This window comes from Typopeltis vanoorti, chromosome 17 (assembly GCF_054136105.1).
Source record: "Typopeltis vanoorti isolate ZY-2024b chromosome 17, IOZ_Tvanoo_1.0, whole genome shotgun sequence".
In the NCBI taxonomy this organism is placed as follows: Eukaryota; Metazoa; Arthropoda; class Arachnida; order Uropygi; family Thelyphonidae; genus Typopeltis; species Typopeltis vanoorti.
The window spans coordinates 108,317,538-108,389,626 of record NC_143565.1 but is presented as its reverse complement, the minus strand read 5'-3'; the positions used below and the strand labels follow the sequence as shown (position 1 = coordinate 108,389,626).

Here is a 72,089-nt window from a genome sequence, read left to right as displayed (position 1 = left end):
ACTGTTATTTTACCCATTTTCTTCTTCATATATATAAATAACATTCTCTCACTCTCCTCAAACTCTATTCATTCAGCTTTGCTGATGATAACATCCTCCATTCCTTCTACTTATATGACAAGCCTTAAAGTACTCAGACATCTGAAGTTTCAAGATCATCTACTATGAGCTCTAAACAATCCCCCAATGATGTTGATAACTATCCTTTTAATGTTTCCAAACACAATTTTGCATTTTTTCAAAAAAGAACTTAGTCCCCACCTCTCCCTCTGATAATGATCAGCTTAACAGTCAAGACCGCATATCTCACTTCATGGATTGACACTTGTACCTAGCCTTTCCTGACACAAATTATTCAACAGCATGTTTAAACATCAAAAAATCTTGGCATCCTATTTCACTTAAGACATTACTTTTACAGCTATTAACTTTTTACAAATCACAAATATGTCCCACTTTGGAATGCTGCTCTCACATTTGGGATGTACACCAAAAATCTCTTTAAAAATTCTTGATGCTGTATTTGGCTAAAGGACAATCCCTCCCTCACATATTATTCAACAAACAATGCCTCAGTCAGTTCTTCACTAACTCTTTTACAGATATTTCCATGAATGCTACTCAGCAGAAAAAAACCTGACCAATACTGTTGACAAACATATAATTCATCTTAACTATCACAAATAAATAAAATTTCACCAAAATGCACACATTTTCCATAATATACATAATGAAACTTATCTTTGCTTGAGCTGCTCACCAAGTCTTCATCTAATTACCCTCTACCAGAAGGTTATTAGTAATAGTGCCAGTGTTGAGGCTCTTAAGAAGTATTTGAATAAACTGAAAACATATCAAGTGAATGGGACAATATTGGTTCAATAAAGCAGTGTAAGGTTTTGAAATTCAGAATGCATATCTGAGTGACTGCATACTTGAAAGGTAGCCTATACTGGAGGAAGGTGGCAAGGAATCTTGGGGATAATGGTACAAATCGGAAGTTTAGAGGACATATTGCAGAAGTGAAGACAAGCCTAAGGCATTGCTGCAATACTGAGATCTTTGACTAGTATGTGATGCAGTTGCATTGTATAAAGCTCTGATCATATGGATTAATGTGCACAGATCTGGTTACTAATCATGAAATGTTGCAGAGGGTATACAAAGATATTAGGACTGCAGAGTGTTGGTTATAATGGATAGACTCAAGCCATGCAATCTGCAACATTTAGTGGATAGAAGATGGGGATGTAGGTGATATGATTGAGAGATTTAAGTTGTTCAGAGGGATTGACTAGATGGATGGACATCGAAGAAATTGTTTCCATATGTAATATAAAGGGAAGAGATGAGAAGCCATCCCTTGAAATTATGGAAGGAAATGGTGAAAAGTAGGTTTTTTTAAGGGCATGGAATGCATTGTGTGAACAGAAGTTAAGTGTGCAGACAGTAAATGAGTCTAAGCAGTAGTATGAAAAAATATGTTCGTTAAGGAAACTTCCCATAAAGAGTCACTTGACTCCATGGAGATCCTGAATAATAATAACAACAGGAGGAAGACCATGATTTTGGCAGTTAGTAATGCCTTTACAAGACCAAAATGTGAGATTTGACAATATTGGAGATCTGACAAATGATAAATCTGTCAACTATTACAACTGACAAAATTACCTAATTCTGTCCATTGTAGAGATTTATTTATTTTGATATCTTACTATGCTACTTCTAGAATGATACCAAGCAATGAATAAAATAAAAATGCAACAAGACTTTCCAAGAAGACATCTCAAACAAACTAAAACTACAAAAAAAAAAGTAAACAATATATTTTTTGGTCCTAAGATAAAAGTTGGAACAATAAAACGTTAAAACTTTCCACCGTTCATAAAGTAGGAGTTACCCAAGTTTTGAAAAGAAACTATGAAACTTCTTTCTTCCACAAAGTATGAATCTTTTGTGTTTTATATTGTACACAAATATTTTCAAGCAAATGTGAAGAAAGTTGTTTATCAGAATTAAATTTTCTGATTCTCACTTTCCTAAACAGTACATGGCATTTTCCATACCACACTTTTTTAATGTTCCTAATTTATTCAGGACTGACCTTAAGCCAAATGGACTGAGTATGCCTAATTGGGCTCCATGCTATGTGATGAGTAAGAAATTAAAAATGTGATAAAATTTTGGAAAATTATGAAAACCAAAAATCGGTTTATAATTAGTTTCTTTTATCTGTAAAAGTATAATTAATAAATATATTTTCTTCAATACTGTTTAATAACACATATTCCCAATATCTAATTGGGACCCTAATTTAATTTCTTAAATTAGGATCCCCACCAAAGTGATTTTAATTTTGCTCCATAATGGCCACTAAGACTGGATTTAATTTATCAATTTTTTGAAAATTATGACATATCTATTTGGTGCATAAAAATTAGCAGAATTTCTTTTAGTAAGATAACCAGGTACAAATTTCTTGGATATTATTGTTTACTATTAATAATTTTCCATTAAGAAATATACTTTGCTATGAAAACTTTAATTATTACATCAATTTAACTTAATAGCTCAATTATAATAATTGCATATTTAAGAATGCTTGTTTGAAGTTAGGATATATGTCATAACTGCAAGAAAAAAAGCATGGGTTATAAATTTCTTATCTGCTTTAAGCAGAATACTATTAAGTAATAAATCAAAAAACACACAGAACTATCTGAAATTTGATTTTACTGATTCAGAATATTGATCCATTTTGAATTGCTGAGATAGTCATGTAAACATTTTTACTAAAAATCATTCAGAACTTGAATCTGACTCCTCTAAATGAATACAATGATAATATGTATATCAATAACCTATTTCAAGAAACAAATTTAGTCCTGACTAAATCCATCCACCAAAATGACAATGATAAATTAATCCACGACTGATGTTTTGGTGTATAACTCTCGAGGTCTAGACTTTATGGACTCATCCTTATATATGTCAGTACCCACAGAATGAATGGATTCTAAAAGCAATTAGAAATGTTATCCTTTATAAAGGCTAATATTTCTAATTTCTAAAAAGGTGAAAGTAATTTTCATGGCATAGAGCAGTGTCTGTCAAACTAAATGCTAGAGATAGTTTATCTTTTTTTCTACAAAGTATCATGTAAAATTTACTGAGACATGAAGTGGAAAAAACAAAATAAAGACTATTAAAAAGTTAATTTTTCATGTTTACTTTAAAAGAGAAATATACTCCATCTAATTCAAAGATTTGTTTAAAAAAAATTACAATCATACCGCCCATGATTAGTTGTAGCAGAATTTCTTTTAATAAGATAACCAGGTACAAATTTCTTGGATATTATTGTTTACTATTAATAATTTTTCCATCAAGAAATACACTTTGCTATGAAAACTTTAATTATTACATCAATTTAACTTAATAGCTAAATTATAATAATTGCATATTTAAGAATGCTTGTTTGAAGTTAGGATATATGTTATAACTGCAAGAAAAAAATCTTAATTTTCTTTTTGAAATACTAGTATTTCAAAAAGAAAATTAAGCTTTTTCTTTTGAGAATAATGAATTATGGAAGTATCCTTAATGCTGCAATGGAACATTTTAGCCTTAAGAAGTAAAATAACAGATGGAATGAGTATATAAGAATACTGCAAGGACATGTCAGTCTAAATAGTTTCCTGTTTTTGGGTGCATCATTTTTGTTATAATTTTCAGTTATAAAGTATGTCAACAAGAGCTTGTGAAAATAAGATGCATTTCTAATTTGTGATGGTTTTGTAGTGAAAACAAGCAAACACTATAGGATGTGTCAAAAATGCATATTATGCATACTTCCTGGAAAAATTTGAGAATTTCCATGATTATTATTTATTATTAACACTAGATCTCATCGGGGGAGGCCCATAATGTTACACAGAAAGCCCATCAAACCATGCTTTAAACTCATTCAATGTGTTTGCATTCACCACAGTGTCAGGCAATGCATTTCATTCATCAACCAATCTCCATGTAAAGAACCTGCTCTTCGTGCCCCTATTATCCATGGGTGCCACAAAATTTGTTGAACAACTGAAGAAATGGACTCTAAATAAAAATAAGTCCTCTTTTGCTATTTCAGTGTTATGGTTATTACTATGAAAGGCATGAAGAAGACTGCTTAATTGGCATCTATCTATTAAAGTCTTTTGTCTGTCATAAGGACTGTGAACATATTGACCTAATCTATCTACACCTTTATCACCACGAGAATCACTTAATACAACTGTTTTATCAGATTTGAAATGCAATGCCAATATAAGTGAGTCATACCAACTTGAAACAACAGGATATGTGTGGATAGTTTGGGTCTCCCACAATGTGCCTTCAGATCCCATAGATGTGCCCACACAATAATAATAAATTAGGATTAAATGAAACAGTTTGTTAAGACATCAGATAGGAAAGATGCATTTTTAGATGCTAAAAATGCAAAACATTGCAGATTTTTTTCAGCTTAAATAGATTTATTTTATGGAGAAAATCAACTGCTGACAAAGTTCGGAGGAACAATGACCATAACTAAAAAAAAAAAAACATGGATTTGGTTTCAAAAATGTAAAGATATAAATTTATTGTTAAATAACAAGTATTTGATTTCAAAAGCACAGTTGAAAATATGGTTAAAATTAGACTATAATACAAATTTGAAGGCTCATTTCTTGCACTCTCATCATCATTTGTTTCAAGTTTAGGTCTATTATAGCCCATTTGCTTTTGCTCGGTTACTATCAGTAAATCATTTTAAGAGAAAAATCTCATTTTTTTAAATAGTTTTTACTGGAATGAATTGTATTTCCATTTCTTTATTTTTCTCTATTACTGGTTTAATTATTTTATTATTTCTTTGTTTTCTTCGTGATCAAGTATGGTATATTTTTTATTTATTTTATTTATTTTTTATTTATTTTATAAATTTCATTTCAGCTTCTTTTCAGAGTTTTTATCATTTTTATTGTTCTAGATTTCATCACTACCAAATAGCATTGTTACCAGTATATTATAATACACTTTTAATCTAGTCCATCTCTGAAAGTAGATGTTAGGTTAAAGAATTATAATAGAGTTTTATATCTATTATTTTTGATTTAAGGTATTTCTTTGAGAATGTTGGTGTAATGAGTCAAGAAAGTGAAAAACTTCATTGAGATACAAAAAGAGATGGAAAGGAAGTATCAGGGACACTGAAATGTCAAGATAACATCAGATTACTATTAATGTTTAAAAAGGAAAATGCATCCATCAAATAAGATTGCAAAATAGTAATTATAAAAAAAAAGAAGATATTTTCCCAAAAAGATTAGGAATTCTGAACAGACATTTTATGCATTCAATCTTTTGTTTGCTTCTGTTTTCATACTTTAATTTCAAAACTAAACAGCAATAGAAGACTTATGTGAAAATTTTTCCCATAAAATTTTAGTCCTACCAAGGCACTGTCACAACATGCAATTCAAATTAAACAAGCACAAGTGACAAAATGAAGATTCAATGATGAGAATGTATAAGCTACATGTAAAACAATAAACAGTCATGGTCTAAAGTGATTTTAGGTCCTAACAACACTTCTTTTCAAACAAGTTATTTAATATATATATATATATATATAAAACTATTAAACATAGTGAGAAGTAAGAAGAAGAACAATTTCACATAAGGGAGATAATTTCGGTCCATCATTTCTATTTAGATTTGGGTGATTAAGTCAAGTTTTGCAACTTCCTTTGTGTAAATGTTCTATAAGAAAAAAAAAGTCGTGTAGGATCTTAGTAACCTTTTTTCCAAAGGATCCAATTTTTCATGGAATTTAATGTAAATAATATGCATTTGTCACAAAGACATTCAACAAATACTTATTTGTAAAGACATTTGTCACAAAGAACAGCTGCAGACCTGCCAGTCTGGTTGAAATAAGATAACCAACAATTGCAGAGAATTTGATAAACATCAAGGTAGGTTAAAAGTAGAAGCTTATCCTTTGCAGAGCCTAGAAAGAAAGAAAATTGATTACTCAGGTGAAAAGTTAGTGATTTCAATAAATTTAAGTGGTTTGGTGATTCTCTCCAAAACAGCCTTGCCAAAAGGGATGGTAAGATAGTTGATAACTTCTTGGGAAGCAGGCAAAGGACACTAACTGTTTAATAACCTTGGTTAGTTATGACTCAGTGAAGCTGTTAGAAAGAAGGTTGTTTTAATAAAATTTATTCTGTGCACCAACAACACTATCATAAAAATGAGTGAACCTAATGGATAAGTCAATGTTGCCAGATTTTGGAGGATAGTGATGTGACTGAGCTCACATGTTCTCATTACTGAATCTTTGTTTTGTCACTTGTGCTTGTTCAAAGTGAATTTTATACTGGTAATGCTCTTGATATTTGGGTGAAAATTTTATCAAAATAAAATTTTTATATGTCTTCAACTGATAATATTCTTTGCAGCATTATTTTAATTTTCATTTATGAATATTTGGGATCAGGAGTCTTGAGAAAGTATTGCTCAAGGTAAGTTCAGAAGTGCAGTCAGAGAAACTAGAATTTTTTTTTTTTTTTTTTTTTGGGGGGGGGGAAGGATATGTCAGTGAGCATGGATCAGGCAACCTACAGGTTAGTAAGTGAGAGAGTGATCAGATGATGCTAAATGTAATATCTCAGAGAGTTGTAGAGCAAGTATCCTCCCTTGATGAGTCCATTTACTCCCTAGAGTAAATGGACTCATCAATGGAACCCCCCCAGTTTGTGAAAAATCCATATATGATTTTTAAAATCAGCATATAGTAGTCATAGGAAGTCCATGATTATCAGTTATTCTATCAGATTGAAAGCTGGAAATGACTGCTCTTATTATTACATATGGATATATCAGGATCATTCAACGTTATTTATTTCATGAAGATCACGCCAAGGAAAAATTTGTGAGCTCTTCTCTTTAAAATTTTTATTTCATATATATATCATTTTGGTAATATTTAAAGAATTAACTAATCTTTTTCTATTTTTTCAGTTAAATATTATTTCATTTTTTTGTTTAGTACAGAATCTTTGGTTTCTAAATTAATTATAATTCAGAGAAATCAATCTAAAACATCATGAATTGGATTTGAAAGTGTCAGGTTACTGATATTCTCTGTGTTTTAAAACTATTACCATTTCTAGCAGATCACATATACAGTGAAATTTTTTAAAAACAGATAAAAACAAACTTCACAGTAAAACCATTTTCTTCCCATTTTTGATGTTTATTAATGTTTTGGAACATACTGTGACATCTGTTTTGACATGTAATATATATATTGCATATATTTCTGAGAATCTGTTTTTAAACAATCTGATTACTTAATGATTAATTTACTTACTTTGAAAAATGGCTAAATGAAACAAGCAGTGATGACAGCACAGTGGTAAAAAACACTGACCAGGCATGCAGTCAGGAATACATATCCATACTTGAAATAGAAAAAGCCATTAAAAGCCTGAAATATGGAAAGGCAGCAGGAGTAGATGATATTCGACCAGAAATGCTGAAGTATGGTGGTGTAAAAGTCTTACAGTGGCTGCACTGTATAGTTCAGAAAGCCTGAACAGAGGGACAAATTCCTGATGATTGCAGTAGAGCTCTAATAGTACTCATATATAAAAAAAGGAAATAAAACTGAATGTGAGAATTACAGAGGCATTTCATTACTGAGTATTCAATGTATATCTTACATTATATGCTCAATTCAATTGAGTATATAATGTAAGATCTATGCAAGTATACTTGAGGAATGGTTGAGAAGGATTGTGGGAGAGAAGCTTGGTGAAGAACAAGTTAGATTCAGGCCTAATAGAGGCTATCGGGATCAGATTTTCACTTTAAGACAGATAGCTGAGAAATCATGAGAATATAACAAAGACCTGTATTTAAGTTTTGTAGATCTGGAAAAGGCATATGATAAGGTGCCAAGAAAGAAGCTATTCCAAATGCTACAGTTATATGGTGTTAATGGGGCATTATATCAAGCAATACTTAGTCTTTATTTGAGTTGTAAGTCAGCAGTTAGAATTAAAGGAAGTACAGGAAGATGGTTTAATGTTAAATCTGGTGTCAGACAGGATGTACATTTTCCCCTTATTCATTATCTAATGGATCACATTATGAATATCAAAATTGGAGGTGTTAATCTCAGCTCTTTGCTTTATGCAGATGATGTTATACTTCTAATTAAATCTGCTACAAGTCTGCAAGATTCCCTGACTAAACTGAATAACTGTTGTAATAGATATAGGTATGAAGGTCAGCATTAAAAAGACAAAGATAATGAAAATAGGCAGAAACATTGAAAATATCAACTGCATTGTGAATGGAAAACTTATAGAACAAGTAAAACATTTCAGCTACTTAGGCATGATTTTTAGTAAGATTTAAGATTTCCATATTTAAGTTAAATATGGAAATAGACAACAGAATCAACAAAGCTGGTATTATTATTATTATTCAGGCCTCCAAGGAGTCAAAAGACTCATCGAGGGAGGTCCTTCCTAAGACATAAAGTCTGTCAAGACTCATCGAGGGGAGGTCCTCCCCTGAGAAACACAAAGTTTATCATACCACTCTTTAAACTCACTGACCGTTCTTGCTCCCACCACTCCATCAGGCAATGCATTCCACGGCTCAACCACCCTCCACACAAAGAAACCACTCCTTACCCTCTTGCTCACAGTTTCCTTTCATAACTTCCAGGGATGGCCTCTTGTCATCACTCCTTCCCGCTGATCAACCAAGCGAAAGAACTCCCCAGTGTCAACCCTGTAACCACCTCTCAACAGTTTAAAAGTCTCAATCATATCACCTCTCCTTCTCCTATCCACCAAACTCTGCAGTCCACATTCTCTCAGCCGATCCTCATAACTATCCTTGTACAGTCCTGAAACCATCTTTGTCATCCGTCTTTGTATCCTTTCCACAGTTAATTTATCCCCTTCAAATCCTGGGGACCAAATCTGAGAACAATAGTCCAAGTGTGGTCTGATCAGAGACTTATACAACGGAATGATAACCCTCTTATCTCTGCAGGTCAGTGTCCTTCTCATAATAGCAGCAATCCTCTGTGTTACCTTTGCAATATGTCCCCTAAACTTCAGGTTTCTATCAATCATCAACCCCAGATCTCTTGTCTCCCCTACTTCCTCCAGTATAACTCCTCCCATAGAGTATGCAGCATCCCATCGATGTTTCCCAAACCTCAAGACCTTACATTTTGCTGCATTAAACTGACACCCCCATTCATTTGCCCATCTATCTAGCTTATTTAAATCCTCTTGCAGGGCTACCACATCTGCACTATTACTAATAATCCTTCCCAGCTTCGCATCATCCGCAAACAACTGAATATCCCCCTGCAATCCACTGGCTATGTCATTGATATAAAGGTTAAACAATATAGGTCCTAGTACTGAGCCCTGTGGGACCCCACTTGTAACCCTCTGCCTCCTGGAAACTGCTCCACCATACACAACTCTCTGAGACCTATCAGACAGCCAATCCTGAATCCAGCTGACCAATCTGACCTCCAGACCAATGTGCTGCAACTTAAATATCAGCTTATCATGTGGCACCCTGTCAAATGCCTTTGCCAAGTCTAAGAAAATTGCAGTATATGCCTTTCCCTCATCTAATGTTCTTGTAACTTTATTATAAAAGGCTAGCATATTGCTAAAACAAGAGCGTTCTTTCACAAATCCATGTTGATTCTCACAGATAACATTACCCTCATCTGCCCAATGCTGTACACGGTCCCTCAATACTTTCTCCAAGATCTTAACAACTACTGATGACACACAGACTGGCCTATAATTAGACACTTCCAGTCTGTTACCACCCTTATGCAATGGCACTATCTTACCTTCCTTCCATTCCCTGGGCACCTTTGCCAAAGCCAGACTTTCATCGAAAAGCCACGTTAAAGGTACTGTCAATTCCCTAGCACATTCTCTCAAAACTCGTGGCGAAATACCATCCAGTCCCACAGCTTTACTGACATCCAGAGTACTCAGTATCTGAAACACACTCTCCTCCAGACCTCGTACCAGTCCTATCCCTCTAGCATTAAAACTGACTCCTCTAGGATGAAATACTCCAATAAAGTGTTCATTGAACAATTCCACTATGTCCTCTTCATCAGTCACTCTATTCCCATTTTTATCCCACAATATCATTCTTCCACAGTCATTTCTCCTCCTACTGGCCACATAGCTAAAAAATTCCCTAGGATTTTCTTTGGATCTTAGGGCCAATCTCCTCTCATATTCCAGTTTCGCTTTCCTTACCACACTAGTCACTCTTCTGGCCTGTGTCTTATATTCCTCATGCATCTCTTCACCTGTCTCCTTATATCTCTTCCATAGCCTCTTTTTCGCATGCAATTCCTGTTTAATATTGTTTGTCATCCACTTTACTCCAAATTGCGTCCTCTTCTTCACTCGTGGTATACAACTTACCATTGCCGATAACAAATATTCTTTCACAATTTCCCACGCACTGGTGATATCCCAGCCTTCCAATTCCTCCCTCCATGAAACTTCCCGAAGTTGACATCTAAGACTATTATAATCACCTGCCTTATAATTCCACATAAGTTCCCGTCTCTTTGATACTCCTGCATGTCTATTCATTTTCCAAGTCAACACCATATGGTCACTCTCTCCAACTGGTGGGAGAGACGTCAACTCAGTTATCAACTCTTCTGATGCTATAACCAAATCCAAAATTTTTGAACCTCTTGTTCCCTCTGTTACATGTTGCCTAAGACATTTGTCTGTCAAGAATTCTAGAAATTCCATTCCCCTATTGTTACATGCATCTTCCTCTCTCCAATTTATACTACTGAAGTTAAAATCTCCCATAACAATCATTCTTCTTGCACTTGCCAAACTTAGCTGTCTAAACATCTCCTGGTCCCCATCCTCTGTGCTCCTGGGTCTGTAGCAACACCCCACTAAATATCCTGTCTTGCCTACCTCTACCTCACACCATACGCTCTCAAAATCATTTGTCTCACTTCCTTCCAAATTCTCCACTCTTAGAGGACATAGGTCATCACTTATCATAAGCAGCACCCCACCACCACGCTTTCCCCTCCTATCCTGACGAAAAATGCTACACCCAGCGACTTCTATTCCTGTTTTTATATCCCCTTCTGTCAACCATGTCTCAGTGATCGCAATAATTTTTGGCCAAGCTGATGCTATCTGCGCCACCAATTCCTCTCCCTTATTCCGGATACTCCTGGCATTAGTATACAGCATATAAATGCCATTGTTTCTATACCCAGCATTATCCCTTCTCGACTCCACTGGGTTCAGTGTTACCTGACATTGTCTCCCTTCTCCCAAGTATCCATTCCCACAAGAGGCCACCCCTGCTATCATCCTCCCTGGGACACACTGACTCGTTCAGAACAGCAATCTCTCCAGATGCCTACGTCCTTCCTCATTCATATTGTATTTTATTGTATTGTATTGTATTGTAGGAAGTCAACTGAATAAATTTATATGGAATAAGAGAAATTAGCAAAGCACCTAAATTAACTGTATACAAGACAGTGTTTAAACCAATTTTAACTTATGGATCTGAGAGTTGGGTTAGAAGTAAAACACTTGACCAAAGACAAGAGACTGCAGATATGAGAGTCCTGAGAAAGATTAGGAGTATGAACAGATGGCATCAATGCAGTTGATGTCAATGGCAATATCATATTAAAAACACGGATATTAGGAAAGAACTTGATATTGTCAGCATCCAGGAATGCATCAGCAGAGCTAATCTCAGGTGGTATGGTCACTTAAATAGAATGGGAGAGGAAAGATTAGCAAAACAAGTGTTCTCTGCCAGGTTGGCAGGAAAAAGACCCAGAGGAAGATAATATAGGTGGATTGATACAGTAAAAAGTGCAGAAGACAGTAATATAAGACCTGATAATATTGGAGTCTTGACATTTAACAGACTGATTTGGAGGAAAATTGTAGATAGGAAGTTAGTAATAATGTAAATTTCGATCCTGTACACCCCTTGAGGGTATATATCAGGAATTTGATGATGATGAACAATCTGATTATAAACATGTTTTATCAGTAATCAGTAAGACCACCCAACACATTGATACAGGATATGATATCCTATACTTTCAAATCCAATTCAGAATGTTTTTTAATATTATTTCATACAACTTTCATTTTTACTTATTTTTACTATTAAAAATATTACTAATAAATTGCACTGCATTAAGTATTATTTAAATTTCAAAGATTATATTCTTTAAAATTCTTTTACACATCTAACATGAAAAATTACTGACATTAATTCCAACAATCCCAAAATGCTTTTATACTCCCTAACTAATTTGTTGTGAATTACAAGGCAACTTTTCCTATTCAATACCTAAATGAATTTGTTGCAATGTAACTCCTAATCAGAAATGTCAATTAAATTATAAATTACCAACAATTTCCAATTTTAAAGAACAATTTCAGAATGTGAATGAAGAAAGCCAAAAGAAAGTTTTGATTCTTTTTGATCAAATTTTAAATAACCTAGATTATCGTTTCCCAACCAGTGGTATGTGTACCACCGGGGGTACGTGCTGGGCCGTTCAGAGGTATACAAAAAATAATCAGTAATGGCGGAAAAACGGATTTAAGACTGTATCTTGCATCTTTTGAGGCACTGAACAAAAGTTTCAGTATTTAAAAACAGCTAGGGATACACAAGTGGAAAAAGGTTGGGAACCACTGACCTAGATAATAAAATTTGCTTGGGAAAACCAATAACTATTAGTTCTTATAGCATATTGAGAGGATTTCATAGTGGGGGTATATGCTTAAGTAATGAAACTAACATTACAACACTTTATTTTATTTATTATTATTATTATTTTTTTTTGTATAATAATAATTTCTCAAATTTCTAAATTAATTAATTTCTTTACATGTTTGAATGACCAGTCTCACATTTTATGCAATCCTGTACTATCCCAAATCCAGCAAATTGGTTAGGCAAAAAAAATCTACTATGGATAACGAGTTTAGACTACAAAAATTACCTTTGTTTGTAGTCAATAAATTTTATAATGAAACATATTTAAAATTTCACTGAACACTGATTAAAACTCTTTTACTTGTAGTTATTACTATTAACAAGATTTATAATATCTTATAAGGATCTTCATAAAGAATTATAATTATGCATATAAAATAGTTTTTCTTACAATGATAAACTTCCGCTTGTTATCATTCTGTTAGAAAAAATATTTCAGAAATTCATATATACAAAAACAAGGGTTCAAATTAAAAAAAAAAAAGATCTACTTTGTAGGATGCAAAAAAGAATGCATAATCAGATTTAGTAGGTGTATAAATAATTTTGGCTTTCCCCATCTAAAATTTACAAAGAGGACACCTCATAATGTATAAATCAAAGTTAAACAAAACATTCCAGTAATCATCTTAAAAGTGAAAAGTAATTTCAGATATAAAGCAAATATAGAAGAAATCTAATTTAATGATTTCTTCATAATTACATGACTCTCTACTTCATAATTACACGAGGACATTCCTCATTTCACACATTAACGTGATTAATGCACTAGAACAAATTTTAATAAGTTACCCTAGTATATCTAGATTTAGTCAGTTAAGAAGAACATACTTTGTAATTCTTTTTTGATATTATAAATTCTGATTATATAATAAAAATAAACAAAAACTACTTGTGCAGAATTAATTAGAATCATGACAAACTCATTAGCCAGTGTTTATTTGCTATGTAATATAAGCTAATGATTTCCCTATAAAAAATAACTGAAATTTTATTTCAATATATATATATTTAGATTTATTTAAGCAATCTTAATGTCATTCTCATATGTTTATCAAAAACTATCATGTATAATTCAAATCATGTCAAAATTCACAGCACAACTTACATATGAAATTTCACTTTTTATTCACTATAGCAATTGTTTAACTGAATTTATATCACAGATTCTTATCTATTTCACAATTTTGCTAAAATTATCTTCCTTCCTCTCTCATTCTTTTTTGAAGTTGGAAATTTAAAATGCATCATCACAAAATAATATTCTGGTAATATATTATGCTGACTTACTTTAGAAATGCATTTATATAGCTCTTTGATTTAAGAAATGAATAGATGTGCTGTAGACCTTTTTAAAGCTTAATATCAGAAATGCCACAAAACCACTGTGTGTGAAATTCAGTTAATGCATACACAATTGATTGACAACTTTTATTATATTATATACATAATTGATATATCTTTTAAGATGACTCAGAACATTTATTATAAAATGTATATTGAAAAAAAAAAATTGGTAAAAGAGAGTTGTTTGTATATTTGTTATCACTTTTAACTTTGTTGGGAAAAAAAAAATTAAATTGGAAGACTTGGATCAGCCAATAGACAAAGATTCTCTAACTTTTAAGTAGAGCAATTTTAATGAACTCTGTATAAGTGCTATTGTTAGTTATGCAATGAGCAAGTGGATTTTTCCATAATCATTAAAATCACTGTGCTAATGAAATATAACACACTACTTTCTAGTGGAACAGAACATCAAAGAACATAAACCCACTTCTGCTTTGAATTTTATGGTTCCTATATACATACACATGACTAAAATGCTTGTTTATTATAAAGTGCAAATATGCAGAAATGTTATATACAAATAAATAAATAAATAAATTGTTGTAAATAAATGCAACGCAACATAAAATCATGTAAAATATTAAACAAAAATATCACCAAATCTGCAATGAATCCATAAAGGAATAAGTTTTATACTAGGCTTTATAGCACAATCATTTTACAGATTTTTTTTTTTTTTAATACTGTGAATGAACTATAGAAGATTCTAGATTAAAATATGCCCAGAAAAAGATTATTAAATGTAATGAGATAAAGAGAAGTTATAAATATCATTTCAAATTTATAGTTTGTATTCATCAATTTTTCCCCCCCTTCAGTTTAAAATAAGCAGAAATGATCAAAACATCAGATTTTAAATAAGTAGCATAAAGCCCAATAGCATGACTAGACAGACTTAATCCTTTAAAGATTAATAAAATTATATTAATAATTTTCATGGGAAAACTTTAAAGCTATAAAATGTTTAACTACATAATCATCTGTTAGTCAAAACACAATGAATAAAATAATATTATACTAAAAAAATGCAACGTGCTCATGTATTATTCAATATTAAACTACACAACTAGAACAGCAGATTCTTCTGCCAATCAAGCGAACAATGGACAACTTCTATCTCTTAATTATCCCAACTTTTAAATCAGAAAATTGCAATAAGGAGTGTGAAATTTATTTATTACTGACGTATAAAGTGCATGCCAGGCAATTCATTCATTACCAAATGGATACTTTGAGTTGGGACTTAAATCTCAAATGGTATTTCTTACAATAATAAAGAGATCAAAATAAATATTTTAAAAATTTAAGCTGCACTTTCCCTGATGAGAAATGGAGATCCAAAATTAAGTAGTTTACAAATGATTACGAGAAACATGAATATACAGGTTGATGGGTTTTTTCCTTTCTTTTTTGCAACATTTATCTCTCCTCTAAATTTACACTAGTTGAACCATTTTGTGCATACTAGAGATGAAGGAGAATGCAAAAAGTTAAAGCTGTTCTTATAAAGACCAAAATAACTCCAAAATTAGGTTCTTTACATAAATTATGATTCTTTATACAAAAATGCCATTATCAAAATGTTGTCGAAAATAACAGTAAAAAACAATGGAAAAGGATGGAGAATGGAGATAAGTACCTTGGAAAGTGGGCTGCAATGATATGGATGGCTGATAGCAGGCAGAAAAATGGACAGTGCAAAATGTACAAGTGGACTGACATGAAAGCATTTCATTAGAATGGCAACATGTACATTGACAAAAAAAGAACAAAAATAAAACAACAACATGAGAACTGGGAAATGGCAATTATATACATTCTATTCGTTCTTGTTTTCTGTAAAGATGACGTAGTGGCAGCACATATTGACTAGGATGTTTCTGAGCAAATATAGTCCAATCATAGGTCACATATCAACTATAAAAAAGTTCTGTGGTGTAGCTGACTTTTGTTCTCTGTTCTTTTCATTTATATCTGAATCCAATACAGATGACAATACTGCAATAAAAAAAAAATCCTTTTTACATATCTCTAAAACACACACATACTTTCAACTTGATAATATTAATTATTCTGACAAATCAATACTTATTTTACTCATTTCTAAGATTTTGAATTTGTTTTAAGCACAAAGATTAAACATATTAAAGAGCTATCCTTTTATAAAATGAGATTTTTCAATTTTAATACTTGAATCAATAATAAACGTAATATCTTAATAGGCCATGTGCGTGAGAGTGTAAAAGAATTAACAATTATCCTAATTTTTTTAGTTTATGTAAACTGTCTTGAAGTATGCCTGCAAAAAAAAATAAATAAAATAAAGATCTGTGCTAATGGTAAATAACATTAATCCCAAATTTAAAATATTTTAATATATATATTTATTTGAACTTATATTGCACCTGGAAATAATAACTTACATAGACAAATAACTTGTATTTATGCATTAATTTAATATTTTTAGTTAATGCAAAATTTTTATTACTACAAATGACCAAGAAACTTGGTCATTTGCAGTAATGAATTTAGTGAGAATTATAACCACAACTGTAATGGTTATCATTAATTATTATAATTATTATTAAGAGAAATCTCCAGAGAGTCAGGGACTCATCAAGAGAGGCCACATACTACATGCACCAACTATCATACTTATTCTTGAATTCATTCACACTGCTTGCACACAAAACATCTAATTGCAATCATTCCAATCATGCACTACCCTATGAGAAAAAAATTTAGCCCTCACCCCTTTCTTAGTTGCATTCATTCTCAGCTTCCAAGGATGCCCTCTTATCCTTTCCCCATCCTCCATAAAATGAAAAATTTCATTAACTGAAATCCTGTATGACCCTTTCAGAAGTTTGTAAATCTCAATCATATCACCCCTCTTTCTTCTGTCTGCTAGTGTCTGCAGCATACAAATTCTCAATCTGTCTGCATAATCAGTATTCCAAAATCCTGATATCATTTTTAACACTCTCCTTTGCACTCTCTCTCTCTGCTGTATCAAAATCATAACAGAAACCAAGAGACCAGAATAGACCTGTGTACAATAGTCCAAGTGAGGTCTTATCAAGGCCTTGTAAAGAGGCAAAATGATATCTTATCTTTAAATGTTAAAGTTCATTTCAGCATTGCAATTATCTTTTGAGTTGTATTTGCAATCTTTGCTACATAGACCTTGAATTTCAATTTGCTATCTACAAACACTCCAAGATGCCTAGCCTGATCAGTTTCTTCTAGCATAATCCCACCAATATAATATGATATTGGCTATCTAATCATGCCTGATTTCGCATTTACTGACACTGAACTGACATTCATTTTCCCATGTCCACAATTCCAGTCTATTGAAATCATTCTGCAAGTACTGCATATCAGCAATATTCCTGATTACTCTACCAATCTTTGCATCATCAGCAAACAGCTCTATGTTACTGTCAAATCCTTTCCAATATCATTCATGTACAGATTGAATAATAATAATACAGTGGTATATGGGGGATGCGAGTCTACCTTAAACTGTGCAGACTCACATTCCTCATATACCACTTTTGATATGTCTCAGCCATCCTCTTATCCACACTAATATTTTATAATCCAAACCCAAATTCTCCAATTTATGCAACAGTCTTCCATGCTGTATTCTGTCAAAAGCCTTAGCAAAATCAAAAAGTATCATGGTATATCCATTTACCTTGTCTAGTTCAATAGTAACATTATTTATAGAATGAATATCTTATAACTTGTAATCTTTGTCTCTCAACATGGCATGATATGTGGCAGATGCATGGGTGTCACTATGAAGCTATTCAGTATTACTCTTTTTCCAACTCCAGAGAGAAAGATGGTGGTTACATTATTTCAGTTATAGTTAAATAGTTATGGCTTAATATAATATAGCACACTTATTTTGTTTATAATTTTGTAAATAAACGATGTTTAATAATTATGTAGTTATATATTTTTTCCTTGTGATTTGAAATGAACGAAAAGATAAATGCGATATGACTACTTTCGATAGCTCATTCATCTCTTATGAAGGAGTGACAACAAAAGCACAAAGCTGTTGTAATGCTCCATATCGTAACTGCTTATATTATTATTATTATCCCTCCAGGGAGTTCAAAGTCTGTCTCATTGAGGGAGGGCTTACTCTACAACTCTCTGTCTTCACCAACTACAACGAACTGGAACTACACCAACAGCATCTACTACCCACCACCATCATTAGTGTTTTCAGGGACAATCCCAAACATCATGCCCATGGCAGGATTCAAACCTGCAACCTTTTGGCTAGAGAGCAGATACGCTAACCACTCAAGCCAGCTAGGTAGGCCGAGTGGTTAGCTTTGAAACATTTATAATAAAAATTTTTTTTAACAATAATAATTTAAAAATAATAATAAACATTTATAATAATAAATGTTTCGAAAAAATATTTTTCCATCTTAGCTGTATGGAATTTGTACTTTCTTATATGGAAAATTAGGCCAATCAAAGAAGCCCACTGATTTCAGAATGGAATAGACTTTCTTTTTTTGTTGGAAAATACAAATTATTTGTGAATATTCATAGTTGTTCTGGAACCAGTCCAACTCCTTGTAGGCCTGCTATTTTCCAGATGCTATTATTTTCACTAAAGAGTGAGAGAGAATCTGCTGCATATGCAATGGAAAAAAGATGCAGAAAAAGGAAACAAGGTTTAACTCAGACAATTTCTTATGAAAAAATTGATCCATTAATAAATTTTATATATTAAATAAATAAATTTACTATTAAGGCATAATAAACAACAAAAAAATTAGGTTATTTTACTCAACTTTCTTTCAGAAAATTAGTTTAGAGGTGAATGCCATATGAGCATCAAAGGCTGTGATGTGATATGTCCATGGTCATAAAATATTAAATGTAAAAATATATTTAAAAATGAACTAAAGCCTTTATATGTTTATATAAATTCTAAAAGGATATAGAGAATAAAATTTGCATAATACAGGTTTAAAATAGTTATATACAATGGCATAGATTAGGCCAATAATTTTTTTTTTAAAAAATAGGTATATTTAATAATTCTGATAATATCTGCATGAGTGTATAATGCTCAGGTAGGTGGTGATGTTATTCCTTATGAAACCCTAAGTAGAGTGGATATTAATTTTTGTCTTATATTTTATCTGTAATCTCTGAAATTTGTGTAGGGAAAAAAAAAAAAATGGTGGTAACTTAGGGAAAGAGATGACATAGCTGCAGTGTCTGAAGCCTTGTTTTCCTTAGCCCCAGCATGGTTTGGGATCCAACAGATACTAACATCTGAAAGAAGCCTCCAGATATGATGTAAGAGGTGCTGGATCTGAGAGGGCACTAGATGTGAGGGTATACTAGACTTCACAGTCAAGAACTTAATGTGTTCGCATAAATAATATGCCTTTTTCTGGGAAGATAGTATGACAAATCCCACTAGAGCAGTGGGTCTTAACCTTTTTAGTGATCGGCATCCCCTTGAATCTAAAAATAAGTTCTCGCATCCCCTTAAAAAATGTGTTTCTATTTCTTTATTTAGGAAATTACATCTATTGCAAGATAATTTATTTATTGAAAAATAAACACATACATTTACATATACATACAAAACAATATCTCAATTTTTAATGACTATGTTGTTGTTGTTTATTCATAATAATACTTTTGAAGCAAGGCTCCTTTTTTGAAAGAGCCATGCATAAGTCATCACTTGCATTTAAGCGATTTCTGGCTTTTGTTTTTATGTGCAAAAGTGATGAAAATCCCATTTCACACAGGTAGGTGGTGGCAAATGGTAAAAGTGTCTGCAATGCTGCTTTTGCCAGCTGTGGATAAGGTTCTAATGTATATTAGAATTGTTCTAAGTCTTCCAGTTTTTCAAATTCCATTTGAATACATGCATTGGCTCATATTTCAATAAGATCGTCTTTTATTAAATAGCTGTCGTCCATAGAATCTGGGTCAAATAGAAATGGATCCAGTATCCATCTCTGAACTTTGCTAATATTTCCCGTGGTAAAGTATCCATGAAATGATTCATTCAACTGTTGGAAGTGTATTGCAATTTCAGGTATAATTATTATTTTCTCATTTTCCAGAACGATTGAATCAAGCAAAGGAAAGTTTGCAAAATTCCCATTTTCAACTAGACGTTTCCAAATTTTTAGTTTTTCAATAAATGAAGATAATTTTTCACTAGCTATTATTATGTTCTTAACTAAATTCTTGCATTGATGTGTTTAATTCATTCAGGGGGCTAAATATATCTGCTAAGTAGGCTAGTAGAAGTATTGCTTCTCTTTTTTCAAAAGCTTTAACTTAATCACAATTTTGGTTAGTAAGAAACTGTATAATTTCCTCACGCAATTCAAAAACCCTGTTTAGCATGTGGCCCTTGGAGAGTCACCGTACTTCAGTGTGATAAAGAAGCACAGTATGAACAGAACCAATTTTTTTGCACAAAGCACGAAAGATACAATGCTCGTCCTCGGATATACTTTACTACATTTATTGCAGTAGTCGAGTGTTGTTTTAAATTCTCTGGCAAAGCTTTCGATGCAAGTGCATGATGGTGTAACATGCAATGTGTTATTGTTACTTGCGGTATTTCTGTCTTGATGTATGAAAAAAAATCCAGAATTTTTGTCCAACATTGCAGGGGCACCATCAGTGCAAATTGAGCCTATCACATTCATGGGTATTTATTTGTCATCATCATCATCAAATTCCTGCCATGTACCCTCAAGGGGTGTACAGGATATGACAGTACTACATGAAAAAATTACATCATTACTAACTTCCTATCTACAATTTTCCTCCAAATCAGTCTGTTACTTGTCAAGACTCCAACATTATCAGATCTTATATTTCTATCGTCTAGGGCACTTTGTACCGTATCAATCCACCTATATCTTGGTCTTCCTCTGGGTCGTTTTCCTGCCAACCTGGCAGAGAACACTTGTTTTGCTAATCTTTCCTTTCCCATTCTATTTAAGTGACCATACCATCTGAGATTAGCTCTGCTAACGCATTCCTGGATGCTGACAATGTCAAGTTCTTTCCTAATATCCTCATTTTTAATATGATATTGCCATTGATGCCATCTGTTCACGCCTCTAATCTTTCTCAGGACTCTCATATCTGCGGTCTCTAGTCTTTGGTCAAGTGTTTTACTTCTGACCCAGCTCTCAGATCCATAAGTTAAAATTGGTTTGAACACAGTCTTGTATACAGCTAATTTAGTGTTCCGACTAATTTCTTTCTTATTCCATATGAATTTATTCAATTGACTTCCCACGATACCAGCTTTGCTGATTCTGTTGTCTATTTCTATATTTAGTTTACCATCTTCAGTAAAAATTGTGCCTAACTAGCTGAAATGTTTTACTTGTTATACAGGTTCTCCATTCACAACACAGTTGACATTTTCAATGATTCAGCCTATTTTCATTGTCTTTGTCTTTTTCTTGCTGACCTTCATACCACATCTATTACAACAGCTATTCAATTTAGTCAGAGAATCTTGCAGACTTGTAGCGGATTTATTTAGAAGTATAACATCATCCGCATAAAGCAAAGAGCTGACATTAACATCTCCAATTTTGATATCAGGTTTAATACCACATTCCTTCATAATGTGATCCATATAGATAATGAATAACAGAGGGGATAATGTACATCCTTGTCTCACACCAGATTTAACATTAAACCATCTTCCTGTACTTCCTTCAATTCTAACTGCTGACTCACAACTCAAATAAAGACTAAGTATTGCTTGATATAATACCCCATTGACACCATATAACTGCAGCGTATTGAATAGCTTCTCTCTTGGCACCTTGTCATATGCCTTTTCCAAATCGACAAAACTTAAATACAGATCTTTGTTATATTCCCATGCTTTCTCGACTATTTGTCGTAAAGTGAAGATCTGATCCTGACAGCCTCTATTTGGCCTGAATCCAGCTTGTTCTTCACCAAGCTTTTCTTCCACAATTCTTCTCAACCGTTTCTCAAGTATACTTGCATAGATCTTGCCAGGAACACTCAGTAGGGAAATACCTCTGTAATTCTCACATTCAGTTTTATTTCCCTTTTTATATATGGGTACTATGAGAGCTCTACTCCAATCATCGGGAATTCGTCCCTCTGTCCAGGCTTTCTGAACTATGCAGTACAGCCACTGTAAGACTCTTATACCACCATACTTCAGCATTTCTGGTCGAATATCATCTACTCCTGCTGCCTTTCCACATTTCAAGCCTTTGATGGCTTTTTCTACTTCAAGTATGGATATGTATTCCTGCCTGCATGCCTGGTCAGTGTTTTTTACCACTGTGCTGTCATCACTGCTTGTTTCATTTAGCAGTTTTTCAAAGTAATTACTCCATACTTCAAGGATATCTTTTTCTCCAGTTTTCATGTCACCTTTATCATCTCTAATTCCTTTTACAGCACTCTTTCCTCCATTCCTAAGCTTCTTCAACAACCTCCAGAATATTTTGCCACCTTCTTGGTATTTATTTTTTATATTCTTGCCAAAGTCCTCCCATGACTTTTGTTTAGCTAGTTTTACACACTGTTTAGCTTTCTTACATTTGTCTCTGTATTCTGTAAGAGACAAAGCTGACTTATTTGCTAGGAACTTTTGATATGCTTTCTACTTTTCCTTCACTGCCTCTTTAACTTCCTGTGTCCACCAGGGAGTTCTGATTTTTTTATCCTTGCACACAATCTCACCACATGCCTCTCTGGCAGAATCAATCAATGTTTCCTTCAGAGTTTGCCACTGAATCTCCAAGGTTTGATTCCTGTTCTCAAACTCTTTCATTTTCTTTTCAATAATATTTCTGTATTTTAGTCTACAGTTCACATCTGAGAGCTGCTCAACTTTTATTCGCTTTAAAACTTTCTTACATGTTATTCTTTTCAATATGAAATTCAATTTTATCCTGCTCAAGACTAAATAGTGATCACTTCCAATTTCAAGTCCTCTGTACACTCTGGTGTCCTGCACCAGGGAGAAAACATCACTATCAACAATAACATAGTCAATGAGGCTTTTCTTATTCCTATCCTCTTCTCTCCATGTGAATTTGTGCACATTTTTATGTTGGAACATGGTGTTAGTAATAACCAGTCCATGTCCTGAGCAGAAATCCAACAGATATTTGCCATTATTATTAGCTTTGCTCTTTTCTCCAAATTTTCCCAAAATATTTTTGTATGTCTCACAATCATTTCCTACTCTACTATTTAGATTCCCAACAAGGACCAACTTTTCCTTTTTCATTGTGTCAGTTGCTTTTTCTAAAGCCTCAAAAAATTCCTCCACTTCTACCTTAGTAGAACCTTCTGTGGGACCATAGGCACAGATAAGTCTCATTGTCCAGTTCCCCATTCTCATATTTGCCCACATTACTCTACTTGAGACTGACTGCCATTCAAGAAGATTAGCCTCGTATTTTGTGTTGAATACTATGGCTACTCCTTCTTTTCCTTGATTGTCATTTCCTGAATATAACATTTTGTATTTATTGCTCAGAAAGATCTCACCAGTTTTGGTCTTTTTTGTTTCAGTCACCCCTATTATGTCGATCTGGTACTTATCTAATTCCTCAGCTAGCTCCATTTCTTTGCCATTCAGGCTTCTTACGTTGATAGTACCGATCTTTAACTCTGGTGATGTTGAGTTGGGGTTTGTTTTCAGATTTGTTCCAGTAGCTGACTTTTCGCTGTTCGCCCTGGTTCCCTGGCGAAAACAACGGGGGCCTTGTTTAACCGGGCGACGCCCCAGCCGGCATGAAATTTTGTCATGTTGTACCATCATTTTTTATTTTGGTTTAACCAATAAGAATACAATTTGATCGGCTAAATCCCAAATTGCCAGCCCATCCTCGTTCGCTCAGTATCAAAGTAGATACCCAACAGGGTGCACCACGAGAAGGTGAGGATTGGACATTAGGTCAGAAGCCCTGGTCGGTTCTCCGCATTCCTTTAAAGGCTATGTGGAGGTCTCCTCTCAGTTATACAGCTTTGACCCTTAATAAATACCCCATGGGTATTTATTTGATGTTTCAAAAAAAAAAAAAAAAAGGTTTTTGATATGATTGAAAACATCAATTCCAGTGGCTCACAAAATAAAAATTCTTCCAACATCTTTTTTCCTTAATGTATCGAACAAATACCAACAACTGACTGCAATTATCATCAGTTGACTCATCCAATTGAATACTCAATCTTAGAGGACTGGCTTTGATATCTTCTATTACTTGCAGTAAAATATCAACACTGAGATCTTGAATGTGCAATCGAATCACATCGTTTGATAACGGAATCTGCTGAATTTTCCTTTGTGCTTCAGAACCCAATACGATTTTTGCAATTTCAAGTGCACATGGTTTTACCAATTCCTCAGCTATTGTATGACCTTTTCTTTTCTTAGCACACAGATATGTCACTTGATAAGAAACTTCTAACAAGGACTTTTGAACTGCGGCAACATCCAATTTTGTGATAGTACCGCTGGTATCAAATCGTGTCTTCTTAGACTTCAAGATGTTAAGGGTATGTCCTGCAGATTGTTGAAATGCTCTAACAACTTTGATGGCTTAAGATTGGAGTTTAAAAAATATTCTGCAACATAAAATGCATTGTGGTCATTGCGTACCATCTTTTTCTGTTGTACAAGTGAATCCATAAGCAACATAATCGTCTTTCCATTGGCATTTTTTCGACATAACGAGGGTTACTACAATCTATAAAATAATAATTATAATTTTTCGAAATTTGCAGAAAACCTTTATGTAATCAATTGATTGGATCCGGTATGAGCTTTAGTCACTGATCAATGTTGGTAAATTAAAGAAATTTAGTATTCGTTTCTGCATCAAACCACCTCGTTAACGTTCGTACTCAGAGTATGTGAACACATGCGTGTATCAACCAGTTTCTTATTGTACTGCATGTGCTGAGGCAAAGGTAGAGAGGGTAGGAGTGGGGATCCCAAAAGTCGACGTAACGTTCGCTAGTTTCTCACAGACGGTAGTTTCCATCGAAAATTTAGAAACTTCGCTCACACCCCTGGAAATGCTTTCTCGCACCCCCAGGGGTGCACGCACCCCAGGTTAAGAACCACTGCACTAGAGAGTCTGATTTTGAACTGTTTGTGCAGATCAGTAGAAAATCAGATTATTTTTCTCTGTTTCTGAAGGAATTGATGGGTTACATATTTATTATTTTAATTATTTTTTAATGTGGCTCTCATCCATCAAAGCTTTTTGTAAATCTACAGTACATTTGTACCCATGAGTGGAATAAGGATTTTTTTTCTATTTCTATTAATTTTTTATATTTTTTTTGTATTTTTATTTTTAATATGGTCTGTAAACCATGCTCCAGACTAAATATAGAAATTTTTTCAAGTCACTTCATGTCTCCAATAAGTAGAGTAGTGGTCTTGCACTGGGTGATGAAATTCATTTCCCACCTAAACACAATCACAAATATCCATGGTCACAGCAAGATGCAAACTTGCAGCCTTTGGCTGCAAGTTTGCATCTTGCTGTTGCCAAATAATCACTTGGCAACTAAGTACAGAAGGTGTGGAATAGTTCCCTAATTTGCACAAAGTGGTAGTATGTTCAGAGGGATTTGTGCAATTCTGTGTCTACAGTAATGTTTAGAGTTTGTATTAATTTTATAATAAATCCAAAGGGACATACAGCAGCCTGTCATGTGTTATGTATATTTTCCCAACGTGGGCAGAAAATGCTTTCTCCATACCAGATGATCTAATTTTAATTTTGCTGCATAAAGCAAAGACAGTTGTTGTGAGTAAAATGAGAGTGATCATATGCTTTAATATAAAGATTAGGAAGGAGCAGGTGATATTCAGAATATCACCATCAGAGCATACTGTCTCAGGCAGGAGCTTAAACTTGTGACCCATAGAAGAATCTTGACTAGATAAATGCTTGGTAGAGAGAAAGCAAAAAACCATCAGTCTGCACCCCAGAAGGTGCAAGAAAAGTGAAGAATTTACATTGCTCTCCAGCACTAAACAGCTCTTGCAAATAATGTATGTGGTGTAAGAATGTCAGTTTTTTTGTCAAGTACAAGTCCCAAGAAGTTTGTCACTGTTGCAACTAGGATTATTATTAGTCCCAGTCGTAGCTCTGGATAATGATGAGACTAAATTTGCAGCAAAAGGGCACACAAATGGTCTTCTGTGGTGAAACCACAGAAGACCATTTGTGTGCACTTTTGCTGAACCTGAAACCACTTGCAATGCCATGGTAGAAAGGTGGTCTATGGCTTGATGCAACTGTTTTTCTGTGACAATATTGTAAGAATGGAGAGAGAGAGATTCCCACTCATACTTGAAAGATTCAGTTAGACAAACTGTTTCCAATGAAAAGGGGAAGATTATCCTCTAACAACAAAGCTATATAGCTATTTCAGTAGGCTGAACCTCCAAGTAGTGCCATTTTTTCCATGTCAAAGGAAACTGATACCAGGTGCTCATTTTTAAGAAAAAAATCTTTGATAGATGTTTCCAGTCAAATAAAATGATCTAGTCTTCAATGATGTTTTCAGAAACAGATTGTGTCTTGGAAAAAAGTAAAAGTGTATTACTTCCCTAGAAACCATAAAATATAACTAACCACGCTCTTACACAACTTCCACAGATGACACTTAGTTCTTTATTTATCATATATTGAAAAATTTCCTTCACATCGATTTTATAAAACTCCTTTAATATCTTATAAGTTTCTATTATGTCTCCTCTATTCTATCAACTAAATTCTGTAGCCCACACACCTTCAACCCATCCTCATAGGGAGCATACCACAAACTTGTCACCAGCTTGATCACTTATCTCTGAATCCTCTCTATCACCTCCTGATCTTCAAGAAACCCAGTGATGAAATCTCTATCATGCATGCTAGTTTATATTTGCATGTTGGAAATTAGATATCATGATGAGGCCAAATCACAGCCTTATGAAGAAGGATAATAACTTCCCTATCTTTCCATGTTGTCATGTTTTTCACCATTCAAGTAATCCTTTGAATAATTTTACTAACTTTTGCAATATGCCCTTTGAACTTAAACTCTTTGTCTGATTATCCTCAAGTCCTCAGAATCATCAATGTGATGCACAGTATGTAACCTTTTCAACCCAAAATGCATAAACCTTACATTTTGCAACATTAAATTGACAATCATTATCCTTCAGTCACAATGCCAATTTATTTAAATCATCCTGCAAGATATCTACATCACTTTTATCAACTACTGCCCTTCCCAGTTTTGCATCATCAGCAAACAACTGAATACCCCCCCAATTGTTCCCTATAGCATTGAAAGACAAATAAAATAGTGCCCTAGTACAGAGCCCCGATGTACTTCACTAGTCACCATTATTCTCCTAGATTCCACTCCACCATATACGACTCCTGGGTGTCCAATTGTCAGCAACTTACTTATTACTCAACAAAACACAACATTACTACAACATTTATTACTCAACAAACACAACATTACTACAACATTTATTACTCAACAAATTTCATAGTATCTTATGATTCCAAACTGTCACTATAGTATGCTAATGCACTTATCTTCCTCTCTCTCTAGTGCATGCATCTCATTGTCCTATCACTCTCCATGTAAAGATTTACTCTTTAATTTCTTACTTTACTGCACTTTTACTTGATTTCCACTGAAGGATCTTTATGCTCTTCTTGCCTCCTACTATCTAATAAAAAAACTCTTCTTTCAGAAGAGTTTCTTATAAACTTCTCAGCTACTAATGTATCTCTATCGTGCATGCTAGTTTATATTTGCATGTTGGAAATAAGATATCATTTAACTTTTCATAAAAGAAACAATATGCATTAGTTTACTAAATTATATCATTATTAACACCAGATCTCCATGGAGTCAAATGGCTCATCATGGGAGGTACATACTGTCACACACACACAAAGCTCATCGAACAATGATTTAAACTCATTCAGTGTCTCTGCATTCATCACACTCTCAGGCAATACATTCCACTGAAGCACTCTCCAAAGAACCTTCTTACTTCTATGCTCACACTCCTTACACAATTTCCAAGGGTGGCTGTTTCTCTACATCTGTCTTCTGTTGTATGAAAAATTTCTTCCACATTAATCTGGTAACAACCTCTTACCAACATATATGTTTCAATCATATTTCCTCCCAAGCAAAACATTTGTCAGCGTACACCTTACACATAACACGATAAACTACTTATACCAATGTCAAGGTCAGAAGATTCTTAAGTTTTTTCGGAAGTATCTTTGCTAAGGTACTTCTGAGAAGGTAAATAAATTGTGTTACACTAATCTCTACATAAATTGCATAATTTATTTGCACTATGATGCAAACTATGAGTGTTCCCATCAACAAGCTCAGTCAGTTTCCATGAAGCCTTTTGGCTGGAAAGACCTGGGTTTGAATCCCATCTAGGATGCAAAGAACATTTATCAGGGCTTTTCAACTGAAGGTAAGTTTACCTGTCTCATATGGAAGTGGCAGGGTTTGCAACCAATTAGTCAGGAGAACACATAATTTATGTACAAAAATACATATTTAGACATAACCATCTTGTTCTAAAAATTATGATTATGAAAGCCAATCCTGGAAGGTCACGAGTTTTAAGGTTCTGCAAGTACTGTGGATTTTGATGTTATTATGATGCAAACTCTATAAGCAAACTGAAGTAACATCGTATTAGGAATTATTTTTCAGAATTTCATGCCAGCTGGGGCAATGCTTGCTAAACAAGGCTTCCCTGTCTCCCCCCCACCACCACCACCAAGGAACCAGGGTGAAGTCAGCTACTGGAACAAACCCTAAAACACACCCTAATTCAAAATCAGCAGAGTTCAATTTGGTATGGAACTAGCAGAAGAATTAGATATGATGTACTAGATCGACATAATAGGCTTGACTGAAAATAGAAGACAAGAACAGGTAGGATCTTTTTAAGCAGACTGAAGTTTTTTCACTTGGCTATGCTACCAATTATATATTTGGTTTAATCCTTTATCCAAGTGTAAGCAAACAAAGTTTGCGCCTGAAGTATTTTCAGGACTGGGGCAACTCGTGGTAAAGGTGGTATAAGTTCTCATCACTTGCCTTGGTATCTCCCATAATGCAAAGCGCATCTCCTTGCAGGCATGTATACTGCTATGCATTAAGGGAAGGGCCACTACCCAGGCTGATTTTGACTTTCATTGAGGTCTTATCAGTGGGAGTCAGACCCAGAGGTGGTGATACTAAGGGTGAAAGTAATGGAGAAGTCATATTTACCTATACTAGTTGCCAAAAGGTGTCATACCTTATTATTAAAATTCTCTGAATTAGAGATAAGCTGATCAAGTCCTGAAAACACTTCAGGCACAAACTTTGTTTGCTTACACTTGGATAAAGGATTAAACAAAATATATAATCTTTTTAAGCAACAAATTCAAATTGTTATATTCAGGCAATAATAATCAGGGAAAAGGAGTAATTATAGTATTCAACACTAAATACAATGATAATCTTTTTGAATGGCAGGCAATATCAAGTAAAATGATGTGAGCAAATATCAGAATGGGGAACTGGACAATGAGGCATATTTGTGCCCACAGAAAGTTTTAATAAGTAAGAAATGGAGGAATTTTTCAAAGCATTAGAGAAGGCAGCTGACACAATGAAAAAGGAAAATTTGGTCCTTGTTGGAGATCTAAACAGCAGAGTAGTAAATGATTACCAAATATATAGAAATACACTGCTTGGAAAGAAGTCAACAGACACCTCCATGGGCAAGATGCATCATGCCATATTATGAGTCATGTGTTTGTAGCCAGAATAAATTGGAGGAATATGATGCTCCCAAGTCAATTGTTATATTCTTTCCGGCTGCACCTTTGTTATAATCGTGTCTTTAGTTCTTTATGTTCTATCTTAATCCTTGTCGTACTAACTAAGCCTGAAATCTCTAACTTATCTCTCTCTCTCTCTGGGGCTGCTTCTCTATTCGGAACTCTAACAAAATTTATTTATTTTAGCTGCGCCAGCCAGAGTCCTAGTACAGAAGAATTCTTGTACAAAGAAACTTTCCAGAGTTTAAGTATTACCTAATCTTATTAAAGTATTAAGTTCCTATAGAAACTTCAACATTGCAGTCATGGCCTAAACTTTCTAAACTTTCTTTAATTCCCCCTTATTCACAGGTTCGAACTTTAGTGAGTGGTAATTTCAATCTCATGCTCAGACAAACTCACTTACATAGAAAAAACATGTTTATTAATTATCAAAAATTCATGCAATAAACTTTTTCATATCAAAGTATGTCATATCAGAATTCTAATTCATTAGCTGAGCTATAAGGAACACATTAATTATCTAAACACTCTAATTTTACACCTATAGATTAAGTAAGCACATATTCATCATGAAATAGTAATTCAGAATTCTAAGTAAAACTTGCTAACAAAGATCAATTCACATTCAACTAAGTGTTGCATACTCTCAGGCTTTTAGACTACTAGTCCAATATGATTAACACGTTACTGAGCACAAAAGTCACTTAAAAGTTCTCTTTCTTCTCAATTAGAAATCTGTTCTCCTTTTGCCCCAATAATAATCGTTACAAGAATAAGGAATTTACTGTACATTACGAGTGTCCTGAGAGGATATCACGCTTCTTTTTGTCAGATGTCTTTCTGCTTTATCGAGTCGCGTCCACGTGGAAGTTACGCTGATCGACGAAAATCGCCATTCCTTGTATTTTGCCGTATAAACGCTCGTCTACTGGATCGATATCGTCATCTCAGCTGTCCTTTTTGGGGAACTTATTTCGCTGTTTCGCATTGGTAAACTTTTACCGATGGCCCTAGTTGGTGTCTGCCGTCAGCTCACGTATAGCATGCCCGACTCCTTCAGCTAGCAACTGGGAAGAAGATTACTTCCCACGCCGTCGATCGGTCAGCGCTCTGCTTGTCCACACGAGAAAACAGGAACAGAAAAAACGGGGGGTTCAACCCTGAGTGAACTCGCTTTTTATTCTTCTTTTTAGCGCCCTCTTTTCGTAATGGTGGGTTTTAATTATGGTAACATTGATTGGAAGGAGAGGACACATGTGAGGAAGGAAATGGATTTTATTCAATTATTAAGGGATACCTATCTGAGACAGCATGTAATTGAAAATACTAGGGGTGGGAGAGTGCTTGACCTGGTAATAGCATCTCACAATTTGACTGTAATATGACAATGTTGCCACCTATTGGTGAGAGTGATCATAAGGTCTTGACCTGGGAGGTGGCTAAAGGTGTGGAATTTGTGATTAAGACAGGGTATATGTGGAATTACCGTGCTGGCAAGTATGACAAGCTTAGGAGATTGCTTAGATCAGTGCCATGGCTTGTACAACTGCAAGGGCTGGACGTCGATAGAGCATGGGAAGTGGTCAAGGAGCATTTACAGGAGGTTATGGCTGATTGTATACCTAGGGTCCGAATAGTAAAACAAATAGGGGTTAAATGGATGAACTGTGGAGGGAATTTAAAGAAAGTGGTGAACTGCAGGTACACGAACAGTATAAAGTGCAGACCAGAAGGGTAACGAGTGTGGTAAAAACAGCAAAAGCCGATTATGAAAGGAAACTAGCTATGCAAGCAAAAGAGAATCCCAAACAGTTCTTTCAATATGCTGCAAGCAAGAAAAAAAAAACTGTACATGGCAAAATGATTTTAAGGAATGACGATGGTAAGGAGGTCACTGAACCAGTCGATATAAGGGAGTTACTGAGCGCGCACTTTGCAAAAGTATATCATCCAGGTGGTGACATTGAAAAAATGAAGGAGCCATTAGTTTATACGGGAATTGTGATGAATGAAGTGGAGGTGAATAGTCTATTATAGAACCTTAATTTGAATACATCTGTGGCATTGGATGGTATACTGGCACGGGTCTTGCATGAAGCGGCTAAGGAATTATCAGTGCCCTTGATCATGTTGTTTAATCTGAGTCTCGAGTCTGGTTTAGTCCCGAAGGCGTGGAAAGAGGGGAAAATAGTTTCACTGCATAAAGGAGGATCCAAGACTATGATTGCAAATTACCGACCGATCAGCATATCAGGAGTCATTGTCAAGGTCTTGGAGAAAATAGTCAAGAGAAAAATACAGGAATGGATTGATGAAAATGAGATACTGTACAGGGGACAGCATGGCTTTGTGAAGGGTAGATCATGCTTCAGTAACTTGCTCAAGTTTTATAACAAGGTGACGGCTGAACTGGATAAGGGAAATGGGTTTACAGTGATACTGCTGGACCTGGCAAAAGCATTTGACAGGATACCACATGGCATTCTAATCCGTAAACTACAACATATGGGAATGGATATAGGGTTGGTGAGATGGATAGGTGGGTGGTTGATGGAGAGATATCAAAGAGTGGTTTATTCAGGAGTGGAGTCCAAAAGACGGTCCGTGACTAGTGGGGTGCCACAGGGTTCTGTTCTTGGACCACTGCTGTTTAATCTGTTCATTAACGATATACGGAAAGGTCTAAGTGGAACAGTTCATTTGTTCACTGATGAGGCAAAGTTGGGGAGGGCGATAGTGAATGCAGAAGATGTCAAAGTCTTGCAGGATGACTTAGATAGATTGGAGTTCTGGGCTAAGGAGAATGGATGTCAATTTAATGTGACAAAATGGAAGGTTATGCATTTTGGGGTGAAAAGATTAGCAGCAGTATACCACATGGGTGGAACTGTACTCCAAGAGATTGATGAGGCCAGGGACTTGGGAGTGTTGGTGGATAGTGAGATGAAGTTTAGGGGGCACATTGCGAAAGTAGCTAAATCAGCTCATCAACTCATTTGGTTGTTGAACAATATCTTAACGAGCAGAGACAAGCAAGTTATTGTACCTCTGTACTGAGCCTTGATAAGACCTTATCTTGACTACTGTGCCCAGATTTGGTCACCTCGGTTCCTTCTTGATGGGGAGGAGGTTGAGAGGATCCAGAGGCGAGTGACTAAGATGATAGCAAGTCTATGGAATGAACCATATGAGAACAGGTTGAAGATTTGTGGGTTGCAGAAACTGGTTGATAGGCGGAAAAGGGGAGATATGATTGAGACATTCAAATTGCTAAAAGGATTCTATAAGATTAATTCAGAGGATATTTTTGAGATCAGGACTGGTGGTGGGAGAACTAGGGGACACCTATGGAAGCCGGGCAAGAGTGTGGTTAGCAGTGGTGTTAGAGCTGGGTTCTTTACTTTTAGAGTGGTAAATGAGTGGAATAAGCTGCCAGAGTCTGTTGTGGTGCTATGACAGTGAGCGAGTTCAAGGCAAGGTATGATAGATACTGTGAGAATGTCATATAGTTGGGTGGACATGATGTTTAGGGCCTCCCTCGATGAGTCTAAGGACTCCTGGAGTAGCCTGAAAATAATAATAATAATAGTAATGAAGGATCTCTCACTGTGCTCGCCTATTTGTCCCTACGCAATTGCATCACACTTCTGCTCCTTGAAGAGCGCTCATTTCGCCGAACGTGAGTTCAGCATGCCTTCCATGAACGCTTCCGTTGTGCCGTGACGTCATCATAGGCAGTTAGCTAGCAACCTTTGAAACTTTGTTTCCATTTAGATTTACATTCTTATATAGTATAATTTAGACACCAATAATTTTAACAATATAATTCTATTTTGACATACAATTTTCTCCTCAACTTTACTTCTTTCTAAGGTAATTGTAACAGGTTTTCTTTTATATTTTTCTTAATTAACCAATAGTGCAAGCATTTCTAGCTCAGAATTTTGTTTCTTGTTAAATCTTGAATGAATGACTTTTTTGTTGAAAGAGTCCCTATTCAAGGGGACTCTTTCAACAATGAGAAGGGAACTGGTACAGTTTGAAATAGATGTTGTGATAGGATGCTAGCAGCAAGCGAATCTGTTCGGCAAATTGTTGACAAATTGGGTCATTCCAGGTCAACAATCTGTGATATCATACTGAGATGGAAGCATAGGGAATCAACTGCAAGTGTTACCTGCAGACCCACCATACTCACTAAACATGACCAAAGGGTGCTACATAGAATAATATGTAAAATCACATTCGTTAGCTGACACACAGAATGCAGTTATGGGCATTGACTGGACCAAGAATCTGCAGAAAAGCATTCAGAACTGAGGATCACAACATATGGGATACCAAGGTAGGACTGCAATATACAAGCCCCACATTTCCCTAACTAACATGCAGCATCATCTTTAGTGGTGCAAAGAGCATGTACAATGGAGCGTCGAAACTTGGAAAACTGTTATGGAGTGACAAATCATGCTATACCCTCTATCGAGGGTGTAGCATGATTTGTCATGCCATTTGTATCTCAAATACAAATCATATTTGAATGAAAGTGCTATTAAATCTGATTTCAAAATTAGAGTAATACTTCTAAATAAATATAGTACAAATGGCAAATGCCTGGTGAATATCTCATATAATGAGATATTCACCAGGAATATCTCGTGAATATAAAATCCTTGATCCCAACTATGAAATTCGGTGGTGGTGTGATGGTATGGGTCCTATTTTTTCTGGTTAAGCCTGGGACCTCTGTTTGTGAGGCCATGAACATTGAACTCTTAGAGGTATCTGAACATTCTGGACAAGCAATTCCTCCTACTTTGTGGAGTTTCTAAGGAACTAACCATTGTCTTTTTCAGAAAAACAATGCATTGTGTCATAAGGCTGCTGCTGTAAATGCATGGTTTGGGGACATGAATGCCACCACACTTCACTGGGTATATCAAAAGTTCCTAGCAAGTAGATCAGCTTGTGCTCTTATACAGAAAAAATGTAAGAAAGTGAAGCACTGTGTAAAACTAGCTAAACAAAAGTCATGGGAAGACTTTGGTAAGAACATAGAAAATAAATATCAGGAAGGAGACAAAATATTCTAAAATATGTCCCACAAGAATCCAGGACCTCATTACATGCTACAGGAAAAATGGTCTAAAATTCCCATTGACTAAACTGAAGAAAGTAATCACCGTGAAAGAAGGTCCTACATGCTATTAAAGTGGGTGCCATAGCTGTTTGTTGCTTACACCATGGTGTCTGTTAACTTCTTTTCAAGCAGTGTATTTTGGGAAAATTTGGAGAAAAGAGCAAAGATAATAATAATAATGGCAAGTGTCTGCTGCATTTCTGTTCAGGATGCAGACTAGTTATTACTAACAATATGTTCCAACATAAAAATATGCACAAATTCACATGGAGAGAAATGCAAGAAATAAAAAGTCTCACTGACTATGTTATAGTTGATGGCAATGTTTTCTTACTAGTTTAGGCCATGAGAGTATGTGATCACTATTTAGATTTGAGCAGGATAAAATGGAATTACATTGAAAAGAAGAGTGTGTAAGAAAGTTTTAAAACAAATCAAATTTGAGCAGCTTTCAGAGGTTAACTATAGACTCAAATACACAACATATTATTATTATTATTATTACTATTATTACGGGCAACTCCAGGGAGTCATTAGACTCATCGAGGGAGGCCCCAAATCATATTCATCACAACTATTTGACATTCATACAGTATCCATCATACCTCGCCTTAAACTCATTCACTGTCACAGCATCCACCACAGACTCGGGGAGCGCATTCCACTCATTCACTCTAAAAGTAAAGAACCCAGCTCTAACACCTTTACTAACCACACTTTTGCCCAGTTTCCATGGATGTCCCCTAGTCCTCCCACAACCAGCCCTGTTCTCAAAAATATCTTCTGAATTAATTTTATAGAAACCCTTCAGTAATTTGAATGTCTCAATCATATCTCCCCTCCTCCGCCTATCAACCAATTTTTGCAACCCACAAATCCTCAACCTGTTCTCATACGGTTCATTCCACAGACCTGCTATCATCTTGGTCACTCGCCTCTGGATCCTCTCCACCTCCTCCCCATCAAGAAGAAACCTAGGTGACCAAATCTGAGCACAGTAGTCTAGATGGGGTCTTATCAAGGCTCGATACAGAGGAACAATAACCTGCTTGTCTCTGCTTGTCAACGTATTCTTCAGCAACTAAGTGATTTGATGAGCTGTTTTGGTCACTTTTGCAATGTGTCCCCTAAATTTCAATTCCTTATCTACCAACACTCCTAAATCTCGTGCCTCATCAATTTCCTGGAGCACGGTTCCACCAATGCAGTAAACTGCCGCCAATCTTTTCACCCCAAAATGCATAACCTTACATTTTGCCACATTAAACTGACATCCATTCTCCTTAGCCCAGACCTCCAATCTATCCAAATCATCCTGCAAAATTTTGACGTCATCTGCATTCACTATTGCCCTACCCAACTTCGCATCATCCGCAAACAAATGAACTGTTCCTCTCAGATCATTTCCTATATCATTTATGAACAAATTAAACAGCAGTGGTCCAAGAACAGATCCTTGTGGCACACCACTAGTCACAGGCTGTCTTGTGGACTCTACTCCCGAGTAAACCACTCTCTGATATCTCTCCGTCAACCACCCTCCTATCCATCTCACCAACCCTATGTCCATTCCCAACATAATTCATGAAAAAAATGAAAGAGTTTGAAAACAAGAACTAGACTTAGGAGATTCATTGGCAAACCCTGAAGAAAGCATTGATTCAGCCCAAAAAGTATGTGGTGAGGTTGTCTGTAAGGATTAAAAATAAAAAATAAAAATAAATAATAATTCGAACTCTATGGTGGACTAAGGAAGTTAAAGAGGCAGTCAAAGAAAAGAAGAAAGTATATCAAAAGTTCCTAGAAAGTAGATCAGTTGTGCTCTTATACAGAAAAAAAAATATAAGAAAGTGAAGCACTGTGTAAAACTAGCTAAACAAAAGTCATGGGAAGACTTTGGTAAGAACATAGAAAATAAATATCAGGAAGGAGACAAAATATTCTAAAATATTCTAGAGGCTATTGAAAAAGCTTAGAAATGGAGGAAAGAGGATCATAAAAGGAATCAGACATGATAAAGGGGACAAGAAAACTGAAGATAAAGATATTCTAGATGTACGGAATAATTATGTTGAAAGATTGCTAAATGAAACAAGCAGAGTTAGCATGGTGGTAGAACACACTCAACGGGAACGCAGTCAGGAATACAAAGCATATCTGAAGTAGAAAAAAGCCATCAAAAATATGAAATATGGAAAGACAGAAGGAGTAGATGAAATTTGAACAGAAACATCAAATATAGAGGTATAAAAGTTTTATAGTGGCTGCACTACATATTCAGGAAGTCTGGTCATAGGGTCAAATTCCAGATGATTTTTTATAAAGCACTAATAGTGCCAATCTATAAAAAGGGAAATAAAACTGAATGAGAATTAGAGGTATTTCCCTACTGAGTGTTCCTGGTAAGATTTATGCAAGTATACTTGAGAGAGAATTAAGAAATATTAACGAAGAGAAGCCTGGTGAAGAACAAGCTGGATTCAGGCCAAATAGAGGTTGTCAGATTAAATTTTCATTTTAAGACAAATAGCTGAGAAATCATGGGAATATATCAAGGATATCGATTTAAGTTTCATAGATCAGGAAAAGGCATATGACAAGGTGCCAAGAGAAAAGTTGTTCGAAATGCTACAGTTATGTGGTGTAAATGGGACATTAAATCAAGCAATATATAGTCTCTATTAAACTGTAACTCAGCAATTAGAAATGAAGGAGGTACACAGAAAGATGGTTTGATGTTAAATCAGGTGTACAACAAGAGTGCACATTATCTTCACTGTTATTCATTATCTACAGTAAATGGATCACATTATGAATGAAAGTGCTATTAAATCTGATTTCAAAATTGGAGATGTTAATCTCAGCTCTTTACTTTATCCATGATGTAATACTTCTAAATAAATATAGTACAAATCTGGAAGATTAAATTGAATAACTGTTGTAATAAATTTGGCATGAAAATCAGCAATAAAAATTAAAAAAAAAAACAATGAAAATATGCAGAAAAAATGAAAATAACAACTGTATCCTGGGTGAACCTATAGAACAAGTAGAGCATTTCAGCTATTTAGGTATAATTTTTAGTGAAGATGGTAAATTAATATGGAAATGGACAACAGAATTAGTAAATCTGGTTTGGTAGGAAGTCAGCTGAATAAATTTATATGGAATAAGAAACAAATTAGTCAAAACACTAAATTAGCTGTATACAAGACAATGTTCAAACCAATTTGAATTTAGGGATTTGTGAGCTGGGTTAGAAATAAAATCCTTGATCAAAGTCTGGAGATCACAGATATGAGAGGTCTGAGAAAGATTGGTGGAGGACAATGAACAGTCAGCATCAATGGCAGTATCATATTTAAAATGAGGATATTAGAAAGAACTTTTCATTGTAATCATTTAGGAATGTGTTAGCAGAGATAATCTCAGATAATATGGTCACTTAAACAGAATATGAAAGGAACGAGCAAAACAAGCATTCTTTAATAGGTTGGCAGGAAAAAGACCCAGAAGACAAAAATATAAGATTTGATAATGCTGGAGTCTTGACAGATAAAAGATTAATTTGGAGGAAAATTTTTGATAGGAAGTTAGTACTGATGTAACTTTTTCATGTAGTACTAATATAATTTCCTGCACACTCGAGGATATGTATCTGGAATTTTTGATGATGATAAATCTAGTAAACATCTTCAGGGCCTTTGAAATGAATAACTGGATAATTGCCATAACATATTTTTGGTATAAAAATTAGAAATTAAAAAAAAAAAAAAGAAACTATGAAAACATAGTTTGTCTCTTTTTGCTTATTCTATAATCTATTTCCATATTTAATATGTCAAGATAACAAATTAAATATGGAAACAAATTACAGAATAAGCAAAGCCAGTTGAATAAATCTATCTGAGAAACAAGTTATTTAAAAAAGTAACTCACAATATACAAGGGCAGATCAGTTTTAACTGATGAATCTTGGAAATCATATTTAGAAATAAGAGTTGATCAAGGACTGAAGATTACAAATATGAGAGATCTGAGATAAATCAAACAGAATCAATGTTAGAGTGATATTTTCAGAGTTACTTTTTGACTCTTAAACCAGAATCTTTTGAGAAAAAGAATTTGGTAACCCTATTTATTTCTATTAGGGAGTTTTTACGTATACCACCTACAAAAGATTGTAAACTGATATGTATGAGTGAACAGAAAGGGATCGGATAAACAGAATTCCCTTCTGAAGATCTAAAAGTACTTTTTTTTAAGTTGCTTCCAACCTTCAACAAGCAGGATCATGGTCTCACACAAGTGACAAAAATTGTCTACCACCTAAAGAAAGAAAGAATTTCACACCTGACACAGGGAATAAAATTCCCTATCAGAGTAACCATGCAACTAAACCTAGATATAACATTTATCAAATAAAAGATGTTATACCTATCAAAATGTAAATTTCTCAAAATAGTTTGATTCAAGCAAATGTTTTTTCATACATTCTAAAATGAATTAAATTTTTTAGCCTCACAATATGATAATACAATATTAGTTTGGATTAGTAACTGTAAAATTATCATACCTTCTAGACATTGTTCTACTCTTTTCAAATTTTTTAGCACAACTGAAAGATCCCGTGTGAGGTTTCCATCTCCTGAGCTGTCTATTTTTTTCTCTACCACTTGAGGTAAAATTTCATTAATAACCATCCAGTTATCACTACCTTCTGGAAATATTGCTCTGAAATAAAATATTTTAAGATATAGTTCACATCAAGATATTGGCATTATTCTTGCTAAATTTAATAAAATGAAGGTGACTGTGTAGCTTTATGGAAATGTTTTTGGTACCATAATATTGGGCTGCCAAAAGAAATATTGTTATATGTTTGATGAATTGTTTGTCGACTTGTTTCTAGCAGAGTAGAGGGATCCTTTGGTCAAAGTTGACGAACTATTTCCAGAATAAGCAAAGGTCTTTATTCAGCCTGTTCCCAAGTTAGTTCAGTCTCATGGAAACAGACCTAAATAAGGAAATAGTACAATTGCATGTTATCCTTCACAAAACAAAGTGTGAAATCAAAGAAGTTGCAGAAGCAGTAAGAGATTAGCAGGACTGAGATGGGAAAGAAGCAGGTGGCCCAAGGTAAAAATTGAATCATGTAAAAGAAAAAACAAGATAAGAAGAAAATTATATACAAAAACTCTATGACCAGAGGAGTACTTAACGAAAGTAAAACCAAATCATGTTTCCCTGGAGCAAAAATTAATGATAGTAATCATGCCATCCAGATGCAAAAAGGTAAGGCAAAAGAACTAGTTGTCTCAGTCAGCACTAATGATTTGAGAGGAGAAAAGTATTCTACGAGGAAGGATGTGAAGAAGCTGTTGGATGAAGCAAAAACGAAGCGCAAGAAGGTGAAGATTGTAAGTCTCCTACCATGCTATGAAAGATGCAAATTGAGGAGGAGAGCACTGATACAGCAAACGGAGGACAGCAAACGAATCAATATACAGGTTGTGCAGACCCATGGTCTGAGTTTGATGGAAAGAGGATTTGTATAATGCTGACAGACTACACCTAAATGGTGTTGGTGTTAGGTATCCAGAGAAAGTTTTCTTCACCGAGCATGTTGAAGCACAAATTCAGGAAAACTTAATTAGTGTGGATGCAAGCAAATGTGTGTGAAGGTATCCATGAGACAAGTGAATGTGAGAATGATCAACAAGAGCAGATAGTCTTTCAAACAAAAATATTGTACAGGGTAGTTAATTCAGGAAGTAAAGGTGGTTGGGAGCCTAAAGGGATGCTGTAGTTTCTACAGTATATACTATACTAATGCCAGAAGTATTAGGAACAAGAGTGAGGTTTTTTGGCATTGGTTAGTGCAACTTTGGCAAAAGTTAGTCATTAGTGAGACTTGCTTAACAGCAGATGATGTAGTTACAGAGATAGAATGTGAAGCATTTAGTATATTAAGATAGAATGGGGGGGGGGTGACTGCTGATGAATTGCAGCCAAAAAGAATAGGAAACAGCTGGGAGATGGTTGTTCATTTCAGGTAGTCTGGTGTGAGATCAAGGCCAATAAGACAAAATATATGGTTGGTTGCTGCTACAGACCAGAGGGGTTCCAGGGATGATCTGGAAGATACGTATCAGCAAATTAGTATGAAGATAAACAATCAACATCCCAGTTTACCTTGGAAAAGTAAAACAACAACAGTCTCCCATTCTTAGATACTCTGATTACATGCCAGCTTGACAGATCCTTAGCATTCTTAGTTTACAGGTAGATACATTCACAAGCAGTCACACCACCTACCCTGGCAACAATATGGAATTATAAAAACCCTATATAACAGGGAAAAATTAATTAGTTCGGATAACAGTGCCTTAACCACTGAATTTGACCATATCCATAACATTTTCTTAGCCAATGGCTACAATCCCCAGAAAATCCAAAAAATATTAAAACCATGTACCCCCCCCCTGTCAAAGCAGAGATTACTCAAAATTTATTCCCATTCCATATATCAGGGGCACATCCAAAAAATTAACAAAAAATCTTAAGAAAATATGACCTTACTAGTTACAGACCACATAAGAAATTGGCATCTCTTATCCACTCCACGAAAGACCAGCCGCATTCCTTAGACCTACTAGGGGCATACCAGGTTCCTTGGAAAAGTAAAACAACCATTGTCTTTGACCCCCCTCCCCCCCAAAGGATACACTGGAATTCATTGAATCTGACTCAGCTCTAAAAATCTCAACAAATTGGGTGTATATTTTTCCCCCCATTTTTTTTGATAAACTTTTAGTTGGGTATTTGTTGCTTTTTTGATTTTTGTGGTTGGCTATTTAAATTGTTGTTATTATTATTTTTGGAACTGTTTTATGTAAGAGATTTTCTGTGATCCACAGCAAAACTGTGTTTAAGTTGTCCCTCACTATATGCAATGGGATTGGAGGGAGGGACACACACACAAACATACTGCCATACAGAGATAATTCGTGTGGTTGACAGTTCCCTTTGCATACCACCATACTCAAACTCCCTCCAGACATGAACTGGCAAAGTTGTAGCAAGATTTATTGCTAGCTAATCAGGAAGCTTCAGATTTATAACTATCAGGCTTGTGCTATCTAGCACAAGCCTGATAGTTATGTTTTACTGCCATACCACTGTTTTACTGCCATACCACTGAATTAGAGAAAGATTTGGGCTCCCTGCAATATATTGGCATATTCTTGAAGGGTGTCTCCTGCACAATAAGTGAGAAGAAAGGGAGGACAGAAGCTGGAACCTTGCTCTGAACACCAACCATGGTTTGCAATAAACAAACCTACCTTTAGCTCTTATATACAGCAAGATCCTACACATCATCAAAATCTTGCTGAAGAGAGCTCATGTTATTTTCTCCAACTTTCTTCTTAAAAGCCTCTCCCATGAAGCTTCAGTCTGTACAAAAAAAATTCCATACCCAGTTTACTAACATTCAGTCTTAATATAAATATAATATAAATAGCAATATAAATTATGTGCATAGTCACCACCTATGGTTATCCAAACTAGACATATTGTTGCTAACGGAACCTCAGCTGCACAAACTGCATCTTACACAGCTGGTTATAAAATAAGAATTTTCATTCTCTTAGATTAAATATAATGAATTAAATTCAAGAAATCTGAAGCCTTCTTTAGACTATTATTTTTAAAGTTTTAATAATTATGCTATCATCAGCTATCATTTGTGAAGAGAAAAAAATAATTGATAGTATGAATTTTGTAACAGCAGATGTTTTCCTTGCATTTAGTCTGTCTATAAATACATAGCATTTAGAGGACAGGAGAGGAAGCTTAAAAAGATACATATGCTGGTCAGTGTTCCTTAAAACTGATTTGGTTGCCCCTTCTAAGCATGATATCCAGACCAGTACTTAAGTCACGTATGGATGATTTGGTGCTTACACCTCATACTTGAATGGCAGTGTAGGATGCAATGGTCATAATAGTCTCAATAATGGCTGTCTTAATGCTTCCATTCTAGTGACCTTGTTACCAGAGCAATCTAATGTCACAGTATTTAACTCTGGAAGAAGACCAGGGGTGATATGGGATAAGCATTAATTGGTAGCGTGTAGGAACTCTGCCTTGGTCATCACTGCAGGAATTGGAAGAGAACAGCAATGCCAGTAAGCCAGCCTTATCTTTGGATGATGTCAATATATACCATCTAGATACAAGAAAGGTGGAAACATGGATGTGCAAAAATTGCATCCAATGGCCTTTGCAAGAGACCAGAAGGCTTAACTGCTATTTGGACAGGAGGTAAGTTTGCAGCATTTGGTTCTTCCAAAAACAGATCTGGATTTTTTTATATTTTTTTACAGCTGTTGTGAGGTTTGACATAAGCAAGGTGTGCAGCTAGAGTTTGGTATTGAGCTACTCGTGGTGTGCTTTTTTTTTTTTTTGTATTAAATTTAGAGGGCACATAGCAAAAGTGCTCAAGAGGCAAGTGACCAAGATGATAGCAGGTCTATGGAATGAACCTTATGAGAGCAGACTCAAGATTTGTGGTTTACAGAAATTTGTTGATAGGCAGAAAAGGGTGATATGATTGAGACATACAAATTACTGAATGGTTTTTACAAAATTAATACAGAGGAAATTTTTCCGAACAGGTCTGGTGGTGGGAAAACTAGGAGGGCCATCCTTGGAAACTGAGCAAGAGTAGTTAGAAGGGTGTTAGAACTAGATTTTTTGCTTGGAAAGTGGTGAATGAGTGGAATAGGTTGCCAGTCTGTTGTGAATGCCATGACTATGAATGATTTCAAAGCAAAGTACTATGATAAAAACTGTGCAAATGTTGGATAGTGCTTGGAATGATGTTTAGGGCCTCTCTCAATGAGTCTAAGGATTCCATGGAGTAGTTCCTAATAATAATATTGCATTAACACACATGTTCAAGAACCAAGGCTTGGACAGTGGTTGGGAATTTTGGGCAGAATGAAGGCCTTCATTCCTGTGAGGATGATTTTTGTTATTCAGTCCGAGCATATTTTTGAATCAGAAAAACAGAAGCAGTAGTTGAACCATGAAAAGGGAGGGGAGAGAAAAAGTCATGAAGGTCATCCCATTTGGCACCGGCTGGGTGAAGGTTGTTCCAAGTCAAAAAAAAGACTTATATAAGGTTGTGGTCTGAGTTACTAAGAGGAAAAATGACATCTGCACTATACATATATGGAAAGGGAGCTTGTTAAGGAGAGGTCAAATTTGTTGGCAGGTTGCTGGTGGTAATGGGTGGGGGGGGGTTGTCTGGTATTCTAGTAAGGAGGCTGACCATCTGTGTTAAGTTATTGCTAATGGCAAATACCTTGACATCTTGCCGACTTGATCAGTGGAAAAGGAGAAGGGAAGCCAACGTGATGTGTGGATGCTGAAGACCCTAAGACAGACAATCTCAATATTAGTGTATTTTTAACTGCAGAAAAGTGAGCTTGAGAAAGAGTTCAATTGGTCATTATGGTTGTAGCAGCTTGGAGAGGGATAAGAACAGCATGTGAATGTGATGGTTTGGTAAAGAAATTTTGAGACAAAGCAGATCAACCAGGAGAGGGGAGGGGGTTGAGGTTTTGCAATCTCTGACATGGGATGTCAGAGTGAACTGTGTAATGTGTATTTTAGACAGCTGAGGTGAACTACAGTTGTTGAGGTTGCCAGTACAAAAGCCAAAAATGACTCTAGATTAAGTGATGTGATAATGAATAATATCACTATATAAGATTACCATTTCAAAATGCACCCATTTATTATATTATAGTATAGCAGATCATTTCATACTTGATTAGATGACTTTCATAGATAGCTACTAAACTATCCTAGAAATGCTTACTGCCAATCATCAAAGACGATTTGTACATTGACAGTAGTGGAATTCAATACTTGCAATTGTTAACTGGATGAAAAACTAGTAAAGAAGCTAACAATTAATAGATTTCTCTAACTATTACTCTATTTATATAATTAATAGATTTCTCTAACTTCAATTCTTTCCATAACTAACGTTATGGAAAGAATTGAAGTATAACAACAGAATTGATTTGTTACTTTTTTCAGAACTAGAAGAATATGACTAATTTTTTAGATAAAAAGTCCTTTCTATTATAAAATTAGACAGAAAAGCAACATAAAAACTGGAGCTAATTTTGACACAAGTAAAGATATCAAGGAAATTTGTTTTTGTCATCAGGACTAGAAAACTTTCTTGATTACTTTCTGGTGAAAGATGAAAAGAAATTACCCTTAGTCCCATTTTCCCACAAGCAGTCATTTTGTCTATACCCATAATGGAGTAAAGGAAAAGGAAGGTTAGAGAAAGATTTAGAATCTTAGAAATTATATGATACTGGTTACAACTTCTAAAGTTTTCATATAGCTACAATGTTTATCTACAGTACATGTTGTATGGGAAGAAATTAGATGAACTCGAACTCAGAATGATATGAAAATTTTTTAAGAGAGTATTTTGGTAAAGAAAGAATGTAACAAAATGCTTTCTTCTTTATGCACCTCATAGCTATGTGAAACCTACCTGTTTTTTTCTAAAAGACAGCGAGCACTAGCTCTGAGTTTCACTGATAACTGATGTATGGCTGATATTACCAGGTTATCTAAAGCCTATAACAAAGAAAGGGCAACCAAAAAGATTAGAAATAAGAGGAGAGAAAGCAAAACAGAAAAGTTATTTTTTGAAATCAATGAAAATTAATTTCTGAATAAATTACTTTTTATTTAAAAGAAAGAAATGTCAATAAAATTTATATAAAAAATCAGAAGAATTATTTTCTTGAATTTGCAAGAAAATTTTTTATATGTTTTAAGAAGGCATTAATGTTTGGATGCCACTATAAATGATTTCACAAAATTAAGCCTGTATTATGACTTCACATTAGGACTATAGTTAGTAACTTAAGTATTACGATGGTAGATTGCCAAATCATCATACTGTGCAGTAACCTCATAACCAATTATATGCCACAGCCTGATCATATTTGATTTTAACATATATACATCCCTTCCCTCAACACAGTACCCTTTTCCTAAGTTAATAGTGGGGGAGGGAGAAAAGCAAATCTAATACACCACACTAATATACATGGCCTCAGTTCAAACCTCAATGATATCCATTTCTAATCTGCAAAACCTCACCTACTTTTCCTGAAACCTAAATTACTACTCCTTCAAGTTACTCATCTCGCCTCAGCATTCAAAGGAGTCTCTTTGACACCTTTTGTGCGGTTTTTGCATATGTTCACTTTAATATACCATGTCTAAGAGTGACCAACCCAGACTCTTCCAATTTTGACCTTCCTTGGCTGAAAATCTCTGTACCACATTCTCTCAAATTCATTTGTTGTCTCTACTGCTCTCCTAATGCTACCAAACATCCTGAATTTTTCAATTTCCTTTCCTTAAAAGTCTATATTCTTCAATTTAACTTTCCTAATAGTGAGGTAATTTTTCTTGGAGTCTTCAATGCTAACAACACAAACTGGCTTTCCTAATCCAATTGCACAATCAAGCAGGTAGAGAGGCTGAGGCATTTGCTATCACCAATGAACTTACACAAATAGTACACATGCTAACCAGAATATTAGACAACCCCAACAATCTCCAAATACCTCGAACATCTTCCTCACTATTGACCCATCCAAGTACACAGTGAATGCAGCCTGTCCTCTAGGTAGTTCAGACCACAATCACTCACATCATACGGTATTACAAGAAATCCAAGTGGAAAAATCTATGCAACTATTATGCCACATTTCTTTGAATGGATTATTGCTTCTGACCCAAACCTATGTGCTGAACAGATCACTGAAATAATTCTTATTGTCATGGAAACATTTATTCCCAATTCCATCCTAAATTCCCATCCCCATTCTAAGCCACAATTCTCTCACAGGTGCAAAAGCTGTACAAGAGAAGAATCGAGCATACCATAACTAGCTTACATTCAAAACTCCATCCATCATACTGCTTTATATCAAAACCAACCCAGAATAGCTGCAAGAAAATTATCAACACTTTCAAAACTGACCTTGAGAGAGCTAAAACCAGGAAACGTGCATCCTGTCCAAATGACATCATGCATTCTAGTCTCTAGCCAAAGCCATTCATTGCAATTTCTACCAAACACTGCTCCCACCACTCTTGCATCATCACCCCTAGAAAAGCCAATCTCCTGGCTCCCTGCTTCTGATTTTTATAAATGTCCCCCAATTGTCCCACATATTATGCACTCAATGCCCAGTGTATCCATTTTGTCAAAAAGAGATCAGGACAATTTTGCTCAAATTGAATATTAAAAAAGTCTTCTGGCCTTGATGGCATTCCTATGATTCCCTAAAGGTCTGTGCTCCAGAGCTGACTTCCATTCACTATCTTTTTTTTTTTCTTTTCTCTTATTCCATTGATATCTACTCTGCAGTCCCCCCCCCACAGGCAATAAATTTATACCCCCAAACTACCATCCAATTTCTTGGAAGTTTTTTTCAATTGATTATACTATAAATTAGAGATACCATGAAATAATATACTTGGTTTAATCCTTTATCCAAGTGTAATCAAAAAAGTTTGCACCTGAAGTATTTTCAGAACTGGGATAACGTATAAGGAAGCTAAGACTTCACATCACTTGCCTTAGTGTCCCACAATGCAAAGCACATCTCCTTACGGACATGTATAATGCTATGCAAGTGATGTGAAGTCATTAGCCTCTATATACAAGTTGCCCTGTCCTGAAAATACTTCAGGCACAAGCTTTGTTTGCTTACACTTGGATAAAGGATTAAACCAAGAATATAATTTCTTGGTATCTCTAATTTATAGTATAACCAAGTGAAAAAACTTCCAACAATTTTCTCTAATCCAGAGAAAATTTTTGGCAACTCGTATATGCAAATATGACTTCTGCATTACTTCAACCTTAGTATCACCTCTGGCTCCCACTGATGAGATTTGAATAAAGGTCGACACCAGTCTGGGTAGTGACCCTTTCCATAATGCATAGCATTATACACCACCTCTGGGTCTGGCTCCCACTGATGAAATTTCAATAAAGGTCATAACCAATCTAAGTAGTGACCCTTCCCTTAATGCACAGCATTATATATGTCTTCAAGGGGGTGTGCTTTGCATTATGGGATACTAAGGCAGGTGATGTGAAGTTTTGGCTTCCTTATACGAGTTGTCCCAGTCCTGAAAATACTTCAGGTGAAAACTTTGTTTGCTTACACTTGGATAAAGGATTAAACCTAGTACAGGTAATCCTCATATAAAACGGTACTTATACAACACAGTTTCAATATAACACTGTTTACAAATTGTAGTAACCCTTTATCTTTTCATATATTTTTCACTGTACGAATTAAAAATCAAATTTTATCTTTGTTAATTTTGCGTCTGCCTGCATCACACATGTCGTTATGTAGCGAATTTATATTAGGGGAAATACCCTTTAGTACACATGTACATATTGTTTTTTTGTGTAGAGTCAATTGTTTACCGTATAAAGTGTTTATAGTTAAAAATTATCTTTGTATTCTGCCAGGAAAGAGCGTTAAAAATCATAAGTGTGTTAATCTCAAGCTGAGCACTTTATTTTCTGATGAGTTACATACAATATGTAATGCTTTTTTTTTATGTAAAAAAATTATTTTTATAGTAATGGCCACTTAGAGGGCTTTCGTGATATGGTTGAAAACGAAATTAGTGAATTAATTGATGGGAAAATTTATTTAAATGAAGAGGAACAGGTACAATTAATAGCTGACGTGGAACCAAACGGCAGGGAAAGTTCTGCCGAAGATTCTGATTGTGATGAATTAGTTAAAGAATTCAGTTTAAAGAACTTAGCAGAAGGATTGGACTTAGCAAGAGAGGAAGTTATTTTACAGATAATGATCCCTCAATGGAGCGCTCCGGAAAATTCACGAGACAATTGGATATTTGTTTAGCTCCATATTATGAACTCAATAAAAAAAATGGCTGCATAGTGGTAAGCAAGGTCATATCGCTGACTTCTTGATAACTAAACCAGCTGAAGTATGTAATGAGAATTATACAAATGATGTCCAAGAGATTTCAAGTGATGATGATGTCCGGCCACTCATAAATAAAGAACATCTATGAAATGTTAGTTTCGAAGACAGTGATGACGATTAAAACATGCAGTTTATTTTATTCTGCCTAAAACATTTATGCATTATGTGCAATGAAGTTTACATATAATTTGTAATTTTTAGAATTTTATACTATGTATTTGTTTCATACTTTATATGTTTTGTTAACTTACATGAATTACAAAAATTAAATAAAAAATATATTTTTGTTGGATATGTCGTTGTTTATATAATTAAAAAAAAAAACATTTCTGAACATAACCCTACTTTTTCTATGTGATCTGAGTCTCACATAACGTGATTTATATAACACGACATTTCTATGGAACCTAACATCTGCGTTATATGAGGGTTGCCTGTATGTAATTTCTTACCATCCAACAATTTCTCTTACTCCAGTTCTTTCCAAAGTAACGGAAAGAGCTATTGACACTCAACTGCCATGCTTTCTTGAAGCCTCTCAGCTAATAAATGGGCACCAGTATGAATTCTGTCACTATTGGTCAATAGATGATCAACTCACTTATGTCACCCATATCTGGACAAATACCATGGGAAAAATTTAGCAAGTCCCAGGTAGTTGGCTTTGATATCTCCAAAATTTAACTGGTACAAAGGCCAGTTAAGTAAACTTTCATAATTTAGTCTGCCTCCTGACTTGTGCAGTTGGACTACCAGCTTTCTGACTGGATGCTCACTTTGGTGGTGGCAGATGGTTCCTTATCTTGAAGTATACAACAAATGCAGTGGCCCCACAAGGCTCATCCACCCTATTCTTTCTATATATATAATGACCTACTCCAGCATGGACTACCAACACAATACAAAGGTTTGCTGATGACAGTACATTACCAAGGCCATATTTATGCACAGGTGCACAAGGCTCTAGCTGGGTGGGGGGGAACCCAGAGCACTGTAGCACCTTGGGAAAAGTGAGAGTACGGCCCTGCACATTACATTCCTCCTTTTCATTTGACAAACTTGGTGATGCACAAATCACCAATCTCCAGAGCTTTAACAATTACCATCTTAAACACAGATCTCTCCAATACTTCGCTGGCCTGGTTGGCCGAGTGGTTAGCGTATCTGCTCTCCAGCCAAAAATGCTGTGGGTTCGAATACTGCTGTGGCATGGATGTTTGTGATTGTCTGTGAAAGTACTAGTGGTGGCAGTTGGCGGTAGATGCCGTTGGTGGAGTAGTGAGACGAAGAGTTGTAGAGTAGATGCCCTCCCTCGATGAGTCTTTGGACTCCCTGGAGGTGTCATATAATAATAAAAACTCTCACCATCAATGAGATTATCTTCTTGGGATAACACTAACCTCAAATCTCTCTTGGTACAAACATATTACAAATACAGCCTTCTCTGCTCCAAAAAATTAGGTTTTCTTTTTCACTTGAGGCATTATTTTAGCTGCAAACAACTTCTAGATTCATACAAATCACAAATCTGTCTGACCATTGAATATTGGGGGAATGGTTCCCCTAAGAGCTCCCTAAAGATACTAACTCTGTACAGAAAAGGATAGTCAGACTGATTAATAATATGTTGCACAGCACTACTACTGCATTGGATGAAGTGTTAGAGGTGCATGCAAATGAGGTTAGGAATTTGTCAACAGGGATAGATGGAATATCAGCAGGTTTGCTAAAGGAATCTTTAGTCAAATTGGCTAGGCCTTTCACATGTTTGTATAACCTGAGTCAATGGAAGAAATGTATGATAGTTCTTTGCACAAGTGTGGTGCAAAAACTGAGGTGCCTAACTACTGACCTATCAATATCTCTGTGTGTGGTGATGAAAATTTTAGAGAAGTTGATAGGAACTTGCATACAGAAATGGGTAAACAAACAAGCTATACTCTGCAAGGAGCAGCATGGGTTTACTAAAGGAAGATCATGTTTTAACAATTTGCTTATATTTTATAACAATATTATAGCCATGTTGGATAAAGGGAATGGATACACTATGATAATGTTGGATTTTGCTAAGGCATTTGATAGGATACCACATGAAAGGCTGTTGCATAAACTGGAGAATATAGCATTGAAATATAAACTCTTGACTTGGATAAGTGAATGGTTGACAGACAAATATCAAAAGTGGCATACAGTGGTGTACCTCAAGGTTCAGTCATTGGGCCATTGTTATTCAGATGTATCTGATGGTCTAACAGGAGACATGCAACTCTTTGCCGATGATGCAAAAATAGACAGGACAATCAAAGGATGTTACTAATATCCAGCACTTACAGAATGATTTTAGGCTGGAAATTTGGGCAACCCATTTTTTTTTTTGCCCAAATTTCCTGGGCTATCAGTTTAATAAGTGTAAAGTTATGTACTTTGGCATGATGAGATTTCCAGCTGCATATTTATAATATGCAGCTACTAATATAATTATATTAATGGGGTTATGCTACAAGAAACTGATGAGACTATGTTTCTTGGCATAAGAGCAGACAGGAATTTGAAGTTCAAAGGTCACAGAGCAAAAGTTGCAAATACAACTCAGATGATAACTGCAATGTTGAAGTGAACCTCGACATGCAAGGATATGGAAGTCATTTTGTCTCTTTATAAGGCACTGATAAGACTGCACCTGGACTATAGTGTGCAGATTTGGTCTCCCAGGTTCCAAGGGGATAAAGAAGCTGGAAAAGGTCCAAAGAAGATGTGGGTTACAGACTCTGGTTAATAAGAGAAAGAGAGGTGATGTGACAGAGGTCTATAAACTTCTGAATGGATGTTATAGGATATCATATGAAAATATTTTGTTATATGGAAGATGGGGAGAGAACATCTGATCATCCATGTTAAGTTTGTTTGCAGTCAAGAAAAGGGAAAGAGCTAGGCTTTTCTCTCACAGAGCAGTGAGTGAATGGTATAGTTTGCCTATAGAGATAGTGAATGCATCTGGTGTGAATTTAAGGGCAGGTTTGATAGCTGGTTTGTGTGATGTATAGCCTCCCTTGATGAGCCCTTGACTCCCTGGAGGTCTCAGATAATAATAATTATAAGAAGAAATATGTAAATTATCATTACCCACATACAAAGAAGCCTTCACAGCTTTATTGACTATGCTCTTTCATTGGAAAGATGTATTCAAATCTGCCTAGAATATGGGGTATCTTTATAATAACTTTTCAACTAGAAACAATCCTTTTTCATCCTGCCAGACAGAGAATATGTGCAATTTACAGACTATGTAGATAAATCCCATTTACATAGTCTGTTAAGTCTGTAAATTGTACATATAAACTACCCTATAGCCAAGTTACTTGACCATTACAAAGCACCGAACCTGCTATGTAAAAGAAAGATGAGATATAATTTTACCTTATCATGAACATCCCAAAATGCCTAACAAAAGTGAAATATGCAAAGTGTGTGTGCGTGTATATACACACATATGTATATACACACACACACACACACACACGCTGTGCCTGAGAAAAGCCCCGAGAAACATGGAGGAAAATAATTTTTAAACAATACATTAATCTCAATCTCATATTCCTTTTACCCTCTTTCACCTTGCAGTGTCGAGGGTTTATTAATCAACGGACCTGAAACCGTTCCCAGGATAAGGTGTCAAGCCCTACGTGCCCTGGTGTATCCTATGTCCTGTAGTGTTGAGTTCTCAAGGCTGGCTTGCCTGCTTTACGGGATGAAAAAACACCAGGATAAACTGGGGAAAAACCCTGCTGTTCATGCCCAAGACCAGCTAACTTGGTTATGGCTTAGGAAGATCCATCAGCTCCTCACATCACCAAAGGGGATTGAACCTAGGACACTCCTTCCCCAAGCATATGGTTGCAAAGTGCACAGCCACTAGGATAACCACGAGAACAAACAATACATAATTACATTTTCAAATAATATGCTCAATATGTTTCCTTCAACCTCCAGGCACCTTTCCAGGTGAAGAGTAACATGTTTCTCTGTATTCAAAAACATATTTGCTAACATCATGACAGGTGATAATCATTTACTCTTGAGATGCTTCAAGATGCTTTGGATTTTGACAGAATAAACTTTTTCCTTTACTCCAGAAAGCAAAATCAAGAGGATTTAGGTAAGGGCGATCTCTGGGATCATTCAATTGTTTCTCACCTTTCCATCTATCAGTTGGGCATGTTTCCTGTCAGGTGTCTTCTCTTTCCAGGAGATTGCCTACCATGTGTCTTCACCATGTCCTATTCTGCACCTCTCTGCTGCATTCTTCATATGAGAGATAGGTCCAGTCTTCTATATTTTTCATCCACTCCAGTCTTTGCCTTCCTCTCCTTCTTTTTCCCTCAACAGTTCCTTCAAGAAGTGTCCTCCGTAGGCAGTTATGTCTCAGAATATGTCAGAAATAGCTGAGTTTTCTCTTATTAATTTCTTTTATCAGGTTCCTGTTTATGCCTACCATCTCTAGTACCTCTTCATTTGTCTTTCCATGATATCCTCATAATTCTTCACAGCATCCACATTTCAAAGGCCTCCAGTTTTTTTTCACACTCAGATTGGAGAGTGTTCATGTCTCTACTCCGTATAATAATTTGGGCCATATGTAACATTTGGAGATTCTTAGTCTTGTTTTCAGATTGTTGAAAGCTGACCTTGCAATTTCAATCCTTTTTCTAATTTCATCTTCTGTCCTACCTTTCTCTGTGATCAAGTGTCTGAGGTATGTGTATGTTTGCACCTGTTCTAATTTATTTCCTTTTATATTTATGAATATTTTTGGTATTTCCTTTTATCTTGAAATTATCATGATTTTTGTCTTTTTAAAGTTGAAACCGAGGCCATACTGTTTGCTGTACTTGAGAGTTTCCTCTATAAGAGTCTCAAGATCATATTTGTTTTCAGCTAGAAGAATAGTGTCATCTACATATCTTAGGTTATTAATATTTCTGCCCTCTACAGTGATTCCTTTGAGGTTACTAATTTTATTAAATATTTCTTCTGTGTACAGGCTAAAGAGAATTGGAGACAAGACAGCTTTTCAAAAGAAAGATTCCGTTATTGCGACCACTGTTAAGATAAATAAAAATAAACAAACCCAACAAGTTTCATATGTCATTTGACTTACATCTTCAGGGGTTAAAGGTAACTAAAAGTTTAAACACAAGAAATGAGAAATTACTCAAAATAGTCCATTCTATAATGTTATGGCTGTCTAACTGTTCATTAAATTAAAAAATCCGAATTCAGAATCTATGCATGCTAAGTTTGAACAATGCTGGATGTTGTCACGTTCACACTGTCCGAGGTCTGACTTTAGTATATCAATGCTGACCAAACTTGGCGTAGAATTAGGCCCTGGTTTTTGTTGCATTGCGTTGGAATTCTAAGCATATTAGCAGCTTCTTTAAATTTCCTTTTGAAACAGTTTTTTTCAATATAAGACATGTTCGTTTTATGCCAGAGTACATTATGGCCGGTGAAAGTTGTGTGGGATGCTAGGCCTGATTTATGTTCTCTCCTTTTTTGCATGTCTTTTTGGTCTTCGTTCATATGAATTTCCCCTGATCTTCCCGTCTGGCCTACGTAGCAGATGCCACAGGAACAACGAAATTTTATATACACCTTGTTTTTTATTGAGAAGGTAAAGGATATAATATATACATAGACATCTTGGCAAGTTTGGATGTAGTCAGCCTCTTTACAAATGTTCCCAGAAATGAAACAGTGAATCTTCTTGAAGACCTTCTAGTGGACATTGTAGAACTATATAAACATTGAATAAAAAAATACGTTTTTCATGTATCAAGACAAATTTTGGGAACAAAAAGAAGGACTGGCAATGGGCTCCCCCCCCCCCTCTCTCTCTCCAGCTTTAACTAACCTATATATGGAAAATTTTGAAAATAATGCATTAAACAACTATCATGAAAAACTGAAAATTTGGCTTCGTTATGTAGACGATATTTGCATCATATGGCCAGGAACAACAGAGGAACTCGCTGCTTTTAACAATTATCTTAACAATCTATACAACAATATAAAATTCACTTTGGAACAAGAAGAACATAAAAAACTTCCTTTTCTTGATATCCTAATAGAAATCAATGAAAAAGATAATAGATTATCTTTCTCCATTTATAGAAAACCCACCAACACAGGAAGATTCCTTAATGCAGCCTCACACCACCACCCCATGAAAAAAATAAGTTTAATAAAAACCTTAAATAGAGCTTAGAATATTTCCAGCACAGAAAAAAGAGAAATGAAGAATTACATTATTTAACACAGATCCTCAGAAAAAATGGTTTTTGAACCAAAGATAATCAAGAAAATCCTCAACACACCTCCTACAAGCATCTCACAAAAGCAATATTTCAAGAACACAATCAAGCTACCATACATCAAGAATGTTATAGACAATTGGCCAAATTACTAAGCAAACATAACATTAAAGTTGCTTTTCTTCCACTGGAAAAAATATCAAGATTTCTACATCCCCCAAAACCTCCACATCACCCTTTAAAAAAACCAGGTATATATAAAATTCATTGTTCCTGTGGCATCTGCTACATAGGCCAGACGGAAAGATCAGGGAAAATTTGTATGAATGAACACCAAAAAGCCGTGCAAAAAAGGAGAGAACACAAATCAGGCCTAGCATCCCACACAACTTTCACTGGCCATAATGTACTCTGGCATAAAACGAACATGTCTTATATTGAAAAAAACTGTTTCAAAAGGAAATTTAAAGAAGCTGCTAATATGCTTAGAATTCCAACGCAATGCAACAAAAACCAGGGCCTAATTCTACACCAAGTTTGGCTAGCATTGATAAAAAATATACCTAAGTCAGACCTCGAACAGTGTGAACATGAAAAACAGAACGTGGCAACATCCAGCATCGTTCAAACTTAGCATGCACAGATGCTGAATTCAGATTTTTTAATTTAATGAACAGTTAGATGGCCATAACATCATAGAATGGACTATTTTGAGTAATTTCTCATTTCTTGTGTTTAAACTTTTAGTTACCTTTAACCCCTGAAGATGTAAGTCAAACGACATATGAAACTTGTCGGGTTTGTTCATTTTTATTTATCTCAATAAACATGTGGTCGCAATACTGGAATCTCTTTTTTGAACTGCTAAACCACAGAAACCGATGCCTACAAGACATAGCTTTGTCTCACACCTTTCTGAACTGGGAATTCTTTTGAGGTCTCTCTATTTATTCTCAAAGATGCAGTCTGTTCCCAGTAAAGATTAGTTATTAGCCTAATGTCTTTTCTGTTCATGCCTATTTTTGAAAGGATTTCAATTAATTGCTCATGTTGAACATTGTCAAATGTCTTTTTTGTAATCTATGAAGCAGAGGTATACATCTTTTTGTTTTTCTAGATATCTTTCTATGATGGATCTGATGTTGAAAATACCTTCTCTTGTACCTACATTTTCCTTGAAGCCACTTTGTGTATCATTTATTTTTCTTTTATTTCGTTATGTAGACGCTATTTTTTCATATGGCCAGGAACAACCGAGGAACTCGCTGCTTTTAAAGATTATCTTAATAATCTACACAATAACATACAATTCACTTTGGAACAAGAAGAACATAAACAACTTCCTTTTCTTGATATCCTAATAGAATCTTTCAAGAATAACATATAGGAGGACTTTTGATACTTGACTGAGGAGGCTAATTGTCCTGAACTCTTCACATCTTGTAGCTTTTGTTTTCTTGGGAAATGGAACGGAAATTGAGTGGTTAATATCTTTGGGTAGAAATCCAGTCTCATATATCTTATTGCATAAATTTGTTAGAAATTTCAGTCCTACTTCATCGAGAGTCCTCAACCATTGTGCCAAGATATTATCTATTCATGCAGCTTTATGTGATTTAGTTTTCTGGCGGCATTTCAACTTCACAAAGTAAAATGGGTGATCCTTCTAAATCAGTCTGATTGGGAATATTATTTCTTTGTTGCTCGTATAATTTCCTTGTGTATTCAATCCATCTTTCCATGATTTCTTTTTTATCCATTAGAATATGGTCTCTTGGGTCTCTAATGACACTTGTGATTTGCTGTATTTGTCTTGCTTGTCATTTCTCTGTTCATTTCATACATTTCTCTGGTTCTGTGTTTTCTATCAAGGTTTTCTGTGTCTGTGCATTTATTCTTAATCCATTCCTCTTTGGCTTTCCTGCATTGTTTTTTTATTTCTTTATTCATGCTTTTATATTCAGGTTTGTTCTTTAACTTTTTTCTTTGTTCCATCAACTTTAATATTTTTTCATTTGTATTTTTGGCTGCTTTGTTGATGCTATTCTTGAATGTCTGCCAGTTCATGTTAATTTCATCAATTGGTGTTCTATTTTCTGTGTGAGTTATGGTGTCAGACGTAATTCTGTGAATTCTTTTATAAAGCAGTCTTTAACTTCTTGGTTGTTAAGTGAGTCTGAATTATAAGTTTCTCTTAGGAATGGTTGGCTTGGTATCTTAAGTTTTATTTTGATTTTTGCAATCACTGGGTTGTGGTCCAATCCTATGTCTGCTCAAGGATATGTTTTTTGTTTGTGTTATTGCATTTCGGAATCTTTTGCTTATTATTATATAGTCAATTTGGTTTTTATAGATGTCCCCAGGGCTTTTCTATGTCTATAGTCTTCTGGGAGGATGTTTAAATAGTGTGTTGACAATTATTAGGTCACTGGTTTCACAGAATTGAATTAATCTTTCACCTCTTTCATTTCTGGTTCCAAGCCCTTGGTTTCCCGTGCAATATGAGATTTTTTCTGAGCCCATTTTGCATTTAGGTCACCCATCATTATAATAACATCATCTGACTTAGCACTAGAGACAGCAGTTTGGATGTCTTCATAAAATTGTTCCAACTCTTCATCTGGGTGGTCATAGGTTGATGCATATGTTTGGATAATATACAAGTTGAATGGTTGTGCAGTTATTTTGACTGTTATGATTCTGTCATTTATGGGCCAATAACCATGTAGAGATTTTGCAGTTCTATTACTTAGGACAAGCGCTACTCTGTTAAGGTGTAAGTCACTGCCAGAGTAGATTATAGTGTGATTTTTTCTTATTATTATTCCTGTATCTGTCCACCTCACTTCAACTGATACCTGCAATATCAGCCTTCATCACTTCTAATTCCTGGATTAAGTGGTTTAATTTGCCTGCCTCATAGAGTGTTCTGACGTTCCATATTACTATTTTCAAGAGATTGCTCCTGGTTTTCAGACAAGGGACTTCTGAGAATATCCTCACCGGAGAGTTTGGGATATCATTTTCACATACACTACCTTAGTTGTTCTTGTCTTACAATTCCCAGTTTCAAGCTCTTCTTCCCTGTAGCTATAAGAGCTGATGATTGCAGGGGTCTCAACCACATCTCTAACTTCATATTGCGACATGGTGTGTTTCATGGTTGACAACAGATAAATACGTGGTGAGGCTCCAATCTCTTCCATGATGGCTGACCACAAGCCTCTTAGATGTCAGGAGCATGCCCTCGATGTGCTGCACATCTTGCTGTCATGCCCTTGATTAGTCAATGTTGATTCTTCTGCCATCTTGGCCATTCCAGACTTCATGCATATAAAGGTTGACATTCCCTATTTACAGCATTCTATTTTGCTGATACCCTCACTAGTTTAGCCCACCAGTCGAGGCAGTTTACCGGGGGTGTGGCCGCTGGTGTGCACTACTAACTTCTTAGAGCCATAAGTGAGAGCTGAGTGTATGTGAGGACCAGAGCCCAATATCCTGACCTTGAGATCAGTGGCTGACATCGATACTAAGGTGCTACTTCTCCATACATCACATACACCCCTGGGCATGTTTAACCAGTTGCAAAAAGGTACTGGTTAACTCTAAATTTAAAGCCATAGGTCCAATCATGAATTCAAGAGAGAAAAAAAAAATTTAAATGTGAATTATTATTTGAAAACTTCACATTCCCAGTTTCAAGCTCTTCTTCCCTGTAGCATTTCTAACATTGTTTGAAAATAAAATTTTTCTCCATGTTTTCAGACTTTTTGGACACCCTGTATATTTAAATTCTAAAACAACAATCTGGAATGCATATGTTCAAATAACTTAGAAACTTGAAATAATTTATTGGAAGTTTTTCCACTTGGTTATACTATAAGTTAAAGATACCAAGAAATTATATACTTGGTTTAATCCGTTGTCCAAGTGTAAGCAAACAAAGTTTGCGCCTGAAGTATTTTCAGGACTGGGTCCTGAAGTATTTTCAAGATTATATACGAGGAAAAACTCGTATATAGTCTTGAAAATACTTCAGGACCCAGTCCTGAAAATACTTCAGACGCAAACTCATAATATTCCATGATGCAAAGCACATATCCTTAGGGACATGTATAATGCTATGCATTATGGGAAGGGTCACTTCCAGAGGTGATACTAAGGTTGAAGTAATGCAGAAGTCATATTTTATATACGAGCAGCCAAAAGGCATCGCACTTTATTATTAAAATACTCTGGATTAGAGAGTTGTTGGAAGTTTTTCCACTTGGTTATACTATAAATTAATAGTGTCACTCTTAAATTAATATAATGCATAATATCTTCCCATAATGTATAGCATTATACATGTCCTAAGGATATATATGCTTTGCATTAATGGAATACTATGGCAAGTGATGTGAAGTCAATAGATTCTATATACGAGTTTCCCCAGGCCCGAAAATACTTCAGGTGCAAACTTTGTTTGCTTACACTTGGATAAAGGATTAAATCAAGTATATAATTTCTTGGTATCTTTAATTTATTGAAATAATTTATTCAGACAAAATTTTGCAGACTGACAGTTAATTAACAGGATCAAACAGATAACTCTTAATAACTAAGGGACATACAATATTTAAACATTTACTAAACAGATAATGCTATAGGCTATATAGTACTATTACAAAAACTGAGTGGTTGAATTCCTATGCATTGGTATAAGGACAGAAAATAAAATCTTACAATATGAACCAAATAATTCTGGCTAAGATTACATACACATGTTCATGTATATCCTTAAAAATTTTCTCAATGCTAAGCTCACACTGATATATTAAATATATTTTTTTTTCAGTTCACTGTGTCAAACACTAGATAATTTTCTGAAAAACTTTACTTCTGCTGCTGGAATCAGATGAATTTTTTTTTTTTTTCCCCCTACCATTAAGTATTGCTGCCTACATAGTTTACTACACAGACCATTATATGCATGGAATTTAAAATGTTCCAGTATGTGTCCTTGTAATTATTAATGAACTACATTATCATGACAGCTATGATGTTAATGAATATTTAATATAAAGAATTCTTCATATTTTGCATTTATATAAATAATACATATTCCAAAAGAAATGAAGAAATACAGTTGACATACACTTATTTCTCTTTTACTTTGTTGTCCTCTATCTTTCTGGCGTTCACTTTTAGTATCATGGCCCTTTAAAAAACATTCAAAAATAAAACTATATTCAGTATAAGATATGATTTTGAGATGATCAGTTCAAAACTGATGATTTTTTTTTTTTTTAATAATTCAATAAACATTATCATTTTGTTGAGCTTAAATATCATATTTATAAGCAGCACAGTTTAATAGTCATTTGTGACTATTTTATAAATTACTATTATTATTTGTAATAGAGGGATAAAATTCCTTTTCTTAGATGAGAGCTGTTGCTCAACAATTATGTTGTAAGTTTTTTAGAGAAATGGAATAACATCTCTGAAATAAAACAAATTTCATTATGATAAACAGATGGCTAATCTGCATCATCATTATAAAGAAGAGGATAAATAGCACTAGTCAACAGAATTAACTATCAAAAACCTGATAATATGCAGTATTTTGAAAATGTGACCCTTACATTAAATAAAAGGAATTAAATGAATTATTTCTGCAATGAATAATCATTAAGAATTCAGAGCCTGAAGTTCAGACTGGAGATATTACAAAATCACATTAATCCAATGATCAAGGGACTTAAATTTTTCACTAGTACACATAAACATCTAACAATCATGACAAATACATTTTGCTTTACTTTTTTTTCCCCCCTGATATCTACCCTCAAGGAGTGTATAGGATTACTACATAGATTTAATATTCACAAATTTAGTATCTAGACTATACAAATTTAGTATCTAGGATGCCAACAAAAATTTATCACCCCTGCCACTTTTTTAATGCGACTCCAACCTGTGCAAGATTGTAAATCTATAGTACATTAAGACTGCAAGTGGGCTGTATGAGTTTCTGATTATTTGGTTTTTTAAATATTTATTTAATTATCTGAAACCTTGCTCTTTCTCTCTCTCTCTCACATACTATTTGATTACAATACTGACTGGTTATTAAGAGAGGAAAAAAAAGCATTTGCTTTGAGACCAGGTTACGAAAATAAAGCAAAATAAAGATTTCTGACTAAGTTTTTTGCAAATGAAGAGCTGTATCCTTGTTCAACAAAGCAATGAGTTTACTTTCATTTTCATCACCATATTGCTTGGCACCAAGCAGGATTACTAATAAGTCCACATTAGTAATAATGCAGAGTAATAAGTCTAAATTATTACTAGATAAACCAGAAATAATTTTCTTCAAAATTAATATGTTGTGTTGTCTCCAATGCAGTCAGATCCTATATTTTGGTCTTCTCAGGCCCTACTAACATGCCTAGATTTTAGTTTTCCTCAAAGTCTTTTCATGCCATCTAACATTGTTTTGCTAATGTTTCTATCTAAATCCTTGAGGATGCACATCAGGAAATTGATAATGAGGAGTTATTAATAATATTTGTATATAACAATTCCACACTGGCTAGATGGAATTTCATGAAATTTAGTATCTAGGATGCCAACAAAAATTTATCACCCCCTGCCACTTTTTTTAATGTGACTCCGATCTGTGCAAGGTTGTAAACCTATAGTACATTAGGACTGCAAGTGGGCTGTATGAGTTTCTGATTATTTGGTTTTTTAAATATTTATTTAATTATCTGAAAACCCTGCTCTCTCTCTCACATACTATTTGTTTACAATACTGACTGGTTATTAAGAGAGGAAAAAAAGCATTTACTTTGAGACCAGGTTACAAAAATAAAGATTTCTGACTAAGTTTTTTGCAAATGAAGAGTTTACTCTTTGCAATGAGTTTACTTTCATTTTCATCACCATATTGCTTGGCACCAAGCAGTATGTAGTACACTTGAACCACGATTGTTTTTCCGAGTAAGTTCAAGAAAGTGAAAACAGTTGTTGATTAGAAACAGAATATGATTTGGAAGAGATGGAAGTTTTGGGGAGAAATATAGTAATGTGAAAAGAAGATTTTAAGTCAGAAAAATCATTTAAGAAGGAAGCAAACAGAATTTCTAGAAATAGATCAATTTCGTTTTAAAGGACATCAAGTCAAATTAACTCTGATATTATTATTATTAGCAGTATATATATATATATATATATATATATATATATACATACACACACATTTTTTTTTATAAATTCTGGTGATTTTGAAGAGAAGAGTTTATTAAAACTTTATTTACATTACAGTCTAAAAATAATAAACAACCTTGATATGAGCCTATATTTTATTAACCAGAAAAGAAGAAAATCAGTTGGTACAACAACTGAGAAAAATATTTCCAAATACGTCATTTCCACCTAGATCCTGATATCTTCTTCTCATCTCTTTTCTGACATCAAATGGCTGTATTTTTTGCTCACTTTCTATCCATTCTGTTTAAGTGACAAGCATCTCAGATTAATTTTGTGCACACATCTTGAATGCTATCTAATTCTTTCTTGATATCTTTATTTTTAATATGATTCTATCTTCAACACCATCTGTTCACGCTATTTTTTCTCAGCAACTTTTCTGGCTGCAGTCCAATAGTCAAATACATCACTCCTTAATTTATAGGTCATAGAAACCACAGATGAGTCTTCATATGCTGCCCTTAGGTGCAAAATAAGTCCGAGGAAAATTAGGATAAGATTTCTCAGCATATTTCTCAATGTATGGTGGCAACAGTGGAGGATTTTATGTATTGCTATACATTTGTGTGTTAAGATATACAATGTGTGGTAAAATATTATGCATATTATAATTATTACACTGAAATTAAACAAATTATGTAAAATAAGTTTTTTATTAATAGGATTTTTAATATATTGTATTCTGAAGTGTATCAGTAAATTTACAAACCAAGATTTAAAAAAAATATTTATTTAATAATAAAATTCTCTTGCAGCCGACCAGTAAAATCAAAAGGCCCACTAATGAACCACAGACCACACTTTGAAAAATGCTTCTTAGCAGACCAAAATATAAAAATCTCATAATACTGGAGTATTGACAAATAAGATTAATAGCTAACCATCATCATCATCAAATACCTGCCATGTACCCTAAAGGGGTGTACAGGATATGATAGTACTACATGAAAAAAAATTACATAATTACTAGCTTCCTATCTACAATTTTCCCCCAAATCAGTCTGTTACTTGTCAAGACTCCAATACTATCAGATCTTATATTTCTATCGTCTAAGGCACTTTGTACCGTAACAATCCATCTATATCTTGGTCTTCCTCTGGGTCGTTTACCTACCAACCTGGCAGAGAACACTTGTTTTGCTAATCTTTCTTCGCCCATTCTGTTTAAGTGACCATACCACCTGAGATTAGTTCTGCTAACGCATTCCTGGATGCTGACAATGTCAAGTTCTTTCCTAATATCCTTGTTTTTAATATGATATTGCCATTGATGCCATCTGTTCATGCCTCTAATATTTCTCAGGACTCTCATATCTGCGGTCTCTGGTCTTTGGTCAAGTGTTTTACTTCTGACCCAGCTCTCAGATCCAAAAGTTAAAACTGGTTTGAACACTGTCTTGTATACAGCTAATTTAGCGTTCCGACTAATTTCCCCCTTATTCCATATGAATTTATTCAATTGACTTCCCACCATACCAGCTTTGCTGATTCTGTTGTCTATTTCTATATTTAATTTACCATCTTCACTAAAAATCGTGCCTAAGTAGCTGAAATGTTTTACTTGTTCCACAGGTTCTACATTCACAACACAGTTGACATTTTTTCAATGATTCTGCCTATTTTCATTGTCTTTTTATTGCTGACCTTCATACCATATCTATTATAACAGCTATTCAATTTAGTCAGAGAATCTTGCAGACTTGTAGCGGATTTATTTAGAAGTATAACATCATCCGCATAAAGCAAAGAGCTGACATTAACATCTCCAATTTTGATATCATGTTTAATACCACTTTCCTTCATAATGTGATCCATATAGACAATGAACAACAAAGGAGACAATGTACATCCTTGTCTCACACCAGATTTAACATTAAACCATCTTCCTGTACTCCCTTCAATTCTAACTGCTGACTTACAATCAAATAAAGACTAACTATTGCTTGATATAATGCCCCATTGATGCCATATAACTGTACCGTATTGAATAGCTTCTCTCTTGGCACCTTGTCATATGCCTTTTCCAAATCGACAAAATTTAAATACAGATCTTTGTTATATTCCCATGCTTTCTCGACTATTTGTCGTAAAGTGGAGATCTGATCCTGACAGCTTCTATTTGGCCTGAATCCAGCTTTTCTTCACCAAGCTTTTCTTCCACAATTCTTCTCAGCCGTTTCTCAAGTATACTTGCATAGATCTTACCAGGAACACTCAGTAGGGAAATATCTCTCTAATTCTCACATTCAGTTTTATTTCCCTTTTTATATATGAATACCATGAGAGCTCTACTCCAATCATCGGGAATTTGTCCCTCTGTCCAGACCTTCTGAACTATGCAGTGCAGCCACTGTAAGACTCTTCGTGTGTACAGGCTTAAGTGCTGTGAGGACATCATGTTGGAGGCTTAATGGATTTTTTACAACACTCAAAAAGAATTAAAATAGAATTTAATACTTCCTATATTTCATCCTAGTCACTAAGATATCTATGGGGATTACAAAAACAGTTAATGAACATACACAAAATAATAAACACACACAATAACCACGTGGGTGAGACTGTCACCCATGTGGTTGGGCTCAGTATTGTTTATTATTTGTGTGTATGTTACATTAACTGTTTTTGTAATCCCCATAGATGTCCTAGTGACTAGGACGAAATATAGGAAGTATTAAATTCTATTTTAATTCTTTTTGAGTGTTGTAAAAAATCCATTAAGTCTCCAACATGATGTAAGACTCTTATACTGCCATACTTCAGCATTTCTGGTTGAATATCATCTACTCCTGCTGCCTTTACACATTTTACGTCTTTGATAGCTTTTTCTACTTCAAGTATGAATATGTATTCCTGACCGAATGCCTGGTCAGTATTTTTTACCACTGTGCTGTCATCACTGCTTGTTTCATTTAGCAGTTTTTCAAAGTAATTACTCCATACTTCGAGGATATCTTTTTCTCCCGTTTTTTCACCTTTATCATCTCTAACTCCTTTTACAGCACTCTTTCCTCCATTCCTAAGCTTCTTCAACAACTTCCAGAATATTTTGCCACCTTCTTGATATTTATTTTCTATATTCTTGCCATGTCCTCCCATGACTTTTACTTAGCTAGTTTTACACAGTGTTTAGCATTCTTGCATTTGTCTCTGTATTCTGTAAGAGACAAAGCTGACTTATTTGCCAGGAACTTTTGATATGCTTTCTTCTTTTCCTTCATTGTTGCTTTAACTTCCTGTGTCCACCATGGAGTTCTAATTTTTCTATCCTTGCAGAAAACTTCACCACATGCCTCTCTAGCTGAATCAACCAGGTATTTCTTCAAGGTTTGGCACTGAATCTCCAAGGTTTGGTTCCCATTCTCAAACTCTTTCATTTTTTCTTCAATAATCTTTGTGTATTTTAGTCTACAGTTCACATCTGAGAGCTGCTCAACTTTTATTCGCTTTAAAACTTTGTTACATGTTATTCTTTTCAATGTGAAATTCAATTTTATCCTGCTCAAAACTAAATAGTGATCACTTCCAATTTCAAATCCTCTGTACACTCTGGTGTTTCCTGCACCAGGGAGAAACATCACTATCAACAATAGCATAGTCAATGAGACTTTTCTTATTCCTTGCTTCTTCTCTCCATGCTTTGTACACATTTTTATGTTGGAACATGGTGTTAGTAATAACCAGTCCATGTCCTGAGCAGAAATCCAACAGATATTTGCCATTTTTATTAGCTTTGCTCATTTCTGCAAATTTTCCCAAAATATTTTTGTATGTCTTACAATCATTTCCTACTCTGCTATTTAGATCCCCAACAAGGACCAACTTTTCCTTTTTCATTGTGTCAGTTGTTTTTTCTAAAGCCTCAAAAAATTCCTCCACTTCTACCTTAGTAGAACCTTCTGTGGGACCATAGGCACAAATAAGCCTCATTGTCCAGTTCCCCATTCTCATATTTGCCCACATTACTCTACTTGAGACTGACTGCCATTCAAGAAGATTAGCCTCGTATTTTGTGTAGAATACTATGGCTACTCCTTCTTTTCCTTGATTGTCATTGCCTGAATATAACATTTTGTATTTATTGCTCAGAAAGATCTCACCAGTTTTTGTCTTTTTTGTTTCAGTCACCCCTATTAAGTCGATCTGGTACTTATCTAATTCCTCAGCTAGCTCCATTTCTTTGCCATTCAGGCTTCTTATGTTGATAGTACCGATCTTTAACTCTGGTGATGTTGAGTTGTAGGGGTGTGTTTTCAGATTTGTTCCGGTAGTTGACTTTTTGCTGTCCACCCTGGTTCCCTGGCAAAATCAACGGGGGCCTTGTTTAACCGGGCAACGCCCTATCCGGCATGAAATTTTGCCATGTTATACCATCATTGTTTATTTTGGTTTAACCAATAAGAATACAATTTGGTCGGCTAAATCCCAAATTGCCTCGTTCGTTCAGTATCCAAGTAGATACCCAACAGGGTGCACCACGAGAAGGTAAGGATTGGACATTAGGTCAGAAGCCCTGGTCGGTTCTCCGCATTCCTTTAAAGGCTATGTGGAGGACATTTGAGCAGAGATTTCTAATTTGTTTTTTTTTTCAGATATTTACTGATTGAATAATGTAATTTCATTCATGTTATTTAATCAGTAAATATCTGAAAAAAAAAAAATAGGTTTTTACAATGTAATAAAAATCAGTATTCAGTCTCTGAAATAAATAATTGGGAATGAAGACAATGCTTGCTTAATAATCCAAATAATTCCCTTTTTTTTAATCCCACCCCCCTCCTTTTACCTTCTTAGGTTAGTGGACTACTGCAGCATTTCAATACTGATAGGTGACTAGCTGTTCACCTACTGCATAACTGCCTTTTTCACTTTTAAGCTTCATGACTTTCTGCTGGGGAACCTGAAGAACAATACATCACACAAGTATTTGTGTCATTCCTGATAAGCAACATCATTCTGTGTGGAAAAAAATAACCATACTTATCAGCAATATGGAATGACTGAATTATATAAATGTGTGTCATGTTTCATTGCCTTCTCCAAAAGCTGATATCTGTATATATATTTATATAATTCAGTCATTCCACATTGCTGATAAGTTATTAGTTTCATCGGTGAAATGCATGTTAAGGAACATTCAGATTAAACTGCTAAAAATGCATTTTGAGGTATATGGATAGGAATGTGAACTTAACTAACCTGAGCTCCTTCAGCAATTTGTCCTTTTAAGTCACTTTCATTTTGTTCTTTATTATCTGTTTTTTGCTGCTCACTTTTACTGAGAAACTCTTTTTGAGAGGCACTAGTTGGCAAACCATTTACTTTAGGGGAATCTAAATTGTCAGTGGCACTAAATGAAGCAGAGCGATTAAGACTTGATTCAGTTTCATCCATTGACCTAGACAGCATTAATGGCTTTCGTTCTGAATCTGAAAAAGTCCCTTGTTTTGAGCCATCAATTTTTTTCCAATTGGGAATGTTTTTCCCAGGGTCACTTTCTATTCTTCTGTGTCCCACTTTGGATTCTGTTTGTAACTGTTAAAAAGAAATTGAAGTATTAAACAGTGACAATGTCTAGTCTATTAGGTATTATAAGGTATTATATAAAATTAAAATTGTTGCCCATTGAAACTAATAAGTTTGTAATCTATTTCAATGTAATTTTATCCTTTCTTTTTTGTGATTCTTGATAACTAATAAGGTAAGAAACCATAAAAGTATTAACAACATTTGACAGGTTACAAAAATAAAGATTTCTGACTAAGTTTTTTGCAAATGAAGAGTTTACTTTTATAAATAACGGGATTCCATTATTTATAAAGCCTTTATAAATAACTGCTTTCATTTTTTAAAATTTCTATTTATTTATTTTATTTGGAGTGAAAAGTCTCTTATCATCCTTTCTAGGCTTTATGATGACCTGTTAAAGTAACTATTAGGTTTATAAATTCAAGTTACTACTGGCTTATAAACCTAATTTATGCCTTGTAGAGCAGTTAATCCTATCCACACAGTTTACTTATGTCTGTCAATTGCATGGTATTTTTTTTTTCTCCTCCTATTTTGTAAGAGAAAAAAATAAAAAATAATAGAAACCCAAGAACAAAGAATTTCTCCAGAAAAGTTTTCAGTGCGAAAAAAAATTCTGTACCTCCATTAACTATGAGAATAGTTAACTCACATTCAGATGAAAAGCCTTTATAAAGCATTGTCAATCACTTCCTAGATAGGATTCAAATTCAGACCCTTGCAACCAAAGGGATTCATCACCTACTGGTTGCATTACAAAGATACCTAGAGTGAGGAAAATTTGCAAGTATGTCGGTATGTTAGGACATCACCAGGAGTTAGGATTAAACTCAAACACTAATTCTCTCAAAATGTTGCATAGTGTAGATAATTCACTGTAAAAGATTTATACAGGTAGTCCTCGACTTACGACAGGGTTTCGTTCCAATGTCTCCGTCGTATGTCGATTCTGACGTAAGTCGAGGACTTTTTTAATTCTTGATTTGTTTGATTTCTGTTATAATATTTTCATAAATTAGGTTTCTATTTAACTTAAAATGGTTAAAAATGTATAAACTTACATAAACATTTATAAATTACTTATTAGCACATATACATATAAATACAAAATTAAGAAAGAAAAATTTAAGAAAAAATACATAAACACATTAAAAATATGTGCACTTATTTTAATTTGAAATTCCTCTAAATATTAGTTAACATAAACAAAAACCTTATTAACAGTGTCTTTAATTAAACAGGTGAGTAACTGTCACTCATTTGGACGAGATGGTTATTTCTCACGATCGAGAATGGCTTTTTTAATCAGAAAATTGGTTAATGTAGTCTGTTTTTTTTTTTTTTTCTTCATATATTTCACGATAACATCTAACTGCTTCTCAAATTTGCTTTTCGACTTTGGAGAAGCGATCAGTGTCTTGATCCATATTTTTGAGTAGCTGAAGTCCTTGATTTAGTTTAGAAAATACTTCAGCTAATCCTTTTACAGTAAATTTTTTAATAATTTCTCTTCATCTTCCTCATTATTCCTTTCTTCTTCTACAACTCTTTCATTTTGGAAAATGAAGTCTTGATCAGTCAGTTCACCTTCTTCATGATCTGTTAATTCTTCTAATATCGATTTCTAGACCAGTTTTCTTACAATATCAACGATTTTTTCACCAATTTGTTCTAACATACTATGCTCATTATACTCTTCGAGTGTCTCCTGCAGTAGTAACTTCTTCCAAATTCCTCACATACATTGTTCCGATACTTCCTTCCATGAAGTTCCAATGTTCTGGCTACATTGGTTAATATCATAATTTATATATATATATATATATATATTATAGCATTGTTGCCCATTCTGTTATTGCTTGAGAAAATGTAGTTTTCAGATAATATGTTTTGAATGTAGCAATCGAACCTTGATCTACAGGTTGAATCACAGCTGTTGTATTGGACAGTGGATACAATACATTTATATTTTCATTCAAATTGCCAATATGAAGAGGATGTCCTGGAACATTGTCAAGCAGCAAACAGAATTCTGCAATGTGATATATGTATGTATATGCAGGCGGCAAAGTAAAATTAGAGAATTTTTAATAATAATTTTTGGCCGTCGTAAGTCAAGTCACCGCAAGTCGAGCACTACCTGTTTCCCAAACTTTTAAACTTTGCACTCCCCTTAGATTTAATACTTCATAAATTTTACCCCATTCCAGAATGTGCAAATAAGTTGGTTTCTTATAAGTTACATTGTCAGTGAATTTAAATTTTAAAAATATATTTGAAGTGTTTATAAGAATGCATACTGTACTATATCATGGGTTGAAGTTGATGTGGTGGACTGTGTGTGTTACTGTGGATCATCACGTACTATTTGGTATCATGTTGTGTAAAGTAGCCTTTTGCAGTAAGTCCTCTGACATCATGAAGGTGTTAATAATACTGCTGTAGTCTCTAAAACTCATGGTGAGGGTCTATGAGCTTCGAACTCTCAGCACTGAATGACAACTCACAACTACCTTAACCAAGCAAGTATTTTAAAAATGATTCTCTACGTGTAAAAAGTAAAATTTAAAAAAAATCAAATACTTGTGTTCAGAAAACTAGTTGCTACCCCCTGCCCCCATTTTGGGAACCTCAAGTCTAAAGAATCAAAAGTTAAATTCAATAATTTATTATTGTTCATACATTTTCATTCTCTAGATCCCTGTTGTTCAACCTGTGGTCCGAGGACTGGTGCCAGTTCATGGAAATTTCCTGGCAACCACTAAATATTTCCCCCCAATCACATAGCGGCTACATGAATCAGCGCTACATTGTTGCAGAGCAAGTGGGATGCTGCACACGACAATGTAGCACCCAAAGTATAGGTGAAGTGCGTGGCCGTCAAATGCCAGTATTGCATCAGCTCACCTGTCGATGACGTTGCAAAAATTCTTATTTCATTGCGCTCGTCCATATTGTTTTCTAATATTGTGTTGTGGTATTTCGGAAAGCAAGTAATTTCTTTCATAAAATTTGAAACCCTACAAAATGGAGACAAAAAAAAGTCAAACAGCAAAACCGTTTAACCTTCTTTAGTAGAGGCAAGGACAATGTTCAGGAGAAAAGTACTGATGGTACCGAAAGTATGCCAAGTACTAGTGCTTCAAGTTTAGAAGAAACAAAGAAAAAGAAATATGTTGATAAAGTGGTACCTTGGTTTGCAAGCATAATTCGTTCCGGAAACGTGCTCGTAATCCAAAGCACTCGTATATCAAAGCGAATTTCCCCATAAGAAATAATAGAAACTCAGATGATTCGTTCCAAAACTCAAAAATATTCATATAAAAATGATTAATACAAAATACATAAAGTAATCGAATTTATTAATTACATTACAATTACATATTACAGTAAATGCAATTAAGTGTATTGGGTAGGATGACTTTCATTGTCACTAATGGAATCACTGCTATCTGTCTCACTGCAATTAAAAACTTGCTGCTGCAGGTAACACTCGGAAACCATGAGGTTCTGAAACTCGACAACGAATGCCACAGCTGCCTTTGTG

The 72,089-nt window shown here is 34.7% G+C and overlaps 1 protein-coding gene across 1 annotated transcript; it reads right to left on the bottom strand.

Moving 5' to 3' along the window:
* Positions 1 to 15,800: 15,800 nt before the first annotated feature.
* LOC150097755 (uncharacterized) lies at positions 15,801 to 68,407 on the bottom strand. The gene is made up of 5 exons (XM_090406982.1): positions 68,213 to 68,407; positions 60,894 to 60,956; positions 45,926 to 46,011; positions 39,911 to 40,068; positions 15,801 to 16,257 (listed from the first exon to the last, which is right to left on the bottom strand). The coding sequence occupies exons 1-5, from the start codon at positions 68,405 to 68,407 to the stop codon at positions 16,166 to 16,168; spliced, it is 594 nt and encodes a 197-aa protein (XP_090263108.1). The 3' UTR covers positions 15,801 to 16,165.
* Positions 68,408 to 72,089: the final 3,682 nt, after the last annotated feature.

Coding starts and splice junctions, on each gene's coding strand:
- LOC150097755 (XM_090406982.1), bottom strand. CDS start 68,407: ATGGATGAAACTGAATCAAGTCTTAATCGCTCTGCTTCATTTAGTGCC. Junction 60,957..68,212: donor AAATTGCTGAAGGAGCTCAG/GTTAGTTAAGTT, acceptor TGTTTTTTAAAG/GGCCATGATACTAAAAGTGA. Junction 46,012..60,893: donor AAAGTAAAAGAGAAATAAGT/GTATGTCAACTG, acceptor TCTTTGTTATAG/GCTTTAGATAACCTGGTAAT.